The 72089-nt window shown below is 41.8% G+C and overlaps 2 protein-coding genes across 7 annotated transcripts; one reads left to right on the top strand and one right to left on the bottom strand.

Annotated features, from left to right (window-relative positions):
* Nucleotides 1-20697: 20697 nt before the first annotated feature.
* Nucleotides 20698-48912, bottom strand: LOC307045758 (uncharacterized protein). 6 transcript variants are annotated; one of them, XR_013809984.1, is made up of 6 exons: nucleotides 48754-48904; nucleotides 47308-47576; nucleotides 47063-47215; nucleotides 30321-30538; nucleotides 24807-30067; nucleotides 20698-24565 (listed from the first exon to the last, which is right to left on the bottom strand). XR_013809984.1 is itself a non-coding variant. In XM_079691700.1 (5 exons), exon 5 carries the CDS (start codon nucleotides 29780-29782, stop codon nucleotides 28208-28210), a length of 1575 nt encoding a protein of 524 aa, XP_079547826.1. In that variant the 5' UTR covers nucleotides 29783-30067; nucleotides 30321-30538; nucleotides 47063-47204; nucleotides 47308-47576; nucleotides 48754-48910; the 3' UTR covers nucleotides 20698-28207. The 6 variants fall into 6 exon arrangements, 5 of the variants coding, with proteins under 5 accessions (XP_079547826.1, XP_079547824.1, XP_079547823.1 ...); XM_079691700.1 differs by having other exon boundaries at nucleotides 20698-30067; nucleotides 47063-47204; nucleotides 48754-48910; XM_079691698.1 differs by having other exon boundaries at nucleotides 20698-30067; nucleotides 30305-30538; nucleotides 48754-48905.
* A 12311-nt stretch (nucleotides 48913-61223) lies between these two features.
* LOC307013399 (uncharacterized protein) lies at nucleotides 61224-62324 on the top strand. Its single transcript, XM_079640791.1, has 2 exons — nucleotides 61224-61416; nucleotides 61776-62324. The coding sequence occupies exon 2, from the start codon at nucleotides 61970-61972 to the stop codon at nucleotides 62270-62272; it is 303 nt and encodes a 100-aa protein (XP_079496917.1). The 5' UTR covers nucleotides 61224-61416; nucleotides 61776-61969; the 3' UTR covers nucleotides 62273-62324.
* The last annotated feature ends 9765 nt before the right edge of the window (nucleotides 62325-72089 follow it).

Raw genomic sequence — 72089 nt, 5'->3', positions numbered from 1 at the left:
TCCGGTATACATTGGTACCTTATAGTGATGGCAAAATGAAGCTTTGAATGAAGCGTCAAACCACTTGGACAATTGTGTCGGAAATAGGTTCATTTCTCGAAGCTTCAGTTACAGCGACCTCTCCTGGCGAAGTGCAAGGCTGCAGTGGGTTTAACGTATCTTTGCCTTGAAAAATATTCGATGCACGCAGCACACACAAACTAAGACTGAATATCATGTTCTATTTGCAATTAAAGCTTGATAATTGTGTGTATTGGGTTATTGAGAAGAGACTAGAGAGTGCTACACATTTTTTTGGGCGGAGAGGGCCTTTTATCAGTCATTAAAGTATTAAAGTTGAAAAGCAATGATTAACTCTTCCAGGCTTTGAACCAGCTGCGCGGAGGATATCGCTGAATCCCAGCCGCTGGCTCTATCCACTGGACTATCTATTCCTTAGACCAGCGGTTTTCAAAGTGTGAGCAGGGCCGCCTTAATGCACGGGCTGACCTGGGCTGAAGTCCAGGGGCCTACGGAGATCGGGGGCCTATCATGAGCCAATTAAAAAATTTAAAAATTTAAAAAAAAATTCTTTTTTTTTTATTTCGGGTGTTTTTTTTTTTTTTTAAATAAACAAATTATTGGCTTTCAGAATAGGAAACTTTAATTTCCAAAGTCACACGATAAATACATTTTTGAATCTTGTAAAGGGAAGACGACAGCTCTCCCTCGCCACTCTGCTGTTCCACAGCGCCGCCCCCCTCCCTCCACTGAAATTATTATTGTAAGACGTAGAGTAATGATAGATAACACAGCAAGGTCCGTTACAGTTTGTTTTCATCTGATTTTAAAAAAACAAAGTCTTGGCTTTCAGAATATTAAACTTGTTTCGGCAAATTCAGATGATAAATACAACTTTGAAGCTTGTAACGGCATAATTACAAGCGGAGAACGGAGTAACTTGACGTCACAGCAGGCATAACAACAGCCGATGTTTCTCGTGAGGGTTTTCCCCGGGAAACAAACACAATACACACAAACGCAAATATACACAACACACACACACACACACACACACACACACACACACACACACACACACACACACACACACACACACACACACACACACACACACGTCAGAATGAGAATATGTTTCACATGTGACTTATTCAAATTGCGAGTGATTGAGTGAAGAAAAAGTTTGAGTGGCGCTCGGAAAAGGAAATTGTTGAGGGAAAAGGAGTTTCGAGACAAGCAGCTATTACAAAAAATGCCGACGCTTACAGGTTATTTTAAACCTGTAGGCCAGGATGAGGAGGAAGGACAGATGAGTTCTGTACTGAGCGGTAGCGGTGCCGGCCGCGGGGCCTCGGAGACAAGTAGGCCGTCTGGTTCTGATAGCGATGGAGTAGCGGGAGAGGAAAAACAGACAGGAGGGACATTATCTGTTGGAGGAGATGGAGAGGACGACGAGGACTTGCTACGTGGAGGGGAGCCAACGGCAACCGGACAAATACATGAGGGAGGCCCGATACGTCACTCATCTGGAGGAGAGGACCAGGCGCGTGTAGAGCAGAGTGGAGAAGTGCGATCACAGAGCCTGCCGAGGCTATAAATGACTTTGATTTGTTGTTTAAATAGGGGGCCTACAGAAACTATCAGCCCCAGGGCCTGATGGCAGGTTAAGGCGGGCTTGAGTGTGAGGCGCGCCTCCGCTGGGGGGCGCCAGAGAGCTTCAGGGGAGGCGCAGCGTGAGACACAAAAGAACGAGAAAAAGACGAGTAAAGTGACACTTGCCCACTTGTGGCTGTCTGTGGAGACCGAGTTCCCCCACCTCGCGAAAAAGGCTGTAAAAGTGCTCATTCCCTTCACCTCCACCTACCTGTGTGAGTGTAGGTTTTCCGCATTGACTTTGATCAAAAGCAAGTACCGGTCAAGGCTGCAGCCAGAGGATGATCTGCGTTTATTCCTCTGTGCATCAAAGACGCAGACTCATTGTTCCCACTAAAGTAGGGGTGAGTGTGATAAGGAGGCAAAGTTGACGTTCAGTGTGTTGCCGGGAGCATATAAGGATTTATCCACCATGTTGAAAATGTTAAAAAAAATATGTCTTGACAACACGGCGTGCGGAAATATACGGGTCGTGTGGCAGCTAGATGTGCCTGTCCTCTGTAAGAAGATGTCGGCGACTGACATGCAAGGAAGAACGGCTGTCCACAGACTGTTCCAACTTTAACAACTGTATTAACTTCCAGGGTAGTGAATTGAACATGCAATTGTAATTGGGTGTGTTGTATATTTTCATGCACGGACACGCATGTTCCACAACACACAAACTGAACAACACTCAATTTCCCGATCGCTACCAGCGTCCTTGCGATCTTGTTATAACAACAAATGCACGTTACTGATGCAATATGGTTGAGACCATTCGGGCTTATTCTAGAGGGGTGCAAGGAATAGTCCAAGTATTGGGGGAGTTTTATACAATATGTTTAAAACATACAAATAAAAAGGTTTAAAAAAGTTATTGTTTAATGTTTTAAGGAGGTGACGCTATTCAGCCAATCAAATCGGTGCAGTCAGCACGATAGATTCAAACACACACACACAGAGACACGACAAGAGGAGAGAAACAGTCGGAGTAATTTCAAATGGCGGAAGGTAGACAGCGAAAACCGAGCATTTAATTACATTTTCTCTTACTGGACCTCTTTGAAATGCAATTGAATACCCCTGCATTATAGCAACAATAATAATAATAACAGCAATAATAATTGGGAGGGGGGGCGCGGCTGTTCTTATGTTCTCTGAGGGGAGGCTCACCTTCCCACACTTTGAAAACCCCTGCCTTAGACCATTGAAGTGTTTTTATATTACTCATTTTCTTTTTGTTCACAACTTCTCCACATTTCAAAGTGTTTCACGAGCCAGAACGACCTATTTTTCTTCCTGGCTTGCTCCATAATGATTCAATTCAAATGCAATGCCAACAACAACAATTCAACAGCAACAACGCAAACTACGACAACAACCCACACATTGCTTAGAGCGGTTATAAAGTGTTGAAGCGCTCAAATTTGAAACTGTTTCAACCTGTCACCTGTCAGAATCGAGACGAGGCAGTGCATTGAATCGCGTGATTGGACCGCGAACCAGTCAAGTGATTCAGGAAACGAAGCAATTGCTGTTTGGACCGTCACATGTCACGTGATTTGAAGCAGTCGAACCACTTCGACAATTGTGTCGGAAATAGGTATAAATAAATATGTATATATATATATATATATATATAGAGCTATAAATAAATATAAATATGTGTATATATATAGAACTATAAATAAATATAAACATGTATATATAAATATAAATGTGTATATATATATATATATATATATATATATATATATATATATAACTATAAATATAAATATGTATATATATATAACTATAAATAAATATAAATGTGTATATATATATATATATATATATATACATATATATAACTATAAATATAAATATATATATATAACTATAAATAAATATAAATATGTGTATATAGAACAATAAATACATATAAATATGTTTATATATATATATATATATATATATATATATATAAATATATATAGAAACTGTATGTATCATGAATATCATTTACAAATAAAGATGGATGAATGCTTGTATTGTGTTATTGAGGAGAGGGTTCTGGCAAAATATGGCATAGGTTATGGTGTGGTTGTGTAACTTTGGCAGGGGGTGTTCATGTGGGATGGGGAACACTCAAAGATTTTTATTCAGGAACATTATTTTTTCAACAGTTTTTGGATTGAGCCGATTTCTTTTCTTGCTTACAATTTCCCCGCATTTTGAAAACACTCGCTCAGATGGAACCGATGATGCTGGCATGCATAACAATTGTTTCGCCAGTTTGAACAGATTGGGATACACATTTTGATGGTCCACCCAGTATGCCAGTGGGTCTTTCGATCTTTCCAGGGTGGATCAGTCATGTACCGCTGCACCTCCACTGTAGCATCTGCTGTGGCATTCCTTGCCGTCCTCGCTTCAGAAGCATCTCTGTCCAGAGTTTCCAAAGGTTAAGACCTGAAAGACAAACTTGACTGTAATCATCAGTACTGAAAGGTTTCAATGTGTATCTTTTTTTACTTGTACTTATTTTGTCCTGCATTTTATCAATTAACTATTTATAACATTACCTGTTGATGATGGATTGTCAACATTTGCTGGTGCCGGTTGAGCTGATGTGGAGGGCTGTTCTTCTGTAGGTGTGTCAGGTTGTGCGTTTTTCCTCAGTTGTGTACAAAATGCTGTCAGTCGTTTAACTGATGCCGCTGCCTGTACTTGATTGTAGAATCCAATAGTTTTGAATCTAGGATCCAGCAGTGTTGACAGGGTCAATGCAGTTTGGCTCTCCGTGGTGTCAAACTTGTTTTGCATATTTGACACCATGTTCTGTCCCAGTAGTTTTGCTGTGTCGTGGCTTGTTTTTCCAATTGTGTCGTACAAGTATAGCATTAACATTTTCGTCATTGGGATGATCTTGGACCCTGAGACTCTCTTCTCCTCGGAGAGTTCCACTGTTGCCTGGAAAAGAGGGAGAGCAATTGCAGGCATGCATCTGCTGTTTCATAGTCCTCAGAGGACAGAGGTCTCACATCTGTTTTCAGCGTCGCAAGAGCTGCTCCCACTGACTGCCTCTCTTTGAAAAGGCGTTGTAGCATTAGGTAGGTGCTGTTCCAGCGGGTGTCCACTTCCTGAATAAGCTTCAGCACAGGGCGATTCATCTGCTCCTGCACTTCTGTGAGCTTCTCTTTTGCTGTTGTGCTGGTTTTAAAGAACGTGACTACTTTTCTAGCCCTTGTGCGTAGGTCTTGTAGGCCAGGAGTTGCATCCAGAGATTTCTTCACCACTAAATTTAGTGAATGAGCAAAGCAAAGTGCACGTCTTAGATTTAAACTTCTGACAGAGGCAACCATATTTGCTCCTGCATCCGTCACAATTGAGGTCACTTTGCCTTCAGTGCCCCATTCCTCCATGAGAGACCTCATTACAGCAGTGATGTTAACCGCTGTATGCGCTCCAGGGAAAGGCAGCACTCCCAAAAGCACTGTGGCCAGCTTCGCAGAGTCATCCAAATAATGGCAGGTCACTGCTAGATATGCGTCCATATTAATGGAGGTCCACATATCAGCAGTCAGGCTCACAGCCTCTACCCTCTGCATGACAGCCTTGGCCTTCGTCTTCTCCTCCTCATAGCGCTTGACCACCATCTCCTTTAGAACCCGTCTGGATGGAGGAGTGTATCTAGGATCAAGCAAGGCCACAAGCTCCTTGAAGCCACAGTCATCCACGATGGAAAAAGGCTGCGAGTCTTTCACAACCATATTCATAAGAGCCCCATCCAGCACTCGCTTCCGGTCCACTAAAACAAAGAAATAAAGACATAAAGAATAAAAACAAAACCAAAAAAAGCAAATAAGAATTTATGTGAAATTGCACTCAAAGGAAGCAGACTTGTGAGCAGTCTATGCTTGTGAGTCATGGACATTGTTTGGTGTAACGCGTTACAAAAGTAACGGAGTTACAGTAATATATTACTTTTTGCTGTAACGAAGTAATGTAACGCATTACTAATGAAATGTGGGTAATATATTATCCGTTACAATGCTCAGTAACGCAGTTACAACACATTTTAACCCGAAATTAAATGGTGTTTTGTTTTTTAATAATGTACTAACATAGCGAAACATTCCGACACCGGACAAATTGTGCGGGTAGATTAGTAAACCTAGCGTTTACCCTTCACGCTTCGCGTCAAGATCTTCGGGGAAGTTGAACGTTATGCAACCATTCAAAAAAGGGAACGTAGCGAAAAATACAAACAACACATTTTGTCAGGTGCGCGTGACCTGCTCCGCTGCGCGTGCATCCTTTCCAAAGTGCTTCCACAGCAGTGACACACATCTGATCTGTGGATAATCATTTATACAAAAATGGTTAAAGCAACCATCACTAAACGCCAGCAACACTGCAGACAGTAGCAAAAGGTCAGATGCGGACATCACGTTACCCTCCGTTGTGGACACTAGCTTACTCCCGCCTGACTCGCCAGCCCCGGAGCAGCAGTCTTCGTCGCCCGAAACTACGACGCCCCTCTGCGGCCCGCAGGTGCCAGGTATATCTAAACAAGTACCCGCCTGTACAGTGGGGTAAGGCGGTCATTTTGCAGCTTGTGGTATAAAAATAGACAATGGCTAGAATATTCATGTGAAAATAGTACCATATTCTGACATGCCTGTAGAAATGTTGGGTCAAAAATAATGCATACAATAGCACAGATGCCTTCACCACGAATGGCTACAAAAATATCTCATATCCCAAGCTTATTATCAACGAGCTGATGTTACAGCTGAAATGTTCTCCAGGTAACAAAGTCAACCTCACATGATGATGTGATACCAGTTTTCAAGCACAGTAAATATTCTCTTCCCAGCGTATATGATGGGACCACGGTGATGATGTAGTAAGCTACATGGTTTTAATAATACTTTTGCCTTTCAATGTTTGCCATTTCAAACCATGAGCATGGTTTAAATAATATTTGCCTTGATTTACAATATGTTAACCTTCATTATAGTCCTTGACAGTGGTCTGTACTGCTGTATTAACAACGTGTCACATGTTAAGAATTTACAATCAGAATCGAATATTCAACTAAGCCGTGTAATACAAGTTGTTAGTAGCCTTAAGGGCCTACACAGTTGTTATGCTATACGACATTGCCCTTCACTGGATGCATAATGAGCTGCACTAAACTACATTTTAGCATTTAAAATACCTAGCTATTCTTTTGCGGTTATTTTGGTGAAAGTAACTAAAAAGTAACTAAAGTATTGTAACTCATTACATTTCAGAGAAAGTAATATTGTAATGTAACTTATTACTTTCAAAAGAGAGTAATAAGTAATATGTAATATATTACATTTTGGAAGTAACTTGCCCAACACTGGTCATGGAATACAGTCATAGCATATTGTGTTAGTGTTACTAGTTAATAATAATATAATACATACCATGTATGATCCCCTGGTTCACAGCAGCTCCATGTTTGGCAGTGAAGTGCCTAATCATGGAGGAAGTATTCCCATGATACTTCAGTTCAGTTGAACACACCAAGCACTGAACCTGTAGAGAAAGGCATTTGTAAATAAAAATGCAATTTCAGTCTATAAAGCTATAGCCTAATGGCTACATTGATCACATAATTCTACTTTAATGCTACTTAATATAGATTTGAGATAAACCATAGCTATAATACTGTAGTCGACCAACCTTATCATGCGCAATCAGATTGAAGTGATCCCACATCTCAGAACGACCTCTCTTCCTGGCTGGCTCCATAATGATCCAAACGCAATACTAACAACTCAACAGCAACAAGGCAAACTACGACGACAATCCCACAGATTGCCAAATTGTGCATTTTTTTGAGCGGTTATAAAGTGTCACTTACTAAGTGACGCTCAAATTCAAACAGTTTCAACCAGTCAGAATCGAGACGAGGCAGTGCATTGAATCACCTGATTGGACGGCGAACCAGTGAGTTGATTCATTCAGGAAATGAAGCAGTCGCGGGTTCGGATGTCACATGTCACGTGATTTGAAGCAGTTGCTGCTTCGGACGTCACATGTCACGTGATTTGAAGCAAGCTTCAAAGCACTGCTTCTATGGAATTGGAAGTCCAGGGTTGAAGCTCCGTATCGAAGCTTCATTGTCAAACTGCCATCACTAGTACCTTAGTTTACTCTACAAGTTGGCTGGTGAGCCCGTTTTCTTTTTTGTCCATTAAACCCTCAATTTGTGGCTTCAGATGTCCCTTTCCTCTCCTTTTTCTCTCGCCCGGTAATTTTATATTTTGTTACTTCCCTTTGGTTCCCCTAGCCCAGTATGGAACGTAACAAATGGGGGCTTGTCCGATCTTTGAGACAAAGAGTGAGTAGTTGATAGTTTGTTGTTTTAGTGTTGGTATTGTGTTTGGTGGTGAGCAGTAGTGTATATAAGTGTAGCATTGGCTGTGAAGTCTCTTACTGTTGAACAGCTTCCTCAGTTTGGATAGGGGAGTGTCTAGCTGGGCTGAATCAGTCCTTCCTTCAGACACTCAATTATTATTTTGCCTTTTTTATTTTCGGGGTAATCCTGGGTGGGGATTTAGTCTCTGTTGGGGGCAGGCGTTTCAGGGTTTCGGCCGCTGATGTTTGCCTTTTTTAAAGTCGCCTCGAGCCCGGCACGCTCCAGAAGATAGTTTGCCTATTGTTGAGTGAGGTGATTTAAGTGTCAGAGTTGAAAATGAGTTTGTGTGTTTAGTATGGCCTCCCTTGTGTGGAGTGAGTCCTCTCTCATACTGGTTCTAAATTAGATGCCAGGTTGAAAGTGAGGTTAGCTCGTCTACAGTGGGAGAAGGAGGAGCGTGAGCGAGAGTTTCAGCTCAGGAGGGAGCTGGAGATCAGAAAGTTGGATGCAGACACAGCTTTCAGGATGCGTCAGCTAGAGCTGCAGACAGGTTCAGTTGGTACCTCTTCGGGTACACAACCATTGTCAGGTTCTGCTGCTGCTTTTGATGTTGGTAGCAACATTCAGCTGGTCCCTGTCTTTCGTGAGTCAGAAGTAGAGACCTTCTTTGGTGCATTTGAGCGCATTGCTGCGGCTCTGCGCTGGCCAGAAGATGTGTGGGCCATACTTGTACAGTGCAAGCTAGTCGGCAAGGCTCAGGAGGCTTGCTCTTCTCTTTCTGTCGAGGATTGTATGGTGTATGACAAAGTGAAAGGTGCTGTTCTCAGGGCATATGAGCTTGTGCCTGAGGCCTACAGGCAGCGTTTCCACGGCCTGAAGAAAATATCTGGCCAGACTTATGTGGACTTCGCGAGGGAGAAGAAAATCCTCTTTGACAGGTGGTGTAGAGCTTGTAAAGCTGATGATATTACCTCAATTTGTGAACTAATGATGCTGGAGGAATCTTAAAAACTGTGTACCAGAGCGTACTGTAGTTCATTTAAATGAGCGAAAAGTATCCTTCAGCAGGCTGCCACTCTAGCAGATCAGTTTGCGCTTACACATAAAAGTGTTTTTTCTCAGCGTGATTCCCCTCAGCGAGATTTTTACCATAGCGCTCGTGACACATACGCTCCCCGTGCCAGTTTTCCAGTATCAGGTCCCAAGACAGAAAAGCTTTGTTTTTTTTGTCAACCCTGGTCATTTGATAGCAGACTGTGCAGCTTTGAATCGAAAGCAGGCCGCCACTATGGCGGATGAGGAAGGGATTGTGCTATCAGACAGTGGTGTTTTGGCTCGGAGCAATTTTCATTGTGTTGGTTTCCAGAAAGCTCGTAACAGGCGTGCCACACATGCTCATTCTGTTTTTCTTCCAGGACCCAAGAAAAAGAGATTGTGCTTCTTTTGTCTTGACCCTGGTCATCTAGTGGCAGAGTGTGTATAGCTCGGAAGAAGCAGGTGGCAGCTTCCAAGCGGTTTGTGGAAAAGCCAAAAGACCGGCATCCAGATGCAATGCGACAGAGTGGTGAGTTGCAGTTAAGTTCTGCGTCCGTCTGTGACAGTGCTGTGGGTGTTCCCGTCTCTGAAGCGGTGGGTGTGGACCTGGCTCAGAGCGATGTGGATCTGTGTTCAATGAGTGATGTGTGTATTCCGTGTGATGTGTGTATTCCGTGTGATGTGTGTCTTCCATGTGTTGCTCCGGTGTTGGCTGCTTGTGAGCAGTATAACGTGTGTTTCATGGGGGGTGGTGTTACGTGCCGCAGTTGGTGCTTTTTTGTGTGTGTTTCTCTCTCTCTCCCTGATTGTCTCCAGGTGCAGCCTCTCCCCCAGGTGCTCCCAATCCTTAATCAGAGCTTCCATAAAGGACCTGAGGAAGGCTGCAGTGGCCTCTCTCCTTCTCCTCTGGCTGCATGTGTGCAGCATGTCCCTGTCTGTGTGAGGCCTGTATATGTGTGAATTGTTAGGAGTTGTGTTCCGGTATACATTGGTACCTTAGTATTAATTATTATTATAATTAATTAATTAATAATAATAATAATTAATAATTAATAATTAATTAATTATTATTATATCCGGTATTACATTGGTACCAACTCTATAAGTTGGCTCGTGAGCCCGTTTTCTTTTTTGTCCATTAAACCCTCAATTTGTGGCTTCAGAGATCCGTTTTCTCTCGCCCGGTAATGTTATATTTTGTCACTTCCCTTTGGTTCCCCTAGCCCAGTAGGGAACGTAACACTTTGTATTCATCATAAAATCCAATAAAAAGAGAAAATGCCTTCATTCTGCCTCTCCATACTTTCTTTTTTCAATAAATAGACCCTCCAGAAAAACGCGATTCTGCGATCGCAGAATTTACCGCATAATCAGCAAAATGGCGCAGATTTTTAAAATGCCGCATATTTATCAACAGGCCGCATAATCCCCGCATTTTTCCACACAAAGTTGAGAAAAAATGTGTTTAACTCGTCTTGACGTGACGTCATCAGCTCGCGCATCACAGAATGTAAACAACACTGTATAGAGTGAACGTGTGGAGCTCACACGATAGAGAAAACACCAAGATGAAAAAATCTAATCCATCTCCTTTACCAACGAACATTTCTACTAAAGACCGGGCAAAAAGTGGGGGGAAACTTTTCTGCACCCCGTGCAACTGTGTGTTGGAGCGTAACAGAAAATCGACGGTGGCGACCCACTTTGATTCATTCAAACATTCGAAAATGCTTTCTGCTGCTGCGGACAAGAAAGCCTTTCAACTCACGTTCACCGAGGCATCAACCTCCAAAACCCTTTTGAGGGCTACAAGAAACGAAGTGAGTAGCCTACAAGATTGAAACTGGTCAGATAACGAACGAGTAAATGAAAACAGAATGAGGCGGAGGTGTGTGTGTGTGTGTGTGTGTGTGTGTGTGTGTGTGTGTGTGTGTGTGTGTGTGTGTGTGTGTGTGTGTGTGTGTGTGTGTGTGTGTGTGTGTGTGTGGTTGTGTGGTTGTGTGGTTGTGTGGTTGTGTGTGTGTGTGTGTGTGTGTGTGTGTGTGTGTGTGTGTGTTTGTGTGTGTGTATGGGGGGGGTGTGTGTGTGTGTGTGAGTTTAAAATAGCCCAATTGCTTTTACAATAAATAAACATTGAATGTGTTTAATTGAATAGTAAAGGGGTTTAACGTTAGTGGCAGGTTGTGTGTGAGAGAGAATAAATAAGACAGCCCAATATTTAAAAAAATTGTTATTCTTTTCCCCCGCATATTTAGCATATTTCGCAACTTTCCGCATATTTTGCAACTTCCCGCAATTTCACCGCATAAAATCACATAAAAACCCCGCATGTTTAATCGCATAATCAAGGATTTTTGCCCGCGTTTTTCTGGAGGGTCTAAATAAACTGTCCGCCCCAAGGCCCACATGTTCCTAAAAAGACATTCATCTTCAAAAATAGTAGTCTCAGAGTAGTCAGTCATTCTCTCAAGCTGCTAGCCACTGAACCACCATGAGCAAATACTGTTGGGCATTATCACAATTGGTGCATGTTATGACTCTATGATGAATTAAGTATATCAGCCTTTTAACAAACACTCATAGATTCAGATCAAAACAACAACAGTGGCTCCTACAGAGTTACTGGATATCAGAACTGTATTCTTCATTGAAAGAAGAAGAGCACCACTGAAGGCTTCTCTGGATGGAAACCTTGTTTTTGCTCTTCTGCCTACGGCAAAATCTTGATTGACAGATTCATCCAATCAACTGCCAAGAATTTAATAGGTCTCTAGAAATATATCATTTTCAATTTGTATGGAAGTCATGGGGTTATTGGGGGAATCCGATCAAATAGAGCACAGGAAAGCCAGACAAAATCAACCCGGTATCACGGCAAGACGTGAACATGTGACGATTTACCATGCTGGGAGACGTGAAGATGTCACGATTTCGTCCCTCCAATCGTGACAGTTACACAGTATTGTTGTTGGGTTCAGAATTCCAGAAAAGACAGACAACTTCTAAGTTGAACTATTTATTTTAAAGAGAGCAAAATATATATTTTAGTTGGCCAAGGACTCATCACGTCTTTGGGAATCACAGGCAGCAAAGCTGTAATCTGTAACCACCAAATCCGTCAAGAGACTCGAACCTCGTGCGACAATACATTTTATTACACAGTGCGTTGCCCGTACATTTATGATTGGTCAAGACTAGCTGAAGAGATACCGCGGCTTAGACTTATTCCAAAGTCACAGCACATACAATGAGCACAATAAGCAAATAATTTAATAGTAAGAATCAGTCTTGTAATGTTATATAAAAATAGACTCCACAAATCCCTCCTTTCACACCTTTTAAGGTGTGAATCTAATCTACGTCTATTTTCTTTTTACTGCGTCTCTGGTGTAATTTATGAATCTCTGCTGGTTATAGTATATTTCGGTCACCCCATCCACATCCTTGTTGATTGTGGGACAGAGGAATATTACTTCAAAACCTGCTGATATTTGGTTTCTATCTTTAAACTCATCAGGAGGCACCCTCATGCTGTCTTTAGTTAAAAACTCCCTCCTGGGACCATTTAGTTCTGCTGTCTGCGGGGTGTTCTGCGAGTATGGTTAATTTAAGATTGAGTTACTTTTTTGATTGAGTTGTGCTCATTACTTTGATTGTTCATAAGATATTCTAGTACCATTTCATACTTTCACATGTCAAACACATGCTCTTTCATTTACAGTTTTCGCTTTAAATCTCACATTCTCTTCATCTTAATTTTCTGTTTAAACCACATGTATGTCTTTTCTTATCTCTGTAAATTATGAATGGTGTGCTTATTATTTATAATGTTAATGTTTTCTAAATTAATTGTAGACCTCCTAATTGCCAGTGCAGCTTCAGAATCTTAATACTTCCAACAAAATAAAACTTCAACATCTTTAGGTGAACTAAATCACATATTTCAATAGCTCTGAATTTCTGACAAGCATCTGTGTTATTTTTAAATCAAATCCTTGAAATCCTATTTAAAATCTAAATATAATAATGAACTACTAATGTTTCTGGTAAAGAAACACACTCATGTTATGGATTTAAAAAACAACTAGAATCATGATACCGTCAAAGTTAATGATTTCCTGGTGATACTGCTTCTACCTGTCAGTGCTTAGATATTATCAAGCTGAAAAAATGAATACAGAATTCCAACATACTGTCATCAAATGTCATTCTATTATGAATTTAAATTGCCCTTGTGAAACTAGTCTTGTGTTAATTTATATCCCCATAATGACCTAAACAATAAAGTCTATGGCTTTTACTTCTAATTATTTACCAGGCTAGAGAAAGAATGTTGTCTAAATTAAATTCTGTTTCATTACATGACTATGTTTTAGCTTAACTTAACTGTAATATGTTCGTTCTACATTTCAAACCCCACTTACTCTAATATCTGTTAAAAAATCCACATTACAAAATTGTTTCATCATCACAGGTCAACTTCTTTGGTATTCCCATTCTGGATTTACATCTCTCACAGTAGCCCCTTGGCCCCTTGGCCTGTTATAATTCAATCAATATTTATAAACATGTCAACATTCATCAAACAGTATCTTATAGACATGGAGCAGGTTAATTCTAAAACTGTCAATCAATGGTCAGATTGAACATCCGAGTTGGGGCTGCAGGTTTTTTCAGTCCCTAAATGAAAAATGTAGATTGTGAATTTGACAGCCATTTTGATATAATACATTAAACACACACTCCCCCTTTTTTTTAAATCCTGTATGGGAAGAAAACCTTCAGGTAATAATTGATTATAAGAAAATAACAAACATTATTCACAAATGTAAATCCATTATTTTCCACAGTAAACACTCCAGTGAAAAGAAGTGTTTCTCTCCATCTTTCAGTCCTAAAAGAAACATAATCTTAATTTTTTTGTTTGAGCTTCACATTTTGCAAACCGCCACTGCCTGTTGGAGTACAATAGCATCAAGTAGATTAGAAACGGGTCACATGTGCGGTTTTCCAATTTTGTGGAATTTTAGGTAACCTCTCATTTCCCACAGAGCCCCAGAATAATGTGTTAGTCCAAAAACATGCTTGTTAGTTATTGTTTTAAATCATGGAGTTACACTGATCACATGCAGACATACATTCACACTCACACTGTCTGGTTGTAAGGTCAAGTTTGGTCAGGTTCACCCCAGAGTCAGTCATTGACAGTGCTTTTCTCAAGTAACACTGTCAGTCAGGGTCAACGGTAATTTGATCTCAGTCTTTTGGGCCATGTGTCGTGCTCTGCAGAGACTTTGATATTTCAGCATAGGCCAGTATCCTTTGTCTACAAAAGTATGTCATATATCGAGCGCCATCATTTATTCATTCACGATTACAACTATAATTTTCAAGATATCTCTAACTTTTCATTGGGACAGCTGCTTCCCACATTTCCTGAAATGTGTTAGCCAAAAAACTTCCTTTTAGTACTACTACTGCAGTTTATTAACACCTAATCTATATTAAAAATGTCTAATAGATCTATTTCAGAAACTTGTGCATATCATTATTTTCTTGAGTCAAAACATTATTAGGATCTGTAAAGCTCTGCCATGTATTTCTTAACTCATTATAGTAATTTATCTTCAATTCTACTCTACTTAAAGAAAAACATTTAACCTCCCTAACAGTGCGTGGAACCTTGGGTGTATCAACATGTAACAATAACTCCCTCCTTTATCAAGGATTTAAAAACAGAAGTAATTCCATCAATGGTTTGTAGTTGAATTTAGGAATTATCACTTAAGGTAGGTATGTTTTTACTTTTTAACATCTATAAATGTCAGGTCATTATTAATTAAATGGATGACCATTAGGAGGTGGTGACGCTTGTCTTTTAAACTCATAATCTGGTGCTGTGCGCTCCCTGTGAAACTGCAAGTAAGATTTAAAAACCACTGCAGGGTGGGTTGAGTGACCCCTTCTTCCTATTGGTTGTCTATAATATGCACCTTTACAATGGGTGATCCAAGGCCCCACATTTGTTTACTCCCAATTATATTGCTTTTTCAAAATTAAATTAGCTGTTTTTAATTAAATTGTAATTTTAAACTCTACATTTTGGACTACAAACAACAGTTATTTCCCCATAAAAAGTTCTCCTGTAGTGATATATGCTACAATGCTGAAACCAATAACTCTAATTGAAATACTATTATTTTTGCTTAGAACTAGCTTTCCCTTCAACATGACCTATATAAATAAATATTTGTCTGATTTTTTAGAGTGGTTACTAAAACTCTCCCTTTAAACTGTAGATGAATACTGTAACAAATTAAATCTCTACCAAATTCACACATGAATAAAAAACTCTAAAAGAATAATTTGTAAACATGATGAAAAGATTGAAGAATCTTTTCTACTCTGTACTCCTAACTCAAAAACCCACTGCTTAAAGTGTAGTGAATATTTCCATCATGTCTCCCCCTATATCCCACAATACCTTCAGTGTGTTTTAGGATTATTTCCTCATTTTACTTTAATAGTTTTCTCTTTACTGCTATTTTTAATTTACCAATTGATTAATTCATGGGTAATACATCTTTTTATCTTTACTTATTTATCAAGTCAATTCAATTTCTTTAAATTTGGTTATTTTTATGTGCGTTTATGAATAAGTGTGTTTATGTGCAAACTCACTCATTCCGATTCCCTTCCCGTCTCCTCTGATGCAGTCTTGTTGTTGTTGTTGGTTCAGCTCTGGTTCTCTGTCTGTTCGATGGAGAAGGAGGAGTCTCCTGCTTGGGTTACGTCTTTGTTTGCTCTGGCAGATCAGGGTCGTAGCCGTCTGACAGGCAGAGAGAGAGAGTTCAGGACTCGGGACGCATTACCTATAGAAATTCTAGCACACTGAGGTTAAATAAATCCCACCCTTTCCACTCGGTCTTTTTATAATCATACTATCTGTCTTGGTTGTTAAATGCCATCTTAACAACGAAATGAATGTCTCCTAATGATATTACAGAACTCCTTTAAACATTTTTATTTCAACCATTTGTAACATATTTATTCAAAACAACTTTTTCAGTAAACCATTTTCTCCTATAAAATGAAATACTCACATATTTCAAGCTCCATATATTTCACACAAGAAGAAAATCCCCACATATTCTCCAATATTTTAAATCCTACTGTTACTTAGAACAACAGTAAAAACCAGCAGAAAGCATACTAACAGATCACAACAACGTAGATTGACTCAAGAGTAGGCCTAGGTTTTCTTTCTATTATAATTATTAATATTATCACTTTTAGTGAACACTTATTCGTATTATCTAAATGCCCTGTCCATAATCCAGACATGCAAATTGTTTGAGTGTAAAAATGTGTTTTTCCCTATCTGTTTACACTCTAAAGATTCTTTAAATTATTATGGATTAATTACTAATCCGTTTTGTACTTCTGATCAAAATTATTTATGTGTAATGCTTTAAATATACAAATATGTGTTAAATGTAATAGTTCTAAATTTGAACACAGTGGTTCTTGTTCTGACTAAAATACTATACAATATGTCCAGCCGATGGAGCCAAACCTTAATTTATAATTAATCTCTCTTTCTTTTGTGCCACACCCTGTTGGCCACCAGATGACGGCACCTGACCAGGAATGAGCTTCACTTCAGCCACAATACCTCGACTCCCTTTTTAAAAAAAAAAAAAATTATTCTCACATAAGCTTTTTCCAAACTTTCTCATCTATTTTTCTGTTCTTTTACACCAAAACAACGTAACAAGTCCTGGTCATTTAGCAACAAAAGGCTACATTTGCTGTTCTTTTAATCAAACAGCTTCAACAGTCTTGGTCATTTAGCAATGTGTTACATTACATGTCACTTGTTAGACACTTTTATCCAAAGCGACTTACATACTCAATACTGTGGTCAATTCCCCACAGGAGCAATTTGGGGTGAAGTGTCTCAGGGACACAACGACATACTGTCTGCAGTGGGGTTTGAACCTGTGCTCCCCTGATCACAACACCAACGCACAACCTACTGCACCACACACCTCCCTGTAAAAAGTATTTTTAGCAACCAAATGCTATATTTTCTGTCATGTGCCCTAAGCTGTCCCTGCCACCATTTTAGAATATAGTAAATTCATAGGAAGGAATGAGACAATTAAGCTGTCGTCACTCACCTAATGTAATCACCCTTTTAAACCTATGCCGTCTTGACGGGCTCTCCGTAAAAAGTCTTCACTTACTATAAATATCTTACTTTAAATCCAATCACTTGCCCTATTCTTCGTTACCCCCAACCCACAGCGTCCACACGGCGGTGGAGCCTCACGGCGGAGGATTTAATCTCTTTTCTGATAAGGTCCCAGACTCTTATCTTTAATTGATCCATAAGGTCCCAGACTATTATCTTTAATTCTTATCATACAGTATATATGCTTCCGTTAGGCAATATTATAAGGAATCATTCTGTAAACTTTCATTGTTATGCGGATGATACTCAACTATATTTATCAATCAAGCCTGATGAAATTAATCATCTAAATAAAATTCAAGACTGCCTCAAGGACTTAAAAACGTGGATGACCTTACATTTTTTGATGTTAAACACGACCAAAACTGAAGTTATTGTACTTGGCCCGAAGAATCTACGAAACAAATTATCTAAAGATATACTAACTATGGATGGCATTAATTTGGCCTCCAGTGAGACTGGAAGGAATCTTGGTGTTATATTTGATCAGGATTTATCCTTTAACACCCACATAAAATCAATTTCAAGGACCGCCTACTTCTACGTAACATTGCAAAAATCAGGCATATCTTGCCTCAAAACGATGCAGAGAAACTAGTCCATGCATTTGTTACTTCAAGGCTGGATTATTGTAACTCCTTATTATCAGGGTGTACAAAGAAGTCAGTCAAGTCGCTTCAGTTGATTCAAAATGCTGCAGCTCGTGTACTAACCAGAGTTAGGAAAAGGGACCACATTACTCCTGTTCTGGCTGCCTTACACTGGCTCCCTATAGAACATAGGATAGAATTTAAAATTCTTCTTCTCGCCTACAAAGCCCTTAATGGGCAGGCGCCATCTTACCTTAAAGAACTATACCCTACTGTCCTACTAGGGCATTGCGTTCCAAGAATGCAGGGTTGTTGGTTGTTCCTAGAGTCTCTAAAAGTACAATGGGAGCCAGAGCCTTTTCTTATCAAGCTCCACTTTTGTGGAATCAGCTTCCAGTTTGTGGCAGACACCCTATCCGTTTTTAAGAGTGCGCTTAAGACCTTCCTTTTTGATAAAGCTTATAGTTAGGGCTGATTAGATTCAGCCTCTAGTTTTGCTGATATAGGCTTAGTTTGTCGGGGGACATCGTACTTCTTCCTTCTCTCTGACTATACTTGTGTACTCTCATGTTCCGATTAACCCAGCTTCCCCAAATTTCTTTCTTTTTGGTGTCTATATACGCCTGGATCCGGAGTCATGGATGATCCTGCGGTCCTGTGTCATGGATCGCGAGTCCTGGATCTTGAGTCGTGGCTGTGGTCCTGGATCATAAGTCCTGGATGGATATCCTCGTGGATTCATCTTCCTATTATACACACATGCATTTCCAAACATTTGGACTACCTATGTTGCAAATGTATTATCTTTTCAATTTACACACGGCATCTATTGCACGTCTGTCCGTCCGGGGAGAGGGATCCCTCCTCTGTTGCTCTCCCTGAGGTTTCTCCCATTTTTCCCTTTAAACTGTGGGTTTTCTCTGGAAGTTTTTCCTTGTACGATGTGAGGGTCTAAGGACAGAAGGTGTCGTATTGTCATACTGATATTCTGTACAAACTGTGAAGTCCACTGAGACAAATGTAACATTTGTGATATTGGGTTATATAAATAAACATTGATTGATTGATTGATTGATAGGACTTTTGTTGCCGTCAGTTATGGGGAGATTAAAATATGTAATCGTGATTAATCGCATGATTGTCCATAGTTAATCACGATTAATCGCAAATTAATCGCACATTTTTTATCTGTTCTTAATGTTCTTGAGAAGGATATTTTTCAAGTTTTTATTACTCTTATCAACATATGAGTGGACAAATATACTTTATGCAAATGTTTACTGACTATCATTTGATCAATGACAAATATTCTCATCAATATTAAACATAACAACCTCTGAACATTAAAAATATCCGCCTCAATTCAACCTGGAACCTCACACAATATAATAATACAATACAAAGTGTGTGTGTGTGGGTGTGTGGAGAGACACTGTGATGGATCGTTGGAGCTATGTGCAACTCAAGGCATATGCTCGAACGGGAGCTGCCTGGACGCTGTAATCATGTTGCACTATCCGTGCTGAGTGTGCTGACTTTTCGTACTATGTCCCACTGTCTGGCTACCTGCATAAAGTGAAGTGCTCGGCGCAGTTGTCGGCGAAATGTCGCTCCTCTGTTTTAATTGAAACAGCTCCTTATATCCGTTAGCGCAGCTAGCTAGCACCAGATGCTAACAACAACAATACACGTAAGGTGTGCACGTTCTCCCTCTCTCGCTCGCGCCACACATACACAGACTCTCCCGGTCCTCCCGATGGCCAGTCGGTGCCTGCTGGTGAGCGTGGAAGTGTGGTCTGCCGCAAGCGGACGGCAGGAGCGGGGCTGTCAGCATCAGCTTGTAGATGGTATTTTAAACTCGATGCACTCTGAAACTACGGGGCGGCCGAGGACAAAAAATACACATGCGTTAATCGCGTTAAAATAATTAGTGGCTTTAATTTTTTTTCCGTTAACCCGTTATTAATGCGTTAACTTGACAGCCCTAGTTTATTTATTTGTTTGATTGTATAATGTCGGACTTTTGGAGTCCGTCAGGACCGAGGGTCGGAGCAGCTCATAGTAGTTGCTTTAGAGAATTTTACACCCGGAAGTAAGTATTCTCTCCGCTTTGCTTGAGAAACCCCCGTGATTAGTCCTCAAGCTCTGTGATTGGATGTTTGAGTGGCAGTGCGCCGAGGGTTACGCCGAATCAAACAGCACTTTGAAATGGGATGAAACCATGGCAGACTATCCAAAACTGGATTCAAATGGGTCCAACACCCCCCTCCCCCACCCGTCCCCAGAACTACACATGCTGGCTATTGTGTGTTTCGCAATTATGGTACGTCTCTACTGGGAATTGTAGTTTTACAAGTATTTCGTATTTCCCATAATAAGAAGTTGCCAGTATTAAACTGTGTACATCCCTGGAGATCTAGGGGATAGGAAACACTCAAATTTAAAAAATATAATTAATAAATGGGTGAAAATGGCTTGTGTCCATAATGGGCAGCATTAATATATACCCACATGACAGCTAAGGTCAGAAGAGCTTTATTTAACAGCTGGTCTTATGTCTGTGACCCCTCCTGTTGTTCATTGATAAGCCTGAAACATGCACTTGTCAAGGTTCAGAGGCAAAATTTGCAAATATGGCAGTAGCCATCAATCATCTTAAGATAATGTATACTTTACTGATCCCAAGTTGGAAATGTTTTCGTTACAGCAGCATGTGTAACAGTTGTAAATATGCAGTGTTTATTTGTAAATCATTTAGTATAATCACACAAATTCTGTGTTTTATATTTAATAATTCTGTGTTCTTTATTTATTGAATGTTCAATACCTGACAAGGTATTGGGTCGCAGGTTCCTCAACAGTGCATTACAAGACATCTGTCAATATGTGTGTATACCTCCACCATTAAACTGTCGTATTCTGCACATTTCTTATACTATCTACATACATCTTATAAAAGTATAATACATATGTATAATATCAGTTAAAATAAGTGCTTAAACATACAGTAGTTAATATTGCAGGAAAGCAATATATTAGTACTTTGTCAGGCTTAATATTTATCTGTAGATATCCCCATACAGGGTATATGCAGGAATCCTGAAGTCAAATTTAATACCTTTTAAGACCTTTTTTAAGACCCTTTCCATACATTTTAAGACCTCATCGCAACTTTGAGTTCTAACCGGTTACATTGGCAACACACTTTACCTCACATTTACTATATTGATTGTAAGATAGCAAAACTAAACAGAGTGCAGACAGACTACTGAAGCCTTCTCTCCACATGAACTTCAACCTCTCTGTGAAGGTCAGGTTTAATGCAGTATGTTGCTTCTGTACTCTGTGCTCTTTCATTCCAGTAAAACTCCTCAGAAAACATTAGAAACCAGTATTTGACCAATAAACAAAACAATTGACAAAACTTTGAACTATGAAATATGTTAAACTTTGGTGAGCTTCAGCGGGGTAATGCCATATAGGAGCTCCCTCACAAATACCCAGGGGTTAAATTGGGCTGGGGCTGTCCGGGGCTAAGCCCTGACACATAAGACGATGCTCTGACGTCATCACCCTCACACATTTGTCATATGTTTACAAAAAAGGATATATATGTTAAGACTTTTCTCGTTCTTAATATAGACTATATTTAGGGTCTATATGTGTTGACTTTACTTTAAAATAGCAGATCTCTGTGACCGTATATAGTTTGGCTTAGACCCCGGCCCCACACGGTAAAACGCATACGCAAGCGCAAAAAAGGCTTCCTTTCACACGCATTCGATTCATTAACGTGTCCGTTCACACTAGACCGCTGCAAATGCTGGAAACGATGTAGTACATATGTCATGCCTGTAAGTGGCGCTGCTGCCGCCCGAAATACACCAAAAGCAGCAAAGAAGAACCCGGAGCATGGTTGCCATGGTTGCCCTTCTGTTTATTCTCCTCGGTGGGCGGCGTGTTCTCCTGCTGTATCTCTCAGGTAGTCCACCAGCAGATGAAAAACACCCACCTCTCCGCCTTTTCCAAGGAACGAGGGGACCGTGCGGCAGTTTCCGTAAAAAAAATGTTCCGCCGGTCAACATGTCCGTTAAAGTTTCAATCTTCCGTACAAAATTAGGAAAGTGCCGGTCAGAGGTCTTCTTTTTTATTTATTGAGCTTTAAAACAAATTGATAACGACTCTGTTCTCTGTATAATAATATAATAATATTTAATAAACGGTGACTGCCTCTCTTTTCCTCCCCCTCTTCTGACAGCCCAGCAGCAGCAGGAGACGTGGGGAGAGGGAGGCGGGCTCTTTCATCGTTATCAGAAAATGATCATATAGGGCACACACGGAGCCGTTGGACCCCCAGAGCGTTGCGTATGCCGGTCTTCCCACCTTGGGACCCGTTACCGTAGTCGTTTAGTCCCCCCCCCCCCCCCCCCCCAAGGCAACGAAACTTAAAATAATAAGCAGCATTTTACGGCGCGCTATGCATGGGGCCGCCTTGTGGGGTTTCCCGACATGTCGTTTCAGTAAATTAAAGGGTGTTTCATGTTGTCGTTGCTGTGGGACTTCTTAATACCTTGGAAAATGCCATTTAATACTTTTTAATACTTTTTAAAAGCCTTAATTTTCGCTAAATTGATTTATCAACTTTTAATACTTTTTAAGACCCCGCGGACACCCTGCCATAGCTTTTTTTTATTCAAAAGAAGACCTTTACCTAAAGTATTCTTTAATGTTTAAATAAAGCCTTATTAGTTTTTCTGTCTGTGTCTCCTATTAATATCTAATAATACAAATAATAAAATTCAATAATGTGCTTTAACCACTAGGTGTCCCTTTCTATCAGCTGTGCACCGTTATGGTGTAAATATAACCTATCTACCAATTGGATCAAATATAAAAGTCAGCCGAATTAGTATTGATACTGCAAGGAAACGTATATTGTGAAGAGAAATTGAAGATGTTGTTTAATTGCTGATATATTTATGATCCACGTCACTTATTCAGTTTTGGCGGCAGCTCTTCCTGTTTGTCCAGAAGTCTTCTCATCAGGGCTCTATAAATAAAGAACTACGGCAGATGTGTAATATTTAATGCAGCCGAACTGTGTATTACAATGCCGTTATGTGATGACTTCCAAAGAGAAAAGCAAGCACACTCTGAATAAAGTATTATTTATTTTTTTTAAATGTTTTCGGATTTCACATCGCATAAACCCCTTATCCCAACGTGCATTGCGGCTAAAATATCCAATCACGAGCTGAGGATCTTGCCTACTTCTGTTTCCGGTATTGTTTATGACGGATGTATTTTGTTACACACACATATTCCTTCACATTTTAATTGTAATTTACATTAAAGTATTTTGTGAGGTCTTCTAAAATGTTTTTAAATATAACTACGGTTCTAGTTGAAGAGTTTGTAAATGAACATGAACCCAAGCTGTTGCCTGGCAATGCAATCGCACAAAGTCACGTCCGTTAATTCCACAACCACACACATGGATTAACATTGATTTAATACATTAATGTAGCCTTTGTTTCTGCTAAAAGACGTGTCGACCAGCTGGGGCAACAAGAAAATCGGCGAAATCGAGTGTGACTATTACAAAATAAATCCTTATTATATTAATATTGACAATAACAACCGACCGTCGGGGTATCATTTGCTTAGTATTTCCGGGTATTTCTTTACTGGTTGGGCCCTGTTAACAATACCATGTAACAGTCACGTTTGAAGGGACGAAGTGATGTGACATCTTCACGTCTCCCAGCATGGTAAATCTTCACATCTTGCCGTGATACCGGGTTGGACAAAATGCATGTTTCTGTCATCAGTGCTTACTTTAAACAGAGGGTCTACTAATGCCTGGGAAGAACATTTTCACAGAACATCACAACCTTAACTCCGTAACAGAGAAACGACACTGTTCCAAATCCATCAACAACGATCACAACGGCACAGATAACAGCATATCAACTTCAGAATAATATCAGGATTGACCAACATGCAGTTATTGTATGGGATTACAATGTGTGTTGAACTGCTAATGTAACTGTAACTATAATTTATGGCATAATTACATACAATGAGACGGTTAAAGTGGTACCCAAGGTAATGTTGATGTACTCTTTTAACATGGACATGATGTACTCTTTTAACATGGACATGCCATGAGTATGGATCATAAACTGGCATCCATTCAGAAGAGTTGTGAGGAAACTACGTCAAAGTCATGTGGTAGTTTCAAACATATTGCACACCCCCTAGCCAAATTAAAATCAAGATATAGGTTAAGATTAGTTCAAGAGAGCAATTTCATTGTTACATTTGTACATACAGTCAAATTATTTACAGTAAAAATATATTTCTGGTTGTTTATTTATCATTTGACATGTCAGTGTCCTTGTGTACCTTTCTTGAGCAGTTACCAGCTTGTGTCCCCTCGGCTCAGTGTTGTGTTGCACTCTTATCAGCTGGTTCCTCCTCTGTAGGTGTCTAGTTGTGATTTGGTTGGTTTTATTGACTCCTGCCTAAACTCGAAAATGCTTTGATTCACCCCAGAAGGACAACTCGAATTTGAATCTTTTTTCTATTTATTTGAGTGTGGTAGATTCCTTATTGCTTCAATGGCCTCTTGTTGGCCTCTTGATGCTCATTCAGGTTGAAAACCTTTAACACAAAACATTACTTTCATTCACTTTAGGTACATAAACATTTTCAACTAAAAACATTCCATCTTTTAACAAGCACTTTCATTTCTTAATTTACAATTAAATTTAACATTTAATCAAAAATAAATGCATTTCAACAAAGTAAATTATATTTCAGCATCTTATATTTTAGCTTCTTTCCTCAGGACTAGAATAATAATACATCAGATCAAACAGATTAAACATTTGCAAATATTCACCAGCAGCATCTTGGTTGAATCTTTGAGTCTCTTCTCCTCTCTCACAGGGAACTGTTTGTCCTCTGCCTGAGAGTGTGTTCCCAGGTGTGTTGCATTTAGCTCCTTAATTAAGAAGCTCACACTCTTCCTTTGAGCCACCTTCTCAGTGGAATCACACCCTAGGCTCCCTGTCTCCGCCTGCTGGACTGGAGCCGATGTGAATTGCATTTCTCAAGCTCTGACAAAACACCTCCCACTTGAGCTCCTGGTTCCTGAACCCAAGGAGGTCACAACACCTTTTCTACTGAAGTTACAGAAAATGATTCACTGCTGATGAGTTTGGTGTATTGTACTATTTCCCAGTCTGATCTTCATATTTGATGTTCTTGCTCCCATCATTTTGCTCTTCATTGGGAAGCAGAACCACTATGCGCCGGACATCTCTGTGAAGTACTGTGGCAGGGATTTTAGATGAGAGTTTTTTGTTCGTCCCCACAACTTTTCTCCTGCTGGGTTGTCCGATGGGACTGGGTAGTTTGGAAAGGTGCGGACATTTACATCACTCATAATGCCCTTTCCATCGGTGTTAACACCAACCACCCTGGCAAGTCTGTATTGACCTCTTAAGGCATTCTGGTCTGCCACCCAAACAACATCTCCTACAGCCACATTCCGCTCCCTTGTGTGCCACTTATTTCTCACAAACAGATTGGGTCCTGCCAACTGACTCCACTTCCTCCAGAATTTGTCTACTTCGGCTTGGATTTCCCTTAATCTTTTGTAGGGATAGCTTTCAAATGTAAAGCTCCCAGGGTCTCCTTTTGGTCCAGACCTTCCAAGCAAAAGTGAGTTTGGGCAGATGTACCCTACGCAGTCCTCCCTGCTTTGAATCCTGGCATCAAACGGTCTCTCGTTGGCCAAGTTAGCTGCCATGTATAGGAATGTTTGAAATTATCCCCATTTGAAGGTTCCATCTCCTCCAAGGTTGTTGAGGGCCCTTTTCACGACACGAACAGCTGCTTCAGCAGCTCCATTCCTGTGAGGTGAGTCTGCAGGATGAATTGTCCAGCTCCACTCTGTTCCATGTTTGGTAGCTTCATCCTCCAGCTCAGATTTTCCTAAGCATTCCAGAAACATGTAGACCTCCTTCAGGGCAGGTCTGGCTCCTACAAAGTTGCTTCCGGGATCTGACCACATTTTCTTCGAATGTCCCTCAATGCAGTAAATCTTTTGTAGGCCAGTAGGAAGCCTTCAGCTGACTGGTCTCCAAAAACATCTACATGTATTGCTCTGGATGCCATACAGCAGAAGACGATGCCCCATACTTTCTTCCTCACTTGGTCTTTCATCTCATATAGTCCAAACAGGTCCACAGTTGTGTATTCAAAGGGTCTTGCTGGATTTGTCCACTCTGATGTCACTGAGGTCACTCATGACTTGCACTTCCTTCCTCTGGCCTTTCTGCATATCACGCAGCTGTCAACCACCTTTTTAGCCAATCTTCTGCCTTTGACAACCCAGGCTTTCTTTCTCATCTGTAGGAGTTTTCCTGCTATTTCCTCGTGGTTTGCTCTGTGGCCCTTTTGAGCAAGAAGTGTGGATATCCATGCCTCATAAGGTAGGATTGGTACTACAACTTTGTCCTCATTGAAGTATTGGATCCTTCCTCCACATACTAAGAGTCCCGACTCTTCCTCCTTATACACAACCAACCTGCTGAGAGTAATGTCTTTAAATGTTACTCCTTCCTGGGCTGAAAGGAAAAGATGTCTGAGTGCATCTTCACATTCTCTAACAGAGAGCACAGTTCTTAGTTCTCAACTCTCTCTCTTCTTTTGAAGGAATTACCTTCCACTTTGACCTGTGGGGAGTTGGGTTCATCGTCCTCCTCTTCCACTCCTTAGCAGCTCTCAGCACCCAAGCAACAACTCGGACCACTTTATCCAAGCTGCTGAATTTCTTCACATCAATCAGTTGCCCTATAACTGAGCCAGCTGGTATTCTTCGGGTTCGAATCTCTTTCTCACCCTCAGAGGGTTTTATAAGGGTTACAGGTTCTTTACCATCAGGATGCTTCATCTTTGCCTGAGCTCTGGTGAGTGCTGCTGTGAATGTTTTCCTTTGGATTTTATTGATGCCCTCTTTTGCATTTGCCGCAACCTCCTTGGCTGACTTCTTTGGCCACTCCTCCACTGGCATTTTCAGAAAGGAAGGTCCTTTCTGCCACTCAGATTCCTCATTGAGATCAGCAGGGGTCGCTCCTCTTTCCACCATTTCATGTACCTGTGCCTTTTAGGCAGCTTGCCAATCTGGCTCCCTCTTGAGTTGTTTTTCTGTCCTCAGAAAAGTTGCTCCCACTGCAGTCCTGTTGTTGGGAAGAGAGATTGGGTCCTCGATCCAAGGGTACTTTGTATCCCAGTGTGGAGCACTACTGTGGGCATCAGTTGTAACATAGGTAAGGTCTTTTTTTATGATTTCCAGCTCTTTTTCCTCAATTAATGTCATTTCCTTTCCTCCAGGCTGACAATGACCACATCGACATCCTCCACATTTTGGTTCACAGGCTGCTCCAATACTGTCCCACTTCCATCAATCCAGAAACTCTCTGTCAACAGCTGTGCTTTTTGTTTCAGCCTGAATCTCTTCAGCTCCGATGATTTCCTCGTATTTCACTGCGGCCATACGCATGGAGCAAGCGAAGTGTGTTTCCAACTTATGTGTTGTCATCTCCACTTCCTCAAAGAGATCAGAGTGAGCTCCAGCCACAGTTTTACCCAGTGGGCTGTCCCACAAAACGAGGTCTACGACAATCTTCACCCTCTGTGGAACCAGTCTACCTTCTCTGTAGCTCAATGTTTTCTGGTCTTTTTAAATCCTCAAGTTTGACTTGGGGAAAGAACTTCTTCAGCTGTTCAGGTTCGATGACTCTTTGCACGTTGGCTATTTCATTGTGGCCATAACAAACAAGTTGGTGCGTTTTTTCTGTACCTCTGGGTGTCTTGACTCTAACTCTGAGGAAATATCTTCTGCTGTTCACCCTCATTGTTATTCCTCCAACTCCATGGACAACCAATGTGATTTTTTCACTTTCCAGGTTTAACCGGTTGGCGGCTCTGTGGGTTATGTAGTTGGTGTCTGATGCTAAATCCATCAGGGTTCCAACTTTCTGACCTGAATTTGCAGTAACTTCCAGCAGCATCATGATAACTGGTATCTCGTCATGTCTATTTCCTTCCATCAGCACAGACCGGTCCTTTTCATTGCCGTTTGTTATTGCAGTCATATTGGTAAAGGCGTTCTTGCATTTTTCTGCCATTTCGGGAGAGAGTTAAGCAATACATTTCACTTGCTCTTCTGTGAGTTTGGGTCTTTTCTTCAAGTCTTTCCCACCTTTGTTCAGCTCACGTTCTCTGTACTCTCCTTTAGGAGAGGAAAAAGTGGTGTTCTGAAGAGCTCCCCTTCTTGCATTCTCTTTTCCTGCAAAGGTAGGTGTTTTCACATTCATGTCCTTCTTCATGACACCTCAAACACCTCTTACAAGCTCCCAATCTCTTCACAGCATCTAACTTTTCGACCAGATTTAGGCTCTTGAACTGCTTGCAAAAGAATAGTTTCTCTTCATGCCTTTCTTCTCCACAGACAATACAACGTCCGTCTCTCCTGGTGGAACGTGTTGAGTAATATTTTCTTTCAAAGTTCCTTTCCGGTTTCTCTGACTTTTCAGTTACTCCAAGCTGCTCCAGTTTTTCCAAGATCTCTTCTTGTGTCTTCAGAAACTCGAGGAGACTGTCAAAATGGTTCTCAGGGGTGACTCTATTGCCGGGATTTACCATGAAGACGAGCCAATCCTTCTTCACAGGATCCGGCAGCTTGCTCTCTATGGACCTAGTGACCAGTGGGTTCTTGATGGCATTTGTCTTTCCAAGCTCTGTCAGGTCTGCCAGTGCTTTCTCCACAGTTTGGATTAAGTCGATGACTCTTCTTGGTTGATCTGCTCTTAAAACAGGAATTTTTTCAAGATCTTCAATTATTTCTATTGCAATTGTAGACTTATTCCCATATCTATTTTCAAGCACTCTAAAGATGTTCTCTGCTGTATTGTATGTTGAAAGTCTGAGGTTTCTTGAGATTTTCTCATCCATGCTGTCCAAAAGCTGAATCTTTTTGACTTCACTCGAGCCTGTTGGTTCTCCCTGTCTTTGCAGGCTCTCCCAGTCTCTCCTCCATCTGTGGAAATCTCTTTTACAGCCATGAAATTTGGGCAGACTAATTGGTTTAATTCTCACCAAGGGCGTGGTGTTTGCCGCATGTGGGGTTGATGAAGCAGCCGTTAAAGTCAGCAGATATGCACTCTTTTCTTCTTCTGAATTTCTTTGTGCAAACACAAACTCTGCTCTCCTTGCTTCAAGCTTGTTATTCATTGACTTTAAGTCCTTGACTCTGCCTTCTAGATTAGCTTTTTCAGTCTCTGGAATCCACAGTTCCCAAGATGCTAGGCTTTTACTAGCTTCCTTGACCAGCTTCTCCATGAAAACCAACTGCATCTCATAACCATCCCGATTGAGTGCAGATACAGATGTTTCAGCAGCATTATCACAAGCCGTTTCTGCTTCCTGGATTGAGATTTCCAGCTCCTTTTGCCCATAACGAGACCACAGGTTTCTTTGAACAATTATTATCACTTCATTCATTCTGATTTCACTTTCATTGATAGTTTTTTCCATGTCAGCCTCCTGCTGCTCGCTAAGCTCTTCTTCCACCTCTTCAGCAGTTCTGGCTTCTATGTCTGCGAGTAGGCCACTCCGAAAGTCATAATTTGCTTCACTGACATTTCTTCCCATCAAAGTGAGCTTCTTGAATTCCTCCCGAAGCTCAATTTCAGTCATGCTTCCTGCTCCTCTGCTAAAAAAGTTAGCTACTTTTGTGAGTGCACCTTTAGCCATTGTCCTCTCCTGCTTGAGCTGCGTGACACTTTTCCAATAGGCTTCTTCCGCCATTTTGTTGAGGTGTGTGGTTACTGCAGACAGTTTGGTTTATTCCGACTTTTCCAGGCTCTTGGTCCTTTAGTCCTTATTGCTTGGCAATGGTTTTCAACTGTGAAGTTGTGATTTGGTTGGTTTTATTGACTCCTGCCTAAACTCGAAAATGGCTTGATTCACCCCAGAAGGACACATGGGACAACTCGAATTTGAATATTTTTTTCTCTTTATTTGAGTGTGGTAGATTCCTTATTGCTTCAATGGCCTCTTGTTGGCCTCTTGATGCTCATTCAGGTTGAAAACCTTTAACACAAAACATTACTTTCGTTCAATTTAGGTACATAAACATTTTCAACTAAAAACATGCCATCTTTTAACAAGCACTTTCATTTCTTAATTTACAATTAAATTCAACATTTAATCAAAAATAAATGCATTTCAACAAAGTAAATTATATTTAAGCATCTTATATTTTAGCTTCTTTCTTCAGGACTATAAATAATAATACATCAGATCAAACATGGTTCAAACAGATTAAACATTTGCAAATATTCACCAGCAGCATCTTGGTTGAATCTTTGAGTCTCTTCTCCTCTCTCACAGGGAACTGTTTGTCCTCTGCCTGAGAGTGTGTTCCCAGGTGTGTTGCATTTAGCTCCTTAATTAGGAAGCTCACACTCTTCCTTTGAGCCACCTTCTCAGTGGAATCACACCCTAGGCTCCCTGTCTCCACCTGCCGGACTGGAGCCAGGTGTGAATTGCATTTCTCAAGCTCTGACAAAACAGTAGGTATACACACCTATCAGTGATGGGAAAGAGGGCTGTCCTGTTGGACTCTATCATTCCCTGAACACTCATAAAGTCAGGTACATCTGATAAAGCAGGTGATGTTTACTCATTAAAATGTAGCCGCATCTCCAAAAAAGGGCAACGAAAAAACAAGTGAATCTTAGTAATAACCAGGCTTGGAATTTCGTAATCTTAGGGGCAGGGGCATTTTTCTTTGGTGTCACAAAATATTTTAGGGCACAAAGGCCACATGCCAGGGCACAAAGGCCATTGAGGGAAACATTTGGATTTGGAGCTTTCAAATAAATAACTACACTTTCTGATAAGAAAAAGATACGAATGACATGGAAAACAAATCACTTTCTTAGATATCATGTCAAACATTATATCATCATACAGGCCTATGTCAGTAGGGCAGTAAGCCAATCAGCAGTGAGGATCTCAGCCTGCTGTCACTGACGTTGACCCAGAAAACCAAAACATCAGCCGGTAGCTGTTAGCACACAGAGCTCACAACTCCTCATATCTGTTCAGAAACTGGACAAAAGTTATCCATCCATCCATCCATCTTCTCCCGCTTATCCGTGGTCGGGTCGCGGAGGTAGCAGTTCCAGCAGAGAGCCCCAAACTTTCTTTTCCCTGGCCACATCAACCAACTCTGACTGGGGGATCCCAAGGCGCTCCCAGGCCAGCGAAGAGATATAATCCCTCCATCTGGTTCTAGGTCTACCCCTTGGTCTCTTCCCAGCTGGACGTGCCTGGAACACCTCCCTAGGGAGGCGCCCAGGTGGCATCCTAACTAGGTGCCCGAACCACCTCAACTGGCTCCTTTCGACGCGAAGGAGGAGCGGCTCAACTCCGAGTCCCTCCCGGATGACCGAACTTCTCACCTTATCCCTAAGGGAGACACCAGCCACCCTGCGGAGAAAACCCATCTCGGCCGCTTGTACCCGCGATCTCGTTCTTTCGGTCATGACCCATCCTTCATGACCATAGGTGAGAGTAGGAACGAAAATGGCGCGGTAGACAGAGAGCTTTGCCTTCTGGCTCAGCTCCCTTTTCGTCACAACGGTGCGGTAAAGAGACTGCAGTACCGCTCCCGCTGCTCCGATTCTCCGACCCATCTCACGCTCCATTGTTCCCTCACTCGAGAACAAGACCCCGAGATACTTGAACTCCTTCACTTGGGGTAAGGACTCATTCCCTACTTGGAGTGCAGTGTTTCCCCTAGGTTTACTGCCTTGGCAGGGTGCTGCTCGGGTACCTCGAAAAAAAAATTCGGGGCACCCAGATTTTTTTTTATCCTTTGGAGCAGAGAGAGGGGCTGTGGATTATTGTTATTGATATCGTACAGTAACAAAGTATTTGTACATTAAAAAGTAATAAAGTACAGTGTTACTCTGTACTTTATTACTTTAATTCAAACTGTATTCCCTTCTTATCATGTAGCCTACACTTCTTCCTTTCATTGATACATTTAAATCACCTGACTACAGCATATAACATACCTGCTGCAACCCTGTGCTGCTGCTGTTTCTCTCTGCCTCATCCTCTATTGCTGGACGCAGCTCCACCTCATCTGATCTCTGATATGAAAGCAATCGTGTTATGATCATATTGAGCTATTGGTGCGAGTCTAACATTAAACAAGCAGTCTGCTTGTCATACATTGCTGACGATACATTTTAAGTGGCAATTTGTTGAGTCACTGCCGCTAAATGTCGGTAGCATCAAGCTAGCAAGTCCTGCATTAGCCTCACATCAACAAGTGACAGAACATCCAATTATCCTGAGCTAATTTACTGAATAAACCAACTCACATCTCCTGTCTTTTTTTTCACCCAACTCATTAGACTATTCTTCTGCTGGCGTTTGATTGTTGTTTTCTGTCAAATTCAATACTGTAGTTCAAAACCGCGGTACCTGCTCACCATCTGTGAGCTATTTTTAGAATGCGCACGCTACGTTCGTTGTCGCGTTCGCGCGCGTCCACCTGGGCAGGCTGTGTGTGTCCTTCTCCTGTGACGATAACGGCTTGCGGTTAAAAAATAATAATAAACAAAATTGAAACTGGGGGGACACACAAACGGGCAGACTGCAGAGCTGTTGTTCTCCTCCTTTCCTCCGCTCTTGTCTCTGATTGTGAGTGTGTGCATTCTCGTGTGTGTGTGTGTGGGGGGGGGGGGGGGAGCCCCGCCCTTCAGAAACAGAGCGGAGGGAGAATGTGAATACGCAAGGCTGTGGACACTGAAACATGCACATTGGATAAATAACATAGGCGTTTAGTTTATTTAATAAAAGAGCACATGTTCAATGTGAAAGTGACCGTAGATATATTACTTCAGTTGCAATTTGGTGCTATATATATATATTTTTTTTTAAATAATAAAAAAACAAAATGTAAATAAAAAAAAACAACAAAAAAAACACCTTGAATTTTCAGGCAGGGCGCGGGGCTCCGTTGGCAGGGCGCAGCGCCCCGCCAAGACAATGGTAGGGGAAACACTGGAGTGGACAGTCCATCGGTTTCCTGCTGAGAACCATGGCCTCAGATTTGGAGGTGCTGATCCTCATCCCAGCCGCTTCACACTCGGTTGCGAACCGATCCAGTGAGTGCTGAAGGTCGCAGACCGATGAAGCCATCAGAACCACATCATCTGCAAAAAGCAGTGGTGCAATCCTTAGTCCACCGAACTGCAGACCCCCTCCCCCACGACTACGCCTCGAAATCCGATCCATGTATATTACAAACAGGATTGGTGACAAAGCGCAGCCCTGGCGGAGGCCAACCCTCACCTGAAATGGGTCCGACTTACTGCCGAGGACCCGGACACAGCTCTCGCTTTGGGAGTACAGAGATTGGATGGCCCTGAGTAGAGAGCCCCTCACCCCATACTCCCGCAGCACCTCCCACAGTGACTCCCTGGGAACCCGGTCATACGCCTTCTCCAAGTCTACAAAACACATGTAGACTGGATGAGCGTACTCCCAGGCCCCCTCCAGGATCCTTGCGAGAGTAAAAAGCTGATCCGTCGTTCCACAACCAGGACGGAATCCGCATTGTTCCTCCTCAATCTGAGGTTCAACAATCGGCCTGACCCTCCTTTCGAGTACCTTAGAGTAAACTTTCCCGGGGAGGCTGAGTAGTGTGATGCCTCTGTAATTGGCACACACCCTCTGATCCCCCTTTTTAAAAAGGGGAACCACCACCCCGGTCTGCCACTCCTTCGGTACTGTTTCCGACTTCCACGCAACGTTGATGAGACGTGTCAACCATGACAGTCCCTCAACACCCAGAGCCTTCAGCATTTCTGGGCGGATCTCATCCACCCCCGGGGCTTTGCCACTGTGAAGTTGTTTGACGACCTCAGTGACCTCCCCCCGGGAGATTGGTGTCGATCCCCCGTCATACTCCAGCTCTGCCTCTAACATAGAGGGCGGAGTTGTCGGGTTCAGGAGTTCCTCAAAGTGCTCCTTCCAACGCCCTAACACTCCATCAGTTGAGGTCAACAACGTCCCATCCTTACTGTACACAGCTTGGATGGTTCCCTGCTTCCCCCTCCTGAGGTGTCGGACAGTTTTCCAGAACAACTTTGGTGCCGCCCGAAAGTCTTTTTCCATGTCTTCTCCGAACTTCTCCCACACCCGCTGTTTTGCCTCGGCCACGGCTGAGGCTGCTGCCCTTCGGGCCTGTCGGTACCTTGCAACTGCCTCGGGAGTCCCCCGGGATAACAAATCCCTGAAGGCCTCCTTCTTCAGTCGGACGGCTTCCCTGACCACCGGTGTCCACCAGGAGGTTCGAGGGTTACCGCCCCTTGAGGCACCTAGGACCTTGAGACCACAGCTCCCCGCCGCGGCTTCGGCAATAGAGGCTTTGAACACCGACCACTCTGGTTCAATGTCCCCAACCTCCACAGGAATGCCCGAAAAGCTCCGCCGGAGGTGTGAGTTGAAGGCCTCCTGAACTTGGGCCTCCTCCAGACGTTCCCAGTTCACCCGAACTACACGTTTGGGCTTACCAGGTCTATCCAGAAGCTTCCCCCGCCACTCGACCCAACTCACCACCAGATGGTGATCAGTTGACAACTCCGCCCCTCTCTTTACCCGAGTGTCCAAAACATACGGCCTCAGGTCCGATGATACGATAACAAAATCGATCATGGACCTTCTGCCTAGGGTGCTCTGGTACCACGTACACTTATGAGCATCCTTATGTTCGAACATGGTGTTTGTTATGGCCAATCCATGACTAGCACAGAAGTCCAGTAACAAACCACCACTCCGGTTCAGATCAGGGGGGCCGTTCCTCCCAATCACTCCCCTCCAAGTGTCTCCATCATTGCCCACATGTGCGTTGAAATCTCCCAGCAAGATTAAAGAGTCCCCTTCAGGAGCCCCATACAGGACTCTTTCCAGGGTCTCCAAGAAGGCCGTATACTCTGAACTGCTGTTGGGTGCATAAGCACACACAACAGTCAGAGTTTTCCCCCTACATAACCCGAAGGCGTAGGGAGGCAACCCTCTCGTCCACTGGGGTAGACTCCAACAACGAAGCACCCAGCCGGGGACTTGTGAGTATCCCCACAGCCGCCCGGCGCCTCACACCTTGAGCAACTCCGGCGAAGAATAGAGTCCAACCCCTATCCAGAAGTAAGGTTCCAGAGCCGACGCTGTGCGTAGAGGTGAGCCCAACCAGATCCAACTGGTAACGCTCCACCTCCCGCACAAGCTCCGATTCCTTCCCCCCCAGAGAGGTGACGTTCCACGTCCCCAAAGCCAGCTTCTGTCGCCCGGGTCTGGTCCGTCGAGACCCTCTGCCTTCACTGCCACCCTTCTGGCAGCGCACCCGACCCCATCGCTGTTTCCCGTAGGTGGTGGGCCCGCGGGACGGAGAAGCGGAGGTGTTGCCCACGTCGCCTTTTCGGGCTGTGCCCGGCCGGGCTCCGTGGCAAGCCCGGCCACCAGACGCTCGCCGACGAGTCCTCCTTCTGGGCCTGGCTCCAGAAGGGGACCCCGGGCCGGGTATCCTCACTTTGTGTGTCGTCTTTCATGAGGTCTTGTGAACAAATCTTAGTCTGACCCCTTGCCTGAGACCAATTTGCCATGGGAGACCCTACCAGGAACACAAGGTTCCAGACAACACAGCCCCCAGGTTCATCAGGGCACACAAACCTCTCTACCACGGTAAGGTGCTGGTTCTTCAGAGACAACAAAAGTTATACATGAAAAAAACACAGACTGTCTGTGTCATGGCGAATACCGTCGCTGTTGTAACTGTGTCTATATCATGTTGTTGTGAGTGTGGACGGAGCAGCTACAAGCTTAGCCTGAACGATCCGATCTCCATTCACTGGATGACGCCCACGTCACTGTAGTCGCGTGGGCTACCTACTGTCATGATTTAGGCCACTTTTAATGGGCTTTTGCCCCTGATTACCCCTGTTTTTTGTGGGTTATGCATGGTTATCGCTCGCTTTGCGAGCGACTAAATTGATCGTAACAATATCAATTATGTGAGTTGCAGTCACCGATTTCAATAGGGTCTTCGCCGACCTCTGGTCTCAGACCCTAATAATAATATGTTGTGTATTATATAAACCGTATTGGTACAATGAGCGAAGTCTAGTGACGGACTGTGGAACATTGATTAGATTTTTCGGTACCACTTTACAATAAGACTACCCTTATAAATGATTCATAAAGGGTTTATAATTAGGTTGTTAATTATGTTGTAAACACTTTTATGACCATTTATTTATGAGTTACTAACATTTATAGCTGCCAAAGGGAGCCTTATTGTAAAGTGTTAAACACATTCCCATTTATTAATGAGTTACTGCCATTTATAATAAGGCTTAGCAGCGCAGATAAATGTGGGCTCACTATTTGGCAAGCAACCGGTCACAGTTGCCCTGTTTATCTCATGTCTTATAAAAGCTTATTAATGATTTATAAAGTTTTCACTTTCGCAACTTAATTAATAAAGGAATTACAAACTATTCGTAAGCCCTTTATAAGGGTAGTCATATTGTAAAGTGGTACCGATTTTTCTCACGGCAGTTAGACTCTAGAGACAAACCAGACTTTGCTTTTAATCTGTGTCTATCCATTTAGTGTAGTATTGTATCCAATATTACATTTGGTTTATATATTAGTCACTTTCTTATGAAATGCCAGGTTTTAGGCCTTGTTTGAACATTCAATTCTGAAAATAAAAAATCAACCATTTAATGATGATTAATGATACATTTTTTCTTTAATCCTGACGTGACTAGAGTAGATAGGAAGTAAGTCAATCTGTATATGAAGACGAGTTAAGGGATAGAGGAGAAAAGGTTATGGTATAATTACAGGGCCTGTCAATTTATGAATTGAGGAAATCAAAGTTAGTCTGTTAACCAAAGTGCAGCCATCTAATAATGTACTATCTGTTATTAAATATCAGAGGAAAAGAACAGAATGAGAGGGGTAAATCCGGAATAAAGAAGCAAAGAGATTGTAGAGCAGTGAGAAGGAAAGGAAGAAAGAGAAGACACGTTTAGACCAGGATGGATATCCGAAAGTGGTTTTCCAACAAGAAGGCTGGTAGCTCTGGCAGCAGCAAAGATATTGTGGAGGCCGAGCTTCCACAGAGGGATTTAGTTCAGAGCGAGTTAACTCCACCAGCCAGAGAAGATGTCCCGGTGGCGGCCAGAGCATCTCATGTTCCACAATAAGCGCTAGAATGGGTCAACAGCCGCCTCCAGCTCCACCTTTTAATGCCACTGCGCCTGACGATCTTGGGACAGAGGGTTATCCTGCAGTCCTACCCTGTCCGAATAATTCATGGCCAAAAACGCACCTTTACCAATAATTGGTTTAATGGAAGAAAGTGGCTGGAATATTCAGTTGTGGCTGATGCTGCATTTTGCTTTCCATGTAGAAAGTTTAACACAGGGTGTAGTGCTAATGCAGACAAAGCCTACACACAAACTGGCTTCTGTAATTGGAAATGTGCAACTGATAGCACCAAAGGTTTTCAAGACATGCATCCAGCAAGGAACATTTGAAATGCAACGCTCTCTGGATCGAATATGGTGCTCGTGTGCTACAGGATCTGAGGTCTCCACGCTTGTTAATGAGGGGCAACTGGCAAGAAATCGCCAATATTTAAGTGCGATCGTGGACATCATTGAGTTCCTTGTGTCACACCAGCAACCGCTCAAGGGGACGTTGGATGCTGTGGAGTCAAGAGAAGACGTGGAAAGTGGACTGTTTTTGTGATGTCACTGAGGAAAGACCCGGCCTTAGCAAAGGCATTCAGCAATATTCCGAAAAATGCCATATACACATCACATGACCTTCAAAACGAAATAATAGGGCTGAGTGAAATAGTGACCAGTGAAATAGTTGAAGAAATAGGAGACAGCTGGTACAGTTTAAAGGCAGACGGGGCCAAGGATCCAACAGGTTGTGAAAATGTGTCAATCGTGGTCCGTTATCTAAATAAGAACAATGATATTTGTGAGAGACTGCTGGTAATGGCACTACGAAGCATTGTTATGCCCTAAGTCTGACAGACCTTGTCATTTATGAGCTAACAAAAAGGCAGGCTTAACAACAGACAAAATCCTCAGCCAGTGCTATAATGTACGTGCCATCAATGTTGTGAATGACTGTGCCGAGCATGGCGTCAAACTCACCTTAGACTTTGAGGCAGCAGCCAGGAGCGAGGAGCACCTGCAGAATGTGCTGCAGGCAGTTGAGCATGACCGCTCTAAACAGCCAAATTTGCGCCACTGCAGGCGCAAGCTGGACCAGGACTAGGACTCAATTTCAATGTTGTTTTTTTTGGTCTTAAATAAATAAATTTTGTTCTATTAAAAATGAATGTTCTCAAAAACAATTTCTTGCAATTTTGCATTTTTAGAAATTGCCTATGAAAACACCCAAACTGCCAATTTTCATATTTTTCACATGTTGTGTTCCACCTCTAAATCTCAATGAATGTTCCCAAAACTTTGCAAAAGCTATTTGTATGTGTGTCTGAACAAAATGCAACCCCAGACAGTTTGATATATTGAGATTTAATTTTTGCATGGCAATTTGATGCACCCTAATGATGGTGCAAGTGTGATGTCAGGGAAAAGAGGAGGCGTACAGAAAATACTGCAGGAGAAAGTTGAGAGAGAGGTCCCATATGTGCATTGCTTCAACCACCAATTACATCTGGTGGTTATTCATGCCATGTCATCAGAGAACACTCTGCAAGTCTTTTTTGATGTGTGTGACATGCTTTATCGGTTTCTGAAAACCAACTGTCCGCAGTGTACACAGGACAACGCCTGAAAAGGTTATTGGACCAAAGGTGGACCTGTCACCTAGGTACCGTGTCAGTCATAGCCAACAGTTATGACTCTGTCGAGCAGTTCCTTGCGGAGATTGACAGCAGTGGCCTTCCCATCCAACTAAGAGTAGAGGCAGCAGGTCTCCTAAAAGCAGGTCAAGAGCCCCACTTCAAGTTTACTGCGGTTATGGTCCACAAAATCCTCACTCTTCTGGACCCTCCTAACAAAGTCTTGCAGGATAAAAAAACAGACCTCTACACTGGAGTGAAGGTTGTTAAAAGTGCGTTGGATTGCTTGGAGCATCTCCGGAGTGACTTGGAGTTCAAAGCCCTTTGGGCACAGTATTCCACTGGCAGCTCAGCTGACGCATCAGAACCAGCAGCTCCTCCACCAATGAAGAGAGCTCGTCAAGTCCCTACACACCTGAAGCAGTACGTGGTGAAGAGTACTCATGTCAGCAGGACATAGGAAGTGAGACAGAGTGCAAGCGGCTCTTCTTCAGCACATTGGACAGTGTCATTGGGGAAATGAACAGGAGATTTTCTGAACTACATGTAAACAGCTAGCTGGTCGAGGCGCTTTGTGCCCTTGACCCTTAAAATCCTCACTTTTTGGATTTGCAGAAGGTGACACCGCTGCTTGAGCTCACGAAAACCACTTTGGGGGAATCTGAGTTTGCTGTAGCTCAAAACTTTTTGCAGTCTGAAATGGCCCGCTCTACTGGGGATGTGTGGACCCCCACTTCCATCCTGCAGCTCTTCTCCAGGCCTCTTGCCGCTATGCCAACCGTGCTTACCACACTGAAACATGGAGTGACTTTTCGGGCGTCCTCGGGTACGTGTGAGAGCACCTTCACAATGCTAACGAATGTCTTCAGTCAGCACAGACGAAGCATGCTGCACCCGAGAAAAGCCTGCATGATACAATTGGCGTGTGAGGCGGATCTCACAAAAGAATTTCGGGAAAAAGACTGGAAGGAGCGCTTATTCAGAAAGTTCAATAAGCAAACAAGGAAGCTGCAGCTTTACTGAAATAAGGTAAGATACAATTCTGCAGATTTATCTTGTTAAAAAAAAGCTTGGTGTGTCAATTAATTACATTGCCAGTATTTTTCGTTGTTGTGTGACGACCCCTACTTTACCTGTTGTGTGTGTGTACGTCCCTTTAATGTTCAGCACTGATTGAGGCCATCTGGCTGTCGGTATGGTCATGAGGAGTGAAAGGCCCGAGCCAGACACTTGCTTGTTCTCTCTGTTGGAGGATCTGTTTTGGAGAGCAGCTACCTCACTTATGATTTTGTTTCCCTTCACCTTAGTTTGGCATTCAACACTTTGCACGACCACACAATGTTCACACACCCACACATACACTACTGATCTTACTGATTAACCAACCCACTCTCTTCAGTCTGCGTATAAATGACACGACTTTACACATTGGAAAATGCGTGCAATAGATACGCTAAAGTCCGATTTTGCGTGCCTATCATACGCCAACTATTCCCATTGAGTTCTGAGTCCGAGTTTTGCGTGCATATGAGACACAAAAGGATACGGTCGGGTCTGAGAAGACCGGAAGCTGTGTGGTCCATAAAAACATGTTATTACTCAATATCAAGCCACGATTATTGATTTTATTTGTAATCGTATAATGTCTGACTTTTTTTGTCGTCCGTGAGGAAAATAAATGGGGCTCAGAGCCTCAAAATACTGAAATCTGTATTGTTTTTAATCTTTTTTTCCTTCAAATTTGTTATCCTTTTTTAAATAACACACTGTTATTTACTCAACAATAACACACAATTATCCTTGTTTTTATTTATTCGTTTGATTCTATAATATTGGACTTTTTAGCCGTCCGTCAGGAACTGATTTTCAAAATAAAGTCACCGGAAACAGACGTAGGCCCGGTTCAAGCTCGATGATTGGATGTTGTAGCCGCAATGCACGCTGGGATATGGTGTTTCCCACATAGCACGTTACGTTAAATGTCCACTGGACGCAGCGCAGTCCAATTGGAGAAGGCGATTCGCCATTAAAAGAAGAAGAAGAAGAAGAAGACATTGAACCCTCTTTGACACGAAGTTCCTCGAGGTAAACCCATGTTCTGTAATGTCATAAATACATTTTACAGTGCTTTTGAATCACTTTACACAGCACCATGTGTCGACATACAAGCTTACGCGTGCAAATTATTTGCTAGTTAAATCGTGAACTGCTCAGTTAACATCATTGAGTTAGCCTTAGCTAACTTCTGTCGTTTTACGAAGCTGTTGCAGTTTAAAATCAATCGATAGTAACATAGTTGATCATGTTGTAAATAGAATGGGGGTTCTTCAGTTTTTTGACAGTATTTTGGGTTGTAAAGCTTAAATTCACTCTTCGAGCCGATCTGAGATCTGCTCAGATATTTGTCCCGTTGATATTTAAACAGACATTACTAGCCGCTAGCCGATACATGATCCAGTATATTCTGTGCATTAACCAAAACTAAAAACGCATTAGCAGGTACAGGTTACCAAAAAACATGCATCTGAAGATGATATGTTATACATTAGGAATTCATAATAACTGAATCATTGTTAAAACCAGGGGTGGGGTTTCAATCCGTGTATCTACCGTCCAATTGTTTTTCTTTATTAAACACGTAAACGGAAGAGTGTTCGAGAGTCCTTTTTGCTTTTTGCCTTACTAAATGGTCTAATGGTCATTGGAGCAAGGGGTGGGGCGAAAGTGATTTCGAAACAAAAGCACTCGTTTGCTAAAATCACACTTGAATCACTACAGTATCCTGCTGAAGGAACGGTGATTATTATAAACAAGGGGAATTTAGCGATCACAATGAAAACGGCCAAGACACTTATTGAGCCCAGAAAATGAATGTTATTAAGGGCTGTAAATAAAATAATTCTATGTCTAAAATGGACAACATTGTTAGGAGATTTAAAATATACAGTGGTTCTGCACTGCGGTCACTCAGCCGCCTCTCGCGTTTGTTTTTTCAGATAAGCTGCTCTTCATTATTCCTGCTATATTTGACGAGTGATCCAAATATTTGTTACCACAAGTTCTTAAGGAAACTGACACTGTTGGACTCGGTTCTAATTTGACTTCTACCAGAAATAAAATGAAGTACTTTTACTGTGTGTGAGTAATCCTCTGTCAAAGTCCCCTCCTTAGTACATGTATAATGCATGTTTTTCTGCTATCTTTGATGAATGATACAAATATAATTGTACAATTAGTTCTCAATGAAGTTGATACTGTTTGACTTTGTATTAGTTAGCCTACTACTTACAATACATTGAAGTACTTTTACTGTGTATTTATTGAGAAATACTCTGTCAAAGTCCCCTGCTGAGAACAAAATCAAGCCACTTCTGCTAAGTTTGAGGAGGGAATTCTTTTTTGTTGCCATTAGTTCTTCGTGAGATTGATCCTGTTGGTCTCATTACTAGTGAAACTACCCCCACAAGTAGCCTACTATGAAGTACTTACTGTGTAATGTTCCAGTAATCCTCTGTCAATGTCCCCTCATGAGAACAAGAATGCATGTTTCTCTGCTATTTTTGAATAAGCGTTAAAAAAAACTTTCTTCATGAGACTGATATTGTTGGACAGAGTATTTTAAGAAGATGGTAGACTGCACACTGATACACTCTGTCACTCTGGTGGCCCTCTTATGATGCTGCCATCTTTTAATAAAGGATTATTTCTCAGCCGCTAGTTAGTTCCTCGCAGATTCTTCAGTCTCATCAGCCTCATTCTTCCATCAGTCCCAGTCAACGCCTCCAGCACAATTCCAGTGTCTGACTCCATATGATATTGTCCTGATGCTGTATACAAGGGTGATGCCCCATGATCACAAAATGACCCCTCTAGAGTCTGAGTGCCAAGGACCTTATATTATGTCTGTCATTAATGTTACATCACCCATTATAACAATTTTCTTTCCTTTTTCCTCTTCTCTTAAATGAATAGTCCTGTCTTTAAGTATAATACAATGTAAAGTCCTTTTCCTGCACCATTTTAAGGCTTCAAAAACAGGCATTTTTGTATGTGTTTGGAGAAATAACACAATCAATGGCCCAGAATTGTACTTAAACTATGAATCTTGTGGTGCTTGAAGAAATACACACTGGCTAAGCCGGCCAGGTTATATGCCTTTTTTGGAGTCCTTTTTTGCAATATTTATTAAAATGTCACTATTTATTTAAACAAACCACTATCTGATGATAATACAAGCAACCATAAAACACCCTTTAATAGAGAGCCATTGAAGCCCATGAACAATTTATCCTTCCACAAATCTTTTCAACTGCTTTAAGTTAGGGCGCTATCTGTGCAGAAAATTAAAAATATTCTTAATTTGCAGTATTTTTTTTTAAAAGTGTTCAGAAAGACTGCATCAACTGTATGCTATATATATATAATATCAATATTTGTATTAACTAACCAAAGTCAATTTAAATAGCGGGCACAAATGGGTTAATTGCCATGCATGTGGTGTTTGATATAGTTTACGTTCAATTTCAACTATTTCAGGCAGAAAAACGTATATTGACTAAACCTTTTTTAATAATTTACTATAATTTAGAAAGTTTTTTATGAGAAATCATTTCAAAAGTAAACTTTTTTTTCATTTTATATTTAAATTTGAAATGTTTGCACACAACATCATTAATTTATACATTTTTATCAATTTTTTAAAATTATGAATCCATTTATTTTATTGTATTTCCTTGAGGCTGGGGAAGATGTCCAGCATGTAGTTCAACATGCAAATGTACTAATGCAAGTAAGTATACATTTAACATGGAAAAGGAAATAAAATAGGTTTCATAGGAGGGTGTGGATTTATTTTCTCTCACCTTGTAATTACACAATCAAACCATCAATCATTTAGATATGGCATTCACTCACAAAACATTTTTTGTTGAATTGGACACATTTTTCGAAGCTCTATTGACTGATATGCAATGACTGGGACTGATGGAAGAATCTGCGAGGAATGAACTAGGAGCAGAGAAATAATCATATTTTAAAAGACAGCAGCTTCATAAGAGGCCAACAAGAGTGTCTCAGTGTGCTGAAGGATAGACCAGCTACCCAGGCCAGACTCTAAAGAATTTCCAGGAGTGCTGATATCAAGTCTACCATCCTCTTAAAATACTCTGTCCAACAATATCAGTCTCATGAAGAAAGATTGTTTAACACTTATTCAAAATAGCAGAGAAACATGCATTCTTGTTCTCAGGAGGGGACATTGACAGAGGGTTATTGGAAAATTACACAGTAAGTACTTCATTTTATTTCTGGTAGAAGTCAAATTAGAACCGAGGCGGTGGTGTATAGCCGAATCACATCCCCACCCTCACTCATGTCACATTTTGTGGACTGGCCATCGGGAATACCGGGAGTTTTCCCAGTGGGCCGGTGCTGTTCGTGGGCCGGAGGGCCGCTCGGAATTTAAAAAAAATAAGTGGGCCTGTCTGTCAATTAAACCCAGGGCATCTTTTCCCCCCCAGTCTGCCACTGGTTGGGGGGGGGGGGGGGGGGGGTCATGAGCGCTCAGTGCCCAGGGGCCCCTGGAGGTACTAATCCGGCCTTGGTAGTGATTCAAGTGTGATTTTAGCAAACGAGTGCTTTTGTTTTGAAATCAAGTTTCGCCCCGCCCCTCGCTCCAATGACCATTAGAACATTTAGTAAGGTAAAAAGCAAAAAGGCCTCTCAGACGCTGTTCCGTTTACGTGTTTCATAAAGAAAATAATTGGACGGTAGATACACGGATTGGTTTCAAAGGAGTTTTACATACTCTTGTTCCTCCATTGCTAATAGAATAACATCAATGCCCTATACCAAAACATTTTAATCATACCTTTCCCTCATAATGCTGATGTTGGTCTAAACTTGAATTCACTTAATATCAGGCAAGTTTAAATTACAGCTACACCTATGATCTAACTAACACCTTTTTTTGTTTCAGCACAATGTCGAAAGAAACTGAAAAAACAAACAAACTAGAAGCTCTTCTTCTGCTTGGGGATGCATGTTGAGGACACACAGGCAAGTTTCTTGTTTTTTTATACCCAAAGTGTCATTATTTAAATCCAGTTAGTTAATGCCCATTTTTTTCTCCCTCTGTGTTTCTTTACATTCCATTTCCATAAAGAAACTCGACAAGGAGACTCAACAAGGAGACGCAAAAAGAAGGCGCAAAAAGAAGACAAACCACGACCAAAAGTGACCTGGTGGAAGAGAGACCAAGATGGGCAACGTGTGGCCAGCAGCAAACAAAGGAAAAAAAGTTCTTCTAATGGTTAGTCTACATTTTATTAATTTAATCAAAGTCAGTATATGTGATTTGAAGTAGCCACTGGTTTAATAATGCTGTTGATACTTCATATTTCTATATATTTGCACATCGATTTTGTCAGAGGACTAAGGACTAAAACCAATAAGTGGATGTAAATGACATGATAATGCAAAAATACATTGAGCTTTGATATTTTTCATGTTTGCTGAAGGTTGGTGTTTTTGTAACATTTCTTTAAATCTGTCAATTAGCTAAAATAATCTGTTTAATGGGTTTGAATAATTTCCCCCCAAAACAGATGGTACTTCTCCATGCAGTAGTTCCACCATAACAACGCCATGTCTAAGCTACCAAGATCCTGGTAAGAAAACAGCTACTTTTTAAGACTTTTTCTAGATAAGATATGTATCATATGAAATGTTTTCCTCATGGTATGTATTTATTAGGGCATTCAAACGATTACAATTTTTAATCAGATTAATCACAGCCTAAAAATTAATTAATCATGATTAATCACCATTCGAACTATGTCCAAAATATGCAATTTCTTTATGTATATTATTGTGGGAATGGAAAGATAAATGAAAGAAGGCGGATATATCCATTTAACATACAGTATGTATGTATGTTTATTATAACATTGTTCTGTGTGTCAAAATGAAAGAAAGCCCACACACCTATCAATCATCAAACCATGGGGTCTTATTTCATTACGTGTTGATTTCTGTCAACACGATGTATAGAGATTTACTACAGCATAAGTATTCTCCGTCAGGACTTCCTGCAACAACACCACGCCGTTATCTTGATTCTGATTGGCCAGAAGACATTATCAAAGATGTTCTATTGAGAAGACGATCACTACGTGACAAAAGTTTTCAAAACCGTTTGTAGTCTTCGGTATTTCCAGACTAGTGGCTACTGAAAACAATCTTACTAACTGCTGTCTATGCAATTTACTCCGTGCGAGTTGGCGGACTTTATTTTGCTTACTTTAACATCATTTTTCATGGTGGGGCTAAGCCATTTCTTGGTATGGCTGTAGCCAACCCAGCGTTGCCACTGGTGGGATGTATGGGGCGGCCATTCTGCACATGCGTTAAATGCGTTAAATATTTTAACGCAATTAATTCAAAAAATTAATTAACGCCGTTAACGCGATAATTTTGACAGCATTAGTATTTATATTTCTGTATTTAAAGATTTTAATATGCAGAGACTTGAAGACCTTCTAGACTCTCCCTTACGAAAAAACACTAGTATTAACAATTACTATAGAAATACCACAAAAAACTGCTATAGTATTTCTATGGTGTTTTGGGACAAACTATAGAGAATTACTTTAGTAATACTATAGAGTTGGCTATGGTGATCTTATAGTGAAGTTACAGTTATACTATAGTGTTTCCTGTAGTATTTCTATGGTTTTTCGGCCACTATAGGAAATTACTATAGCTATACCATTGAGTTTTATGTAGTATCACTATAGTGCTTTCTATATTATTTCTATGGTTTTTTGAAACACACTACAGAAAATTACTATAGTAATACTATAGAATTGGCTATGGTGATCTTATAGTGAATCTATAGTTAATTAGCTTTAATAATGATATATTAATCCCTATAGTAAGTATGGTATCGACAAATAAAAGTTAGCAAGCAGAGCAGTTTCAATTTGAAAGATAGGGACTTTATTAACAAAAAAAAATTCAATGTTCACAGAATATGAATACGAATAACTTAAATGTAAAAAAATTACAAGAACCATTTCCGGCCTGAAACAGAAAGGGTTGGGCAATGAAATTAAGGGAAAAAGTGTCCCAACCCCTATATACAGTATAAACACATTTCACATTCATATACTTACAACCCATGCCTCTCTACCAAGTCAGAGATGCAAACTCTGACAAGCTTGAGGCTGGTCTTCTCGGTAAGAATGCCATTTTGCAGTTCATCAAATACTTCTGGAATTTTCTTCTTAAGTAGATCAGTTAGGCCATTCAGAAGAACTGATTCTTGGCTGAACAAAACAATAAGAGCAAGCACAGCACAAAGTAAAGTTCTGGCCTGTGTGATTTTTTGAAACACAATTTAACACGCCTGTATGTATACCTGAGTTTGACAGACTTCTCTTAGGACAGGCTGAAGATCTGGTGCTTCAGAAAAGTGCACTTGGAATCTGTCAAAGTTACTGATTCTCACTTCTATCAACATCTATAAACTCTTTGAAGTCTGTGTTGTATTTTAAAATCCTATCAAGGACAAATCCAAATTCACCTGTTACTTCCAGGAGATGGTTTGTGCTTTGGACACTGTAGATTTTTCTTTTAATTTACTTTTTGCTAGGACTTTAACAGATTCCTGCAGCTCATTCCAACTTCCTGTAATTATAAGAAAAAGACAAATTCATCCTGATGTTGACTAATCATATTATGCCAGATTAAATTAAATGCCATCATCTCTCATCTTCTAGTTAAACCCATTAATACACACCTTATATAAATTATAAGCAGTATGGTAATTTTAAGTTAATTAACTTCACCCATAAAGACAACTTCTAGAGAAGCACAGGGGAGATTCTTCTCAGCCTCCAGTGGTATTTTCTCCTGGAGGCTGGGTATTTCATTATATTTTTTATTTGTATTAAAAAACATCTCTCCGCTGTTGTCAGTGAGTATTTTACAAAGACTGAAACAGCGCCCCTCTAAATTAATGTGTGGTGAAACACAGTATTGCACTCTACACTCACTCTATACTACACCCGCAGTCCGCTGTGTCAGGGACATGTAACAGCGCCCCTCTAAATTAATGTGTGGTGAAACACAGTATTGCACGCTACACTCACTCTACACTACACCCGCAGTCCGCTGTGTCAGGGACATGTCAAGGAAAGCCCGCCGGCCTTCCCTTCCAACGATTTGATTGGTCGGAAGGCAAGCCCGCCGGCCCTTCCCTTCCGACCAATCAAATCGGGAAGGCCTAACTGCCGTGCGTGATGCTGCGTCTCACATACACAGTTGCCTTAGCGACAAGAGACAGATATGAAATCTCCCTTCTACACAATATAATATTTGCAAGTATAGAGTAGTGGCTGATTTTTTTGTCAGAAACAGGTAAACTGTTTACACGTACTACTAATAAATAACTTTAGTGCGAGTAAGTTACGTATTTGCACTGTAAGAGACTGTATATCAACGCAGCCTCTCGCACTTTCTCGCCACATCTGGCCGAACAATGAAACCTAGCCAAAGTAGCTAGATAGTATTATATAGCTGCTAATTCTATCAATATAATGCCGATTGAAGAATGATCACAGAAAAGAGTGTAAGCTACATTAAGTTAAGATAAAATAAATATAATAAAAAAGAAGAAGAAGAACGGCCTAAAGGAAAATAATTGTCATCCAAGCAGCTAAACTCAAACAATAGTTAGCTGTTCAACATTGGCAAAACATATTTATTTAAGTTTAAAAATATGTATTTAGACCCCTAGCTTGCTCACATTATGACAATATATCTGCTCACTTTGTTAAAAACGTTTTGTTTCTGTATAACTTACCTAGAGTTAGACTCTCCTCCGCTGACATCCATCCTCCACAGCAGCCAGAGGTGAAATGGCAGTTGGGACATTTGATTGACAGTTGGACAGTTGAAAAATGATACATTTGAAATAACTCAACCGTGATTGGGCAGGACAGTGCCCGATGTTAGTGCCCAATGTTAGCCCAATGTTAGCCCAGTGTTAGTCAACACTAATGTGTTGACTATGTGCATTTTTATTTTTTCTATGTACACACATGTGTGTAAAATAGTTCAGAAATGACACTGAATGTGTTGAATTGCCTTTGACACAGCAGTGTGTTAAAAAAAATGACACATTAATTCTAGGAGTGTAATACTTTTACAAACACTATGGTAATAATATGCATTCATTATGACAATATCATACTATTATAGTCCGTGTTCTATAGTGTGTTCAAAAAACAACTACAGAAACACTAAATATTATATTGCAGTAGTACTATTTAAAATAATATAGTCTTAATACAGAAACACCAAAAAACCCACTATGGTAATACTTTTACAAACATTATATAATAATATGCATTCACTATGACAATATCATGCTATTACTATAGGAGTGGTCTACAGTGTGTTCAAAAAACAAATACAGAAACACTATATATTATACTATAGTTATACTATTTAACATAATATAGGAATACTACAAAGATCTAGATACATAGTATTACTATTGAAATATTATAGGGCTACTATAGCTAGTAAAATGGCACTACAGAAAAGACTATAGTAATAAGATAGCTGGTGAAAAATACTATAGAACTCTACAAACTTACTATAGGATACTATACAACTCTTATAGTATACTATAGTAATACTATAGTTAATTTTCGTAAGGGCTGAGACCATTAAGGAGCAAGATGTTGGTGATGTGCCACCATTGTCATCTTGGACTCAAAGGCAAAAAGAGTTTCAACAGTGTTGGCAACAGGCGAGGCCACAGAACGTTGACAACTTATTAATAACTAAGAATATCGTCAAGATGACCTGCAATCACTGTCTCCTGGAAGAAGCTGTCATCCGTTGTGAGGAATGTATGCCATCAGAGTGGTTTTGTGCAGAGTGTGATATCTTGGTTCATACAAAACACACTCTGCACAGTAGAAAGACCACCTGTAATGGATTTTACAAGTACATTCCTCCAACAGAGTCTGTGAAACTCCAGGATGGCAAATACATCATTTCTAAACAAGGTTAGTGTCCCATTTTTTTAATTGATCGGTCTTTTTTCCCCTCACAAAAAAAACAATTTTAATCTCAAATTGCATGCTGTTATCATAGTGCTTGCTTACAACATTGTTAAATCTCATCCTGATTGTACTTTGACCTTGCAGATCGTTGGCTTCCAACATCTTTTCCTTCAAGGATATGTTCTTGTGAAGTTTTCGATGTTGCAGTCTCTGTGTTGGTAGACCTATCATATTGGTGTGCTTAAATGGTAGTTTTTGGTGAAATTGTTTTTTTCAAAGTATTTTTTAACTAATACATTACTCTAATTCATTGTTATTGTTTTTTTATTTATGTGTTCTTAGGCCGTTACGATTTTAATGTTCCAGAGCTAACATGCACATTGAACTAAGAAATGGGGTCCAGATTTCAATGACTTGGTTAGGAGTGGATACTGGCCAGTTACCATGCAAGCACAGACCCTGTTCCACCAAGATCTGTTCCATTCCTTTGAGTCTATGAAGACGGCAGCTCCAGGAATGTCTAGACAAGCCTTTACTTTGATGTTGGACCAGAGAAAAAAGCAGTTTGGAAGAGTAAATACAAATGTGAAGCTGAAAGACAAATACATGTAAAATCATAATAAATATATTTATGGACAAATACGGATGAGCGAGATATGATACAAAATATGATAACATATATAATGTATTTTTATTTCAGACTGGCAAGATGAATGCAGATGCTTTTCAGAGAAGCTTTCTGCAGTATGTGTACTGCACATTTGAAGAGAATAAACTTCTGTGTAAAGAGCCATTTGTCTGTCCAGCCTGTAGCCCTGAAATGGTGGCTGTTTCAGTAGATGGCAATAGGAAACTTTACAGGTTCCAGAAAACAAACCACTACGTTTTTAACATTGACACAGCACTTGTCCTTGGTCCTTGTATTTGAATTTGACATTGGGATTGCTATTTTTATTTATTTTTTACATTACATGTCATTTGTCCGCACCTACAGGGTTACTTGGAGAGGGTCGGAGTCCGACCCTTGTCAATTAACTACAGGGGTCCCTCAGGGCTCTGTTCTCTGTCCCCTCCTCTTCTCCCTGTACAAAAACTCGCTCGGATCAGTCAATAGCCCGCATGGTTTTTCATACCACTGCTACGCTGGCGACACCCAATTAATTCTGTCCTTTCCCCGCTCAGAGACCCAGGTCGTCACATGCATCTCTGCTTGTCTAGCACAGGGGTTCCCAAAGTGGGGGTCGCGACCCCCCGGGGGGTAGATGATAGATGATTACAAAATTAAAATGTAAAATTAAAAAAAAAAAATTTTTTAAATTGATTAATTTTTTTTATAATTTTTTTTTTTAATTATTATTAATAATAACGTTTGCATAGACATGTATTTCTTTGACAATCCACTAGCGCAGTGTTTCTCAAACTTTTTCTTTTTGGGGCCCCTGGTCTAGCAGACATCTCTCAGTGGATGTCTGCTCACCACCTCAAGCTCAACCTTGACAAGACTGAACTGCTTTTCCTTCTGGGAAAAGATTGTCACACTCTTGACCTAACAATCAACATCGGCACCTCTATTGTTTCCCCGACTCAGACTGCAAGGAATCTGGGTGTGACCCTAGATAACAAACTGTCACTTCACTGTAAACATATGCGTTTTACAAAACTGCCCATCAAATAAATCCTGAAGAGCATCACTCTCTCTCTGCTGCCATTCTTGCATGGCCTGTAAAACCCCAGGAATTTCAAGTAGCTTGGTTAGAAGGCGCTGCAGCGGAATACGCTGATATGAATCACAAACTGAGACTCGTCGGACAGTGCCAGTGGCAGAGGCCCTTTGCTGAACAAAGGATGCCCCCCCAGTGAAAATCTCCTCAACTGGCTGAATGAAGTTTCCTGATTTAGCAAAATACTGCATCTCTTTATAATCTGTATCAAGTCCTTTGAAAGGCTCGGCTAATTCCAAGAACTCCAGCCCAAGCTCTTCTACCTCTGGGCTTTGATCAAGACCAAAATGACGAAATAAAGACATAGTCTTTGATTCTAGTTTGCCCACAATATCACCAATTAAACTAGAGGTGTGTTGAAACATAAAGTTTAAGTTAGAGAATGTCAAAGAAGGTTTAGACCTCAGATGAGTTAAAAAAAAGGGCTACCCGGTTGGTCATGTCATCTTGCCCTATAGTTCATCCCATTCATCCTCAAGTTCCTCATCTCCCTGTACAGGCTCATTTTCAGCAAGCTGTATGTCAACAGGCTGGGCTGGACCTTCAAGGGGATCATCGAGAGTATCACTTTGGTTTTCATGCTCCTGTAATAGGTGTCTTCTATAAGACCTTATAAAAGAAAATGTTCTACCACAACCAGTTTCACTACATTGGAAATATGTTGATGAATGGTTTACATGATGTACTGCACGTAAATGTTGAAAGAGAGTCTTGGCATCCCCTGCCTTTTGCATTTAAAGCAAATATATGCCATCTGCTCAGGCTAATTACATGGAAGCTATTGGAATAAAAATGCATTTTCAGTAACATAAAATACAATGCAGTCAATGCCATTTCAAATAATTCCTTTACCCAGCTATGCAGACCATCTGCTTGCTGTGAACGTAAAAAAAAACATGTTCTTACCTTTTAAATCTATCAATAAGGTCTGTCAACTGCCATTGTGTCAATGTGTCACACACAAAACCGTCCATTGATCTGAGACAAAAAACACATAAAAAGCTTAATAAAAATTAAACATAAAATGTACATTTGCATGACTTCAACCTCACTGCTGGGGCTAATTTATTCAGTTGATGAGGCTACTAAAACTGACAAATGTCTGCTTCTCCTATTTATTTATTTGTATTACCTGTTGTATTCAGCACACACAAGCCCCACTTACTATGGTTATTGGCATTGTATTTTATCTGCAGACTTATGGTTATATCAAAGCCTTTATTTTTATATAGAGTGATACACTTTTGTGACTGCTAGAAACAGGTCAACCCACAATAGAGCAAGATTAGTTAACCAACTGCACCAGTGGTTCTCAACCTGTAGGTCCCCACATGATTTGGGGGGGGGAGGGGGTCCCCAGATGACAGTGAAGTGACAATTTAAGGATTTTTAGGACCTTTTTAATACCTAAAAACAACATTACTGCATCAAAAGTAAACAAACTATACTATAAAAACTGGTCAAACATTGGCCAAATATTATAAGAAAGAGGCAAAACATTTGAAAATAGCAGATCTACAAGCTCACAATGCCTGAGCCATTGTGAGCTTGTAGATCTGCTATTTTCACAAAATTTACCCTGGGGACCCCAGTTCAAATACACACTAAATAATGCTGGGTTAAAAACAACCTCATTTGGGTCGTTTTTTAACCCAACGCCAGGATCAATATTGGACCAACCCAGCAGTAGTTAATTTGACCCAACGAAATGGGTTGTGTATTTTAACTCAGCAGATGGGTTATACATTTAATCCAAATGCTGGGTCAAATTAATTACAGCCCTGGGTAAATTCTACCATGAACTGGGTTAAATATTACACCCAAATGCTGGGTCAAATCAATTACAGCCCTGGGTAAATTCTACCATGAATTGGGTTAAATATTACGCCCAAATGCTGGTTCATAATAGCTGCGATGGGTTAATTCTACAAGTTATTATCGTCATGTTTTTAATGCAATACCCATATCTCTTAAACATTTAAATTACAAACCCTTTAAAATACATCCTATATTTGGTCATGCAAATAATATAATATGCAATAAACGCTTTTAAACAATGTTGGAATCTTAGAAAAATATTCATTTTATTTTTATAACAATTCACAGTTCAATAAAGTGCAAAAGATTCAGTTCACAATAAAGTGCCAAACTTTCTTTAAACAAAACTTAACATTTATGCATGTACAGTACAGCCTGTCAGTGGCGAGCCGTCAGGGCCCTCTAGGCCCTCTGTGAGGGCCTAAGATATTCTACAAAACAATATTTGAAAACATTTTAAAAAAAAAAATATTTAAAATATTTTTTTATATTTTTTTTTCATTAGTTTTACCAAAATAAATTGATTTAATTGTATTCAAAATAACATTTCCAAAGAAATAAATCCTTCTAATCTGCCTATTCAGTTGGAATGTGAAGGGCTAAATGAAAGAAGCTCGTCTCTGCGAGTTACTGTGAAGAGAGGAGCTGTTGGACGTCAGGCGGTCCAGCTATGAATTCACAGCTATAGTAACTGAACGAGAGAGTAATGTCAAATGACAGTACAATTGACCAATCGTATCTTCCCTCTAAATGGGTGGGTGTTATTATCGCGGACTTTATGACAAGTTCCGCCCGCTGTGAAACTTTTCTTGTTTCCATAGCAACAATAACTTCCTGTCAGTAGCGTTAACTCGCCTTCAAAATAAAAGCATGCCAAATTACACTTCAGACATACAACTGCGACGAAAGTAACAAACGCAATGCAATATCCTTTTCAATTTCAAAAAACACAAATAGGGTTATTTATAGGTGTTGTTTTGTGTGGTAGAGGGTCGCTTTCATGATGCGTTTTGCACCCCGGGCCGTTGTTTTGATATTCCGCTGAAGTATATGCTGTGACGTCATAACTAGGGAAGGGGTGGGGGTCAGAGGGCCTAGGTATAAAAGTCACGGCTCGCCACTGCAGCCTGTAAACAACACACATTAGCAGATCTAAGCTCATAGTGTGGCACGAAGTGACATGCTATGAGCTTGCTGATTTGCGAGGATGCATTTGTTCTATTGTGTGTTGTTTACAGGCTGTACTGTACATAACACACATTAGAACAAACACATCCTAACAGCATCCTAGCAGATCTACAAGCTCATAGCACGTCACTTTGTGCCACGCTATGAGCTTGTAGATCTGCCATTTCTAAATCTCAAAATCTTTGCTTCTGGTTTGAGAACCACTAATAGAAACATACGTTTTTTCAGAAAACTGTTCAGAAGACATTTGTAGAATAGGGTACTCCCAAAAAGGCTTGAAATTCCCAATAAGGGTATCCCACCCACACCACATATTCCCTTTTTTTCCTTACAAAAGCAATTAATAAAAATGTGCATCTAGTACTCGCCCTAACCAAAGCAGCATCTAAAGGGCATGTTTGTGTCAGACAAATTTGTCACCAACCATGATGAAAAACAGCAAATATGCCAGCCAGCCATAGCAAATTACTGGTTCATATACTGGCTTTGTAAACGTTACAAAGAAAATCCTCCAACATGATCACAAAAATGTACTGCTCCTTTTGGTGATCCGAACTACAGGAAACTAAGATGTGAAAATAAACATTTTAACAATTTATGCTTCCACCATTTAGCTCTTTTAACTCAGCACACAACTTGCTCATAAAATACTTTGAGCATGAGGTAGTATTTTGAACAACACACACACACACACACACACACACACACACACACACACACACACACACACACACACACACACACACACACACACACACACACACACACACACACACACACACACACACACACACACACACACACACACACACACACACACACACACACACACACACACACACACACACACACACACACACACACACACACACACACACACACACACACACACACACACACACACACACACACACACACACCATTTGATTTGACCAGATATAATATAACTCTACTCTGAGCCAAAGAGCAGCAGAAGAAAGTCCACAATATAGTATTATGAACATGAACACACTTCACAAATCCAGCAATATTTGATTTAACCAGATAGAACCCTACTCTGAGCCAAGCAGCAGAAGAGAGAGAATAGAACAGGAGGACCAGCAGAAGAAAAGAAAAGGATCAAGACCACAAGTCTACTTGCAAGCAAGTATTGCTGCACACAAGGACGTAGCAGGTTTTGACTCCTCTCCTCCCTTGATTTCGTACACTGCATTTTGGAGGAATTTCCATACAGCTTCACACTGCTTTGTGTAATTGATGTCAAAGATATAGAATGCCTTGAAACAGACATCTACTGCCTGAAGCAATGTGTTTTGTTCTAACGCCTCCCCATCAAGAATAACGAACGCCTGAGAGGTGTGCCAAATATCGTTTCCCAGGGACAGGACATATGGGTAAGGTCTTGACACCTTCGCCTCATGGAGGTACTCAACCAAGTTTGTTCCAACCTGAGAAAGAAATAAAGAACAAAAGACAAGATAGATCAAACAAAGTAAAAGATTGTGGAAAAGCAAAGAGTAAGCAAGATTTGGCAGTGGCTGATAGAATGCATATGTAGCCGGTCTGGGCCTACTTCTCAGCAGACCCTTGCTACGACTCTGCGTTGTGTTGTGCGTGTTTGATGGACAAGGAGATTCGGTTGTTGTCTTTAACCGAAAACTGTGGCGTATTTATTCCTCTGCATGAAGTAAACACAATAATGCAGCAGCATTAATAAACATGGACGTCTGCAACACACCAGTCTCAGTCTGCCATACAAACAACTGAGAGACTAGTCCTTATAAAACATTCAGATATCAAATCTGTCACAATAGATCACAATACACTGTACAATTACAGTTACACTGGAAATGTATACACCACCGGCTAATTAGTATTTTTAGACATGTAAATAAAACAATAAAATAAACACATAGTACAAAACACAATAGACCAAAACATGGGAGCAACAAACATACCTGCATGAAGTAAACACAATAATGCAGCAGCATTAATAAACATGGACGTCTGCAACACACCAGTCTGTGGTGGGGAAAAGACGCCATTAAACATGCTGCAGGTGCTGTGTGTGAGTCCTCACAAGTGCGGCTAAACAGTACACTTAACTAAAAGTTTGCTAAAACACTCAAACTTCTGCAAAACAACTACACAGCAACACATTAGCACCATGGAATGATATTATAACCTTGTTTCACAGTTTAAGATTATATAAACACTGTAAACATCATTTAGAACATAAATCTACAAAGAGCACATGACAAACTCTCCTCACCTCAGTCTGCCATACAAACAACTGAGTGAGAGAGGGTGCAACGCAAGTAGATGACGTCACTGCCGAAAGTGAAGACTTCAAAATAAAAGCATTAGCTCCCAAAACGGTCTTTTGTAGTAAACATACCAAAATAAAAGTGACAATAAATAATATTGGAACAATAAAATAAAACGTGAGGGATTATTGGTGGAATGCATTCCTGTATATTTATATACCTGCTACACATATTCAGAAACAATGTTCTGAATTATTCTTGAGCCCAGGAATAACAGGCAGTCAGGCACATTCTTAACCACTTAAACTGGACCTGGGTTGGATCTGTACTTTAGACCACTGTTTTCCATCTTCACCAAATCTCTTCGCCAAAAATAGCCGATCTAGCAGCCATTTTTGGCTAATGTCCCCGCCACCCCCTCAAGAATATGGATGCTGGGTTCAAGTGATTAAAAGAATAACATTTCCCTTTAGATATGCAGAAGGACTTACAGGCTTATGATCGATGAAGGCCAACTTAGACTCCTCGATAGTGTACCGGAACACTTTTCGGCCAACCCTGTAGACAGTTGGTTGAAGCATGGTAACTGGCTCAGAGCAAGTTCCCCCAAACAATCTGAAGGAAGACAATTGTATAGGTATCAATATGTGGCATGGCATATCTGCGAATTGGTCATTTAGTAGCAAAATAAAGTCTGCTGTACAATATAACAATGTATTACCGGGTTTTAATCAATCAAGCGACGAGATAAGTTTCCCTTCCCGTCTCGCCAGCTGCAGGATCTTGTCTTTAAACAAAGGTAGCCAGGTTTCAAAGAGCTTAGGCGCAGCCTCTCGACGTAGGATCTGAAAGTCCTGTGCAATCTAAATGAAAAATAGAAAAAGAAAATTCAATGTGGCAGCTGACATACTGATAAAAGATTGTTATAAACAATGCATCCAAATCATATGTAAACATATACTCCTTCCTAACTTACCATGCCTGGAGTGAATAGATGTGGAAACTCTTGGCGGATCCCCTGAATGTCCCACTCGTTTTCCCTTAAAGACTTGGCCCTGTTTGATACTTTGCAGAAAGTACAGCAGTACAAGAATGTTAAAAGGATAACACAAAAAGCCCTGAGGGCAGTTGCAGACAGGTGCTCTTTTATGGCAGCAGTTGCAGACAGGTGCTCTTGTATTGCAGTTTTGGAGGGTAAGGAGTTGCACTTTCTTGATGGCTGGTGGTAGGGTGTTCCACATTTTGGTAGCATAATAGTAAAAATGCATTCATCCCCATGTTTGTGCCGATTATGGGGGGGGGGGGGGGGGGGCAAGAGTAATGGAGCTCCCACTGGTGTTGTGCCCTTTTATTTTGACAGGTACATGGCACTGGTCCCTTGAAAACCAGGCCCATTGCAAGTTGCTGTACTCTGTCCTCTGTCCTACCCTGAGCCATCCCACTATAGCATCATAATGAGCAGGGGTTAGGTCATAGGTGTGAGAGGTCTAGTAGTAGTTTGTTTTGAGAAGTCTGTAGTTCAGATTTGAATGACTTGAGGTGCTACAGTACCATGAGGTGCATGCATAGGCAAAATGACACTGAATGAGTGCTGCAGCTAGTGTCATCAGTGCATTCCTACTGACCTGTACACTGCTGTATCCTGCATGTATTGCTCCACCTCGTTGAGGGGCTGTGAATTGTGTTGCAGCCATTCTTTACACTGTATGGTTCTTTCTTCCGATATGGTACATTCTATAAAAGTACACATAAGGATATTAACAATCTCAAAATTATATGTCTGTATTACTTAAACAAATTATTCAGTTCCAACGATTACCTGGTATGAATGTCCTACGAGTGCCAGCTTCACTACTTTGTGGTGGTGTCTGCTACGTGCTCTGTGACCTGGCCGGTTTTCTCGTCCTCTTTCTGACGTTCCGAAGCCTCTCTTCGAGGAATCAGTGGCTGGGCGGCGGTTCCGTCCTGCGGTGAACCAGTATTCCTGTCAATAAATGAAAGTCTTTGGTGAATAGAGATGAGGCACATTTTGATAACGTGGCGACAACATGTGGCTGAGACATCTAGAACACGGTTTGTCTGTATGTCTGTCTGACAACACCGGGCATCAAACAGCACAGAAGTCCAGTACTCTGGTGCTGGGAGATGAGTTATATTGTGTTCAACTGACTGTTTTAGCATCAATTCCTCAATAAAATGGTAATTACTTACGAAGCCACTGCTTGAGTCCGACTCGTCCTTCAAGGAGGGAAACCCATGAATCAGAGCTGCAGCCAAGGCCTTTTTTGTCTCACTGGTAGGACTGCAAACACAGAAAAACTAATTACCAGCAGAGTCAAATTAGATCTTAAGTATTTCTAAAACATGTGTTGCACCCCAGTATAATGGGCTGTAGCATATTATGCAGCTAATAGGGATCCTAATAAATTAACAACACTACTGAACGTGTGTTTTGGTACATGTGATGTGCATGTTTATGTTGGTGATCTAGGTAAATGTCAGACTTGAAAGTAGTGTCCCGTCTTATCTTTTCCCCTTGAAAGAAGATTCATATACCTTTTTCAAACTAACATAACATTCAGCAAAAACAAGAAAAAAACCCCACTATTTTTAATTACCTCTCTCCAAACTTCTCCATGACACACCAAAATATGGACAAGGCACTTTCTTTGCGAAGGGATGATCACATCCTCATCAAGGCTCCCCAGGATCAGCTTGCCTTCAGTTGAGCCTGTGAGAATCTGGCGGATATCCTGAGAAAATTGCAAGAAGGGACAACATCACAGATATCGTTTATTACTCTTTAGTGTTGATTAAAGAAAAAAGTGAAACCCAAGTCTTAAAAAGTGGAGCTTACAAATTGTGGAATTATATGCAGTGTTTGAGGTATCCCCAGCTAGACATTTTTGGTTCTAAAAACATTCTGAGAATGTTACAGTCATTGTTCTAGGAAGGTTTTCAGCGGGAAGTTTTTGTTTGGTTCCCAGAACGTTCTTCTGAAAGGTAGGATAACGTTCTCTAAAAACATTCTTAAAATGTTTGGTGATAACATTGTTAGAACATTATGCCCTCCTATTCTTAAAACGTTTTCAGCGGGAAGTTTTTGTTTGGTTCCCAGAATGTTCTTCTGAAAGGTAGGATAACGCTCTCTAAAAACATTCTTACATTTCTGGTGATAACCTTCTTAAAATGTTTTTGAAAACATTGTTAGAACATTATGCCCTACTATTCTTAAAACGTTTTCAGCAGAAGCTTTTATTTTGGTTCCCTGAATGTTCTTCTGAAAGGTAGGATAACGTTCTCTAAAAACATTCTTAAAATGTTTTTGATAACATTGTTAGAACATTATGCCCTACTGTTCTTAAAACGTTTTCGCCAGAAGCTTTTATTTTGGTTCCCAGAATGTTCTTCTGAAAGGTAGGATAACGTTCTCTAAAAACATTCTTAAAATGTTTTTGATAACATTGTTAGAAAATTATGCCCTACTGTTCTTAAAACATTTTCAGCTGCAAGTTAGATTTTTTATGTTGCCAGAATGTTATTATTTTAGAGAAGGATAACATGGTTTATGTTAAATAAATTATGGAAATGTTCTATGGTAACCATTTACTAAAATATGTTCACATTATTTGAACATAAAGACATAATATTCCTGTAATTGTTCAACTCAAAATTCCTGGGTAAGTGGACTGACCACTGTGGTCATTAGGATGATTATGATAGTTTACTTAACTATTGGAATTTGACTATTAACACATGTAAAAGGATGACACGGAATCAGCTGGTGAAAGTAACATTTATTTATTAGAAAAGGGGAGCTGGGAGTGGAGGTTGGTTATGGCGGCAGTGGGAAACAGTTGTTCCAGGGTGGGTAGAGAGGCCTGGCTGGTCTTGGGAGAGTGGAAGGCCTTGGATTCCTCCTTGGAGAGACACAAAAATCATTGTGAGGCAAAAGCAGGCAAAGTTGTCAAAGAATATACTGGTAAAAAGCTAGAGCAGCACGCAACAAACCGTTCACGGCAACAATCTGGCAGGGAATGAGTGCAGGCTGCAGGCTTTCATAGTGTGGCTGACGAGCAGGTTGCAGGTGTGGTTGATTGGAGATTACTCCCAGCCGTGTAGAGCATACCAGCAGGCAGAGAGAGAGAGGCCCTTTCTCATTTCATCAAATCCCCCTCCTAGACTCCTCGACTCCTCTGTCCTCCGGTCGTGACCCGGAAATGAATTTCAGCGCGCCATGTTGAAGGACATCTCATTTCTCTAAATGCACTTCGAGGACCGAGGATCGAGCGTCAAGGAGGCTCTCTGGAGGAGCTATAACCGAGGATACACTGATGGGTCCTCCACGGTCCTTCGCGGCTCCTTCGCGGATGTATTTCCGGGAACGTTGGGTATAAAATAGGCGTGACACACCGCTGGAATCATTTCAAAACCATGGCGGGAGCAATGCACAAATGTAAGTGTTGATAATGATACGTTGCATTAGTTATTTAAGAAGTGAAATGCGCGATCCAACTCCGCCCGTCTGTATGCAATTAGAGCCCTCTAACCGCATTCCTTATTGACATTTCACCTGATATTCTTTATGTTTTTATCCACATTTTAACTACACCCAATCCTGGTACAGCATGCCATGATGTTTAAAAGTGCAAACGTTGATTTTTTTGTAAGAGTGTTAAATCAACCAGAACTTTGTTTAGCATTCAGCACCATCATTTGGTTTGGGCTATGTTGTACACTAGAATCCATCGCTCATTACAGTCTGTAAATCTTCCAACAGTTTTAAGCTACACCTTTTACTTTGTCTTTTCACAGGGACAGAGCAAGACACTCTGACCCTCATCAAAGTGAGGGTCGAGAACGATAACCTTTTTACTAGCCGAAGGCACACTGCCAAGAAAGCCTGGGAGTGAGTGATATTTTCCTGGATTGGGAACATAATAGATCCGTATTTTACGGCCATCCATGAGGCCATCGGTGGGAGGCCATCCATCGACCCTCCCACCCTGATGGACTCGGCCACTGCTGCTGTGGCTTCTGGCAGTGGCTCAACATCCACTGAGGCTGTCCAGAGCCAGGCCACAGTGGAGGATGAGGAGGCCACAGAGTCTGGCTCGGACAGCCAGGAGTGTGTTGAGCCATCCACCTCTGCCGGTCCCCCTCCCCGAAAAAAAAGAAAAAGCGCTTTGCTGCAGTTCCTGGAGGCAGAGGCGGACAAGGAGGAGGACCGCTTCAACCGCCAGCAGGCAGCCTCGGAGGAAGCCTCCGCCAAATTCCTCAAGCTCTTCGAGGAACTTGTTAGGAAGGAATAGTGTCTTTTTTTCTTCTTCTTTTTTCTGTACTTTGGATGTGTTCATTTATTCTTTATTTATATATCTTACAACATTTAGTAAACATATTTAAGTTTGACCTTAACTCTTGTGTTCATATTTCTGTTATTCAGCCAGTGTTCGTGGGTCTTGTGGATCCGAACACCCTGTTTGTAATATAAATGTGTAGGGGGGGTTACAGTGGGTGGTCACTGAAAATGTGTTCTGATATCTGTTCTTCACAGAAAATTCAATTCAAATCCTTTATTTATCCAGGTGAAATCCCATTGAGATCATTGATCTCTTTTGCAAGGGAGACATAAGGCCATTGAGTGAATTAGAGAAAATAAATTATCAATTTTCTTTAGAAAAATAATAAACGGGTCCCACAGACCCGAACACCATACAAGGGTTACATCAAGCATGAAGCCTTCTTTACAATTAGACATACAGAAACACACATGTTTACTGAAGATACGAGGAGATCTTTATTTTATACAAAGCTGAATATACATTTTATGATTGTGACTTGACTTTTTGCAACCCAAGGCATAACTGTCTATAGTCATACAGAAAGTCATGGCCACTGATTTCCGCTTTTTAAATCTCCACCTCAAATAATTCTGCGCATAAACCAACCATGTGTAAAGTATCCAAATGCAATATCAGGGATGTTTTATTATAAATAATATATACATTAACATTGAGGCAAGTTACTGCATGTAGCTCAAATCCTACATAAGTAAAATTGCTAACACATGTCTCTTCTTTCTTTTCAAGTTCAGTCAAAGCATAACAATATATATATATTTTTAACACTTTCTTAAGAGATTATGTGATGGCCTATTTCACATGCAATTTGTAATAAAGATATGGGTCTGTAAAGTCCTTTGCTCTAAATAAACTTGAGCAAGGTGAAATTGGAAATGAGGCATATAAATGGACGAACAAAATAACTGAGAAATGCATCTGGCCAGTAAATGCATTTTTCATCGGTGAAGAAAACAAACGGGTAACAAAAAAACTGGCCATAAATAAAAATCCTCTCAACAATAATCGTGGTCATTCAGCTGGACCGGGTTGTGGTCAGGAGCCGAGATTTGGTCTGCCAGTCTGTCCACCTCGCTCCCCCCTCACAGGACAAGGTGGAGACCTCTCTACCCCCTCCTGCTGCTGCTGCTGCTGCTGCTGCTGCTGCTGCTGCTCCTCCTCCTCCTCCTCCTCCTCCTCCTCCTCCTCCAACAGTTCAGTCATGTCTGCAGTAATGCTGAGATTGTGCAGTACACAGCAGGCAGTTACCACAGCAGGGACAAAGGTGTGGTTCACCTCCAAGGCCTTCGACAGGAGGCACCTCCATCGTCCCTTCAGTATCCCAAAAGCGCGCTCAATGATGCTGCACGCTTTGGCATTGCAGCAGTTGAAGCGGCTCTGTACCCTCCCCTTTAGTGGCTCCCGATACGGGGCTACGACCGTTATGGGGTGTAAAATGCACATATAGCCACCATCTCCCACAATAAAGTACCCTGGTGGAGGGTACAGAGCCTCTTTGTATAAGGTATTGTTTTTTAGGACACGGGTGTCGTGCACTGAGCCCGGAAATCCTACGAATTTTTGTAGGAATTTACCCTTCCCATCGCATACAGCCTGCAGCTGTATGGGAGGAAAGAGCGTCCGATTTATGTAGTCCTGGCCACTGGATCCGGGTGGGGTCTTTATTCTAATGTGGCACCCATCAATGGCACCCACACATGAACTAAATGCCGGGCTATCGGCCAACTGCTGGAAGCCCTGCCCGACCTCCTCCAGCTCTGGACCAGCAAGCAGCCTGATCACAGACTGCCTGAGAGCAGCGATGTCCTCCACTCCCTGGTGGACCAGTCTGTGGACCGTGGAGAGGGGTACCTGCAAGGCCCGGGACACCACACTGTATGACAAACCATGTGCCAGCCAGTACACAGTTGTCAATACAGTCATGTGGTGTCCCCAGGCCTGTCTCCTCTCAGGCCCCAGACACCGCATCAAGGCCTCCAGGGAGTCTCGGCTCCTCCTGAAGTCCTTCAGCAGGCACCCATCTCCGAAGTACAGCTCCAGCACCGGGACACTGCTTTTCAAACTTTTGTATGAGTGTGGATGTTGAACCTGCAGGAAGAATAAAATGTACAGGTCAATACCTTTATCCATCAAACTAAACTGCACATATATATTCTGTCATAACAAATTAATCCATTGTTGTATTCCAATGAAAAAAGCCAGCTATTTTTCAACTATTTAAAACAATTGTAATCGAACACTCAAATACCTCAAGATGAAGCAGGATGGCTTTGCGCATTCTCGCTTTCCAGCGCTGGGATCGGCGTCTCTCCTGATTCCTGTTGTTGGTCAGAAGTTTTTGCCGCGGGTTTCATGACTCAATTTGTGTCATGTGGTCACTGAATATGTTTTTCGTTGTTGAGATTTAAATCACAGATGTGCCTGGACCTTATATAGCCTGTCAGGTCCCTCATGATTCGTTAATTACTTGGATTAGAATTTCGTTGCAGGTGTTTTGTGAAAGAGGTGTGAGTTGATGATTTATCATGTCATTTAGCTACTAGTTTAAAAAGGTTAACATAGCCTATAGTATAGTGTATAGACAGTCATTGTTTTTTATTGTGTGTTTGTATGTGTGCATGTGTGAATATATGAAACGTACATAAGCCTCCTATATGTCTCCCTTTATTTGTAGGGTACTTTTTATAATAATGTTTTAGTGCTGCCCAATACAGAAGAGATGCTAGTATGTGTTGAAAATACTCATACATTCGTGTCATACTTGTTGCAAATGGAATTAAAAGTAAATATGTGGGGGAACAATGTTCAGCTGATCTAACAGAGATTACAAAATACAGCGCTCTAACAAAACACTCACAGCTGATGCAGCTGTTGCCACGTCATAATTAACGGACGTCGCTTTAATATGACCGCGCAGAGGAGAGGAGTTCTCATTTCTCTAACCGCCTGCTGCTTCCCTTCCTCTCTCCTCGGTTCCCCTCCTCGGTTCCTCGGCTCGCATCTCCTGTGGGCGGGACTAAGTATCGAGGATAGGAGTCGAGGAGGGGAGTCGAGGAGGGGAGTTGGAGAAATGAGAAAGGGCCAGACACACAGTAGAAAGAAACAAATACAAACACTAACAGGGGTTTCAGGGACGGTCAGTGATAGTCGGTCCGTTCTTCTATATGTCTGTCTTTGGTTTTCTAAGTGTTATTCGATCCATATGACAATAGAGATACGTATGTGCATAAACAACAAAAACACTTGGGGTATAATGTTCGAACAATGTTATCACCAAACATTTTAAGAATGTTTTTAGAGAACGTTATCCTACCTTTCAGAAGTACATTCTAGGAACCAAAATAAAACTTCTCGATGAAACCATTCCTAGAACAATGAATGGTAACATTCTCAGAATGTTTTTAGAACCAACAATGTCTAGCTGGGAACTCAGACATGCCTACGCAAACATGCAATATCATGAATTACGTGCTTGTTTTTTTCTAAAAAGGAAAATGTGGTGACATCAGATTTCTTTTAAACATCCTTTTCAAATAAATGCAAAAACTTTGTTTTTTAAAGGGCACTACAAATAAAGCTGACGTTGACCATGACCCTGTTAATATTTCGCATCACAGGAACATTTTATAAAACAATAATAACCTCCTGAAAACATTATCCAAATGTTGCTTCCAAAATGTTCTTCTTTGGTTATCATGTAACATTGAGGGAATGTTCTATAAAAGAACATCTTTAATGTGTTACCCCAACAATTTCCAAAACACGTCCTTAGAATGTTGGAGGCAAAACATTCCACCTTTGTTGACTTATCACATTAAAGGAACATTTTATAAAGCACTTTTTGTCATCTCAGGCCTCAATAACATCCTGAAAACATTTTCAGAATGTTGCTTGGAGAATGTTCTTTATTTGTTATCATGTAACATTGAGGGAACGTTTTATATAGAACATCTTTAATGTGTTACCCAACAACGTCCAAAACACGTCCTTAGAATGTTGCAGGCAAAACGTTCCACCTTTGTTAACATATCACATGAAAGGCCTCAATAACATCCTCAAAACATCCTCTGAATGTTGCAGTTAAAACGTTATGTCTTAGTTAACCTTAAACCTTATAGGAACATTATTTGAACAAATAAACATCCTAAAAAGGTTATTTGAACATCAGATTAAAACGTTTCTTTAAAACCTTGTTAGAACCAATAGGTAACGTTAGCCAAAGTTGTGAGAACGTTCCCCGCTAGCTGGGTCATCGCTGGTTCGACAGGTGTCGTTTGGTCCTCCATTGAGGGTGGACGTGTGGCAGTTGCCAGTCCTTCCTCCATGAGGGGTGGAGTTGTGGCAGTTGGTTGGACATCAGGACTTGTAGGTGACACAGCAGGTTCAATCTAAACAGAAAACCCAGATTAATGTAACAAACAGTGACAGCCACCTACTTTGCCGGATTAGCATCAGTAATGTAAATCAGTGTAACACACCAGCGGACTCAGAAGACTGCACACAGTATGCATGGTGTGAGAGATGTCCACCAGAAAGGACACTGCCAAAGTTTTGATAAATTCAGAGACCTGTGTAAAGTATGGTTTATATTGACCCCTAAGCAGACACAAAACCATTCAGAAACCCTTCACCCGAGTGAATGAAAAATGCGACAAGTTTGGACCATGCAGATCTGCGGCAAATTGAAAAAGACGTAAAACAAACATGTAACTTCTTAACTGACAGTGACTACTACTGTACATCGTCGCCGTCGGGTGGAAACTGTGTATATCCAAAATTGTTCCTTTTATAATTTTTAACATTTTAAAATTGTGAAATAGCCAATCGACAAGCTCTTGACGTTTGGAGCTTGTAGATCTATTTGTTCTACTTTTGTACAACACTATGACGAATTAGTACCTTTACAAATATAAAAAACATAGTTTAAATATGCAGGCTTGGAATTTCGTCATTTTAGGGGCAAGGCCATTTGGCCTTTGGTGTCACACATTTTTTCAGGGCGCAAAGGCCACATGCCAGGGCACAAAGGCCATTGAGGGAAAGATTTGGATTTGGAGCTTACAAAATAAATAACTTCACTTTCTGATAAGTAAAAACAAATCACTGTTTTAATATCAATAATGTCAAACATTATATCATCATATAGGCCTATGCCTCCTTATTATTACCGTATATAAAATAAAATATTTTACTTTGAATAATTAAATAATAATTGTTTGTGATGTTTTCCATCTAATTCTCCCATTCACAAAATCAAATCAAAACATCTAAAATTATATTAATATGTAACAAATATATTCAATTTCAGAGCAGAAGAAACAGCCTTCAAGGGTCAAACTCTGCACATACATTGTGTGTGTGTGTGTGTGTGTGTGTGTGTGTGTGTGTGTGTGTGTGTGTGTGTGTGTGTGTGTGTGTGTGTGTGTGTGTGTGTGTGTGTGTGTGTGTGTGTGTGTGTGTGTGCTCACAGCTCTGGACAAAAGTTAAATATGTACAAAGACTGTCATGGCGAATACAATCGCTGCTTTAATTCTGTCTTTAGGACGTTGTTGTGGGCGTGGACGGAGCAGCTACAGGTTAGTTTAGCCGGATTGATCCATTCAGAAAACACGCATTTTAAAAGGTTTTTCGCTTGCCGTCTTGTCTGCAGACTTGGCAAAGCATTAATTCATGTTTTTTACTAACCGGTATCAGTATGTAGTTACTTCAGCATCATTTTGAAACGTGTATTACAATTAAATCACGGTAAAATAGGTTAATTTTGTCGTAGTTGGTTTCCTCCACAGTATTTACATTGAAATAAGCCCCGCCCCCTCTCCAGCGCGTCCTGTTTGATTGACAGGAGTAAACACAGTTGACAGCCGCGGTGAAACTCCAGCGGTCATAGCCGTGGGAACATGTTTCAAATGGGGGGTGCTGTGGGGATGACATCAGGGCTGGTTTTGACCAATTTGCTGCCCTAGGCAAGATTTTAGCTGGCAATGAAAAACCTCTACAAAAGACCAATACACTACAAAAAGAGAAACATATTGACATGGTGGACAGCTAATATAAAAGGCTTCAAATGTATTTAGTATTATAACATGTTTTAATTGGGGGGGTGGACTTCACATCCTCTAGGGGGGTCCGGGGGTGCCCCCCCGGGAAGATTTTTTTAACATTTTAAAGTAAAATGCTTCAATCTGGTGCACTTTGAGCGCCCAATTACTAGAGACTGATCTAGGGGGTACAACTCTAAACACCCATATGAAAAAGATCGGTTTGCATTTTATTCATCAAATATGTGAACATTTCCAATAACCTACCATAGCCAATAATAAATAAATGTAACTTATTTTATTTGTGTTGTTCATTCATATCTTATTTTACCAGTTAACATTTATTTATGCATATTTTTAAATCTCTCCAGTTTTAAACAATATTTTTGGTTTACTGTCCTATAGTATACATTGGAATGATTTCAAACCTGTTTTTATTTGTCCTAATAATTATAAAGGAGTGCCTTGGAAATATGTGTTTTGTGGTGATTGACATTATTCACCCACGGAACTATGGGTTGGGGTATTGTTCCGCACGGACATTAGTGAGTTGACCGGACTTCCTGTTTGCCCCGGTCTTATCTTCCCGGGCTGAAAGCTGTTTACATGTTGTTCTGATGTTAAATAAAAGTCTAGCTTGTACCTTCGATACCCCGCCTCCGACTCCCGTCTCTCGGCACTACATTGGTGACCCCGACATAAGTCTCGTAGAAGGATCTGAGACTGAACCGAGCATGGCAAATAACGTCGTTTTTTTCAAACTGCCGGAGTTTTGGGATACATCTGCGGCTGCATGGTTCGCACAGGTGGAGGCTCAGTTCGCCCTCCGCGGAGTAACTGATGACGCATCACGCTATTTCCACGTCGTTTCGGCACTGGGAAGCTCCACTGCGACCCGGACGGTGGGCTTTATTACATCTCCCCCTGCCCAGGATAAATATGCAGCGTTCAAGGCTTTCCTGCTAAAGACTTTCGAGCTGTCTCGGTCGGAACGGGCCCGACGCCTGCTCGCTATTCATAGCCTGGGAGACAGCAAGCCTTCTGACCACATGGAAATGATGCTCAACCTGCTAGGTACGGAAGAACCCAATTTTTTGTTCATAGAACTGTTTCTTCGGCACATGCCGCCGCATGTTCAGACAGCGCTCGCTAACACGGCTATTACTGAGCCACGCGCTTTAGCCGAAGAAGCTGACCGGTTCTTCCTGGCCACCCAGCGTTTTACCCCTGAGGTGCTGGCCCCGACACGTAGCGGCTCCTTCCCTGGTAGAGGCATGCCACCTAGCAGAAGCTCCAGGGCCGACGTCAGCGACTCCAGCCCTGGCCTGTGTCAGTACCATGCACGCTATGGGGCGAAAGCGAGGATGTGCCGTCCCCCCTGCACCTACAAGGAAACGGGAAACGCCAAGGCCTGCGCTCGGTAGTGGCCGCGAGCGTGGGCACATCCAACCGGCTCCTGTTCATCAGGGACACCCTCTCTGGTCGCAGACTCCTTTGTGACACAGGAGCCCAGCGGAGCGTCCTGCCGGCTACGGTGGAGGACACCGCCGGTGGGGGCCACGGCCCACCTTTGACGTCCGTTAACGACACCCCTATCCGCACCTATGGCACAAAGACAGTGGACCTGTGTTTCGAGGGTCAGCGGTTTAAGTGGGATTTCATCACGGCTGACATCTCCTTCGCCCTCCTTGGCGCAGACTTCCTGTGCGCTCACGGACTGCTGGTGGACGTCAAGAACAGCCGCCTGGTGGACGCACTGACGTTTGCCTCGTTCGCATGTACCCGCGGCGAGGCGTCATTCAGCGGGCTCTCCAGCTCACTCTCACAGGGTGACAAGTTCCAGCACCTTCTCAGTGAGTTTCCCGACTTGACGCAGCCCACCTTTTCCGCTGCCACTACCAAACACAGGGTAGAGCATTGACACTGAAGGCCCCCCAGTCTATGCTAGGGCCCGGCGGCTCAACCCTGACATGCTGTCGGTCGCCAAGTCGGAGTTCGACAGCATGGAGCGTCTGGGCATCATCCGCCGCTCGGAAAGCCCTTGGGCTTCGCCGCTCCACATGGTCCCTAAATCAGCCGGTGGCTGGCGACCGTGTGGTGACTACCGCCGCCTTAACGACGCCACTACGCCAGACCGCTACCCGGTCCCTCACATCCAGGACTTCTCTTCACACCTGGCGGGCAAGCTGGTTTTCTCCAAGGTGGATCTGGTGCGGGGCTACCATCAGGTTCCGGTGCACCCCTCAGACGTCCCCAAAACTGCGGTGATTACGCCGTTCGGGCTTTTCGAGTTCCTGCGTATGCCGTTTGGACTTAAGAACGCAGCTCAGTCCTTTCAGCGGCTGATGGATTCGGCGCTCAGAGACATGCCATTCATTTTCGTCTATTTAGACGACATCCTTGTCGCCAGCTCCTCCTCTGAAGAGCACCAGGCACATCTCCGTGTCCTTTTTGCGAGGCTCAGCCAACACGGCCTGATTATCAACCCGGCAAAGTGTCAGTTCGGGTTGTCCTCCATCCACTTCCTCGGGCATCTCATCAGCAAAGATGGAGCCGCCCCCCTCCCATCGAAAGTGGAGGCCGTGTCCGCCTTTCCACGACCGTCTACAGCTCGGGCGCTCCGAGAGTTCCTCGGGATGGTGACGTTTTATCACCGGTTCATCCGCCGGGCGGCCCACACCATGCGCTCGCTGTACGAGGCCCTCAAGGACAAGTCCCCCGGCCAGGCCATAGACTGGACGGCTGAAAGGGAAGCCGCTTTCGATGCCACCAAAGCCGCCCTGAGCGAAGCCGCCATGTTGGCTCACCCGTCACACAGGGCCCCCATCGCTATCACCACCGACGCGTCTGACTACGCTGTGGGCGCGGTGCATGAACAATGGGTCGACGGCGCCTGGCAACCGCTTGCCTTTTTCAGCCGCCAGTTGACTCCCAGGGAGCGCAAGTACAGCGCTTTCGACAGGGAACTCCTTGGTCTCTATTTGGCTGTTCGCCACTTCCGTTTCCTGCTGGAAGGCCGGGAGTTTGCGGCGTTCGTGGATCACAAGCCACTTTCTGCATGTCCAAGGTGGCCGAGCCATGGTCCGCCCGACAGCAACGCCAGCTTTCGTACATCTCCGAGTACACCACGGACATACGACACATCGCTGGCAAGGCTAACGTGGTCGCGGACTGCCTCTCCAGAGCGGTCATCGGAGCTGTGCAGCTGGGCCTCGAATACCTCCGCATGGGCGCTGACCAGGCCTCTGACCACGGGGTCCAGACCCTCAAGGCCTCGCTCACGGGATTGCGACTGGCGGAGGTCACGGTCGGTGACTCGGGCGCGAAGCTGTGGTGTGACATCTCCACGGGCAAGCCTCGACCGCTAGTCCCTACGGACTGGCGCCGACCCGTTTTTGAGGCGGTTCACAATCTTTCCCACCCCGGTAGGAAACCGTCCGTGAAGTTGGTGTCGCAGAAGTTGGTGTGGCAGGGGCTTAAGAAGGACGTGAAGTCCTGGGTCGACGCATGCGTGGCTTGTCAACGGGCTAAAGTCCACCGCCATACTAGGGCCCCTTTTGAACTGTTTGCGGTTCCTGAGAGGAGGTTTGACCATGTCAATGTCGACCTCGTAGGTCCGCTTCCCCCCTCTCACGGTTTCACCTACCTGTTTACGATGGTGGACAGGACGACCCGCTGGCCCGAGGCCGTTCCCCTCACCTCGACGTCAGCTTCCGACGTCGCCCGCGCTT

This window comes from Notothenia rossii (assembly GCF_949606895.1).
Source record: "Notothenia rossii genome assembly, chromosome: 7".
Classification (NCBI taxonomy): domain Eukaryota; kingdom Metazoa; phylum Chordata; class Actinopteri; order Perciformes; family Nototheniidae; genus Notothenia; species Notothenia rossii.
This window is presented reverse-complemented; position numbering and strand designations above follow the sequence as displayed.

Bases quoted from the DNA above. Each gene is read 5' to 3' on its own strand.
- LOC307045758 (XM_079691701.1), bottom strand. From the start codon at position 29,782: ATGGCGGAAGAAGCCTATTGGAAAAGTGTCACGCAGCTCAAGCAGGAG.
- LOC307013399 (XM_079640791.1), top strand. From the start codon at position 61,970: ATGGACTCGGCCACTGCTGCTGTGGCTTCTGGCAGTGGCTCAACATCC.